This window comes from Chenopodium album, chromosome 13 (genome assembly GCF_948465745.1).
Source record: "Chenopodium album chromosome 13, dcCheAlbu1.1, whole genome shotgun sequence".
Classification (NCBI taxonomy): domain Eukaryota; kingdom Viridiplantae; phylum Streptophyta; class Magnoliopsida; order Caryophyllales; family Amaranthaceae; genus Chenopodium; species Chenopodium album.
In genome coordinates this window covers 48,555,290-48,627,378 of record NC_137846.1, presented here as the reverse complement: position 1 = coordinate 48,627,378, position 72,089 = coordinate 48,555,290, and the positions used below count along the sequence as shown (strand labels likewise).

Sequence of the window (72,089 nt, the reverse complement as noted above, 5' to 3'; positions counted from 1 at the left end):
GATTCGATCATCAATGGGAGAAATAAAGTAAACAGAATTCTCTTGGACTCCGGTTGATGTCGAAGTTCCCCAACACCAAGAACAACAATCACCGCCAACAAAAAACGAACGACCACCCAAACACTTAGTCTCTACCCACTTCGATTCAACCGTATCCAATTCCCAAACTTTGACTTCACTGATTCGAGTATCCCACCCTTTGCGTTGAAAAACACCCACACAATATATAAGACTACATGATTCAACCAAGTAGTGCTTATCATGATAACTACCATGATCGCAATTTGGATCCTTTAACCCTTGCAAGGGCTTTAAGGCGAGAGAGTAGGATCCGGAGCCATCATCTGCTATCGCGGTTTCCATACTCACCATATATTGAAATACACCACCATAGTCAATTGGATCCCTTATACCAGCCATGCCGTACATAATTCCATTTAATGCCGCGACTAATTTAATTTCTGCATTATTACCATCAAGTTCTATCCTCTGACTCACCCAACTACAATCCATGGACTACAAGAAAACACTCTTGTCTTTAAAAACTAAAAACAGAACACAACCCTTTGGATTATTCGAAGTGATCACACAACAACTTAACAACTCTTCGTCTTCATTAATTGGTAATTCCGGAAGAAGAAAATATTCCAAAGTGATTATATTTTTCATAGAGAATAAATTCTCCTTGGAAAAATCTCGTAAGATTAACCATTCTTGACAAAAAGCTTGTATATATTTGCCTCGCAATTCAGGAATACTTTTGATGTACAACTCGTTAGAATTTGTTTGCTTCTATCACTTCCATGGGTATACACAAGCCACGGTACTTCCCCAACAGCCGGAGCCCTTAATTTATCCGCAGCCTCTTTCATTGATCGATCGACCAATACTTTGAATGTATCAATTAACCTAAAATAAATAAATAAGTAAAAATTAAACTTCTATATATGTATATTAAGGTTTCTTTCAAACATATATGTTAAAGTATATATTTTCAACAAGTAAAATTTAGCAAAATTAATTAAAAATCGAAATTGCAAATTCAGAACCAAAATAAAGGGTGAAAGATTATACCAAGTAAGTAATATCTTAAAGCAGCCGAATTTGCTCAGAGAACCTTCAACTCGTACGACTAAACAATGTGTTTATACAACAAAACAATTTAACTACAAATGACGTTATATATATATATATATATATATATATATATATATATATATATATATATATATATATATATATATATATATATATATATATATATATATATATAAGAACCCTCCTTTATATAAGAACCAATCTTAGCCATTTATTAATTTTGATCTAACCGCTTAGAATGAGGCTCTAATAATGGCATTTTCGTAATTCAAAGAGTTAATACAATCCTTTTTATTCTCTTTCTTCGTAATTTCATGCTTCTCAATTAACTTTCTCTCTCTAAAATTCTCAGCTTTTTCTCTCTCCTCATGCTGTTCAATACTGCCAAGAAATAGTTAGGTTCTTCATGAACATTTTCTCAACACTTAGGTAATTGTAAGATTATTAATTTTATGAACAAATTTTGTTTAACAATCGATTATTGTCGCTGTTTTGGATTATTATTATTATTATTATTATTATTATTATTATTATTATTAAAAACAAAACCTACAAAGTCAATCAAATTACAAGAAATTAGTGGGGAGCCGAGATACAATCTGGGCCCCCACTCCTCTAGCTATAGCGAATCCAATCCTATTGAAGATGTGAGCAGCTGCACGAGCACCAATATCAGTCTTTGCGAACGCCTGAATCCTCTTCAGCAACGCAACAACATCCTTCTCTAATTCCCCCAAAGAAGAAAAGGAGAAAGGAAGAAACCCATAGCTAATAGCCCTGCAACGCGTGCCATACTTGTCCTGCTTCTGCTGAGCCGCAACCGACACAACACGACCAGGAGCGAAGTCAGACAATCCTGATTGTGTCAATGGAGAAGACCCCGTCAAGTCAACACATACATCAAGGCCTCTGTCCAGGAATAAATCAACACATCTGCTAGTCGAAGAGCCCCGTCATTTCCTCCCGTTAACCCAACGTTAACCTCCTTTCTCGCAGAAATCCCAGAGCGAAAACAAATATCAACAAGGGTATCACGAACAACATTGTGCCGATGTTTATTATTATTATTATTATTATTATTATTATTATTATTATTATTATTATTGCTGCGATTTTTATCTAAACATTGCGATTATGATCAAACATTGCATTTATACTGCGAATACTACTGTGATTTTGGATTATTATTGTGAATATGATCAATTTTTTCACTTCTTATATCAAATTTTGTGATTATTTGGGCGATTTTGTTAATTTAATGCGATTTTTGTTAAATTTTTTTTTTCTGTTCGATTTTCTTTTTTTGATTTTCTATTCGCTTTTTTTGGAGTGTTTTGTTCTAATCTTCTTCCTTCTATACGAGGTATGTGAAATTTTGATTTTATTTTGCTATTGATTTTTTATAGTTTATGAACGATGCTTTTTGTAATTGATTTGAGTTTTGTTTTTAGGGATTAAATTGCGAGTTTCTTTAAGTATGAGTTCAATTTGAGTAATTGAATTTACATTTTTCAATTTGTGTGCAATTATTTCAATTTCTTCATTTATTTTTCTGAATTTTTCTTTTTTGTTCGATCTTTTATCATACATTGTATTGCAGATTGTTTCATCAGCAGCTCACCTAAATTGTTAAAATTGTCTTCTTCCTTATTATTATTTTTTGAATAGTTCTTCCAGATTAGTTAACCTGCCCTTCACATAATCTTTTTGGTTTTACTGGTGTTTTGTACATGATTTTACTCCCTCTTTGTAAGCTTGAATACTTTTGGTTTGAGGTTGATGAAAAACAATTAAATTGACTTTTTAGGATTCGAGGTAAAATGATTGGTTTCCATAGGGTGGTATAGTGGTTTTATAGCACATTTGCACTAGAACAATTTGTGTAGCATTTATAAGATACATAATTTTCTTGCTAAAGGATTGTTAAAGTTCATTTGCAAAAGTTGACATGCTTAGTCATATGATGAGGCATGTAACGAAAGATTAGTAAATATTCAACTTTGCATACTTTGCCAAATGATGGCTTAGATCTTAAGACTAAGGACAAGGACAACTACTTATATATCATCATAGGATCAAATCCACTATGTTCGAAAATTTATATTATCCTTTTATGATCTAAAGTTAATCTTTTATATTCTAAAATTTACTCTTTATTTTCTAGAGTTCACTATATATGTTCTAGAGTTTAGCTTTTATATTCTAGAGTTTATCCTTTTATGTTCTTAAGTTTTTCTTTATGTTCTAAAGTTTTCTCTCTATGTTCCAAAGTTTATTCTATATGTTATAATTTTCCCTCTGTTCAAAAGTTTGATCTTTATGTTGTAAAGATTTAAGCATTTTCTAGCAAGGACTATGTAAGTATTGATTCTGAAGTTGAGTTCTTAAATTGGTTGCAAGTTTGAACAATATATAGTGCTTTTTGCATTAACTAAATGAATGTTTTCATTTCATAAGTTGATTTGTTTGAATTAGCTGCAAGTTTGAAAAAATGTGACTTTTATTACTTGCATACTTGGGCATACTATATCATCACTATGCATATCATGTGAGCACTACAGGTATACTCTTCTCAAACAACCTCACATAGTATGCATATCGATCATGAGTATACTTTCTGATTTAAGCACTACCCTTTATTGTTAGTCATATTTTTTTCAAAGCTTGCTTGGTTAGTACTAGTCTTAATATGGGATAGTCCTTGCCCACCCGAAATGTGCACTAAAGGACTACTAATGACAGTATAAGAAAACTTAATGTCTATCTTTTTAGTAATTTTTTTGGTTTGAATGCTTTATATACATTAGCCTACTAGCTCAACAGGTAGAGTATTGTGCAAATGCACAAAAGATGTGGGTTCGAATCCCACGTAGGTTCATTTTCATAGTGTCAAGACAAGAGGTTGTATGTGAGTTAAGTTGTAACAAAGTTTCCATAGTCGTTCATCATTTCAACCAATTTATTCTTGTACAAAATATAACTTATTGCTTATTTAATTTTCTTTTTGAAATTATTTATAGAGTTAACCTATGTAGGAATCGAACCTACATCTTCTATGCATTTGCATAGTGCTCTGCCAATTGAGCTAATAGGTTTAGCATATGTTCTAAAATATACTGAATTTGTTCTAAAATTTACTGAATTTGTTCTAAACCATGACTGAGAATATAAAAAAGATCTGCATAATCATACTACGTACTTTAGAACATAAACAAAATATTTTTTTTTGTGTTCTAAATTTTTTTTTCTTACTCCTATGTTCTAAATTTAGTCTACCTATGTTCTAAAGTTTTATTTTCCTATGTTCTAAATTCTAAATTTAGTTTACTTATGTTCTAAAGTTTTATTTTCCTATGTTCTAAATTTAGTCTACTTAGATGTTTTATTTTCTTATGTTCTAAATTTAGTCTACTTATTATGTTCTAAAGTTTTATTTTCCTATGTTCTAAATTTTTTCTTCCCTTGTCCTTTTTTTTTTCCTATGTTCTAAATATTCTTTTTACCTATGTTCTAAATTCTTTTGTCTATGTTCTAAATTTTTTTTTTAATGTTCTAAATTTCTTCCTATGTTCTAAACATGTGCTCTACATTTCTTCTTATGTTCTAAATTATATTTTTCTCTATATTCTAAATGTTTTCCTATGTTCTAAACATGTGCTTTAAATTTTTTTCTTATGTTCTAAACACGTGCCTTCAATTTTTTTTCTATGTTTTAATTAATTAGCCTATGTTCTAAATTTACCTATGTTCTAAATTTTCTTATGCCTATATTCTAAATTTTTTTCCTATGTTTTAAATTTTCTTTTGCATGTGTTCTAAATTTTTTTACTATGTTCTAAATTATTTTCCTATGTTCTACATATTATTGTCTATGTTATAAATATATTTCCTATGTTCAAAATTTTTCTCTATAATCTAAATTTATTTTCAATGTTCTTAATTTTTTCTATCTATGTTCTAAATTTTTTTTTTCATGTGTTCTAAATTTTTTCTATCTATGTTCTAAATTTTAACTTATGTTCTAAATTTTTTCACCCTATGTTCTAAATTTTTTTGCCTATGTTCTAAATTACTTTCTTATGTTCTAAACTTATTTTCTATGCTCTTATTTTTTTCCCAATATTCTAAATTTTTTATATCTATGTTCTAAATTACTTTTCTATGTTGTAAATCAATTTTTTTTCCTATGTTCTAAAGTTGTTAGTATATTCTACACTTACGTTCTAATTTTAATCTATTTATGTTTTAATTTTTTTCCCTACGTTCTAAGCTTATGTTTAATTTTTTTCCCTATGTTCTAAACCTTATTTTTCTTATTGCTAGTACATTTAATAAATTGTTATTGACACAATCATAACCTTTGTTTAAAATAAGTTGCTGTAATACTTTCCTCCAAAATATACTCATTTAGCTTCTTATTCAAGAATGTTTGCAAAAGTGATGCTATAAGCTTCAAGTCCAAGACATTATAGTAGCAACCAGCTTTAAAATTGTAAGGAATGTCACAACAAGAAGAATTCCTCATAAACTAACTAATCAAAGAACTATAAGAGCTAGTAGCTAATATTAGAACAAAGTAATGAGAAACAAATAGCTATCAAAAAGAACCAAATTTTTTAGAAAATGGTTAAATAAGAGTAGGCCATATTTCGCAGACTTGAATCAACATAAACAACAGGAAGCAAAAGTGCAATAAATGAAAACTTAAACTCACTTCATCATGCAACACACACAACCTTACACACTAGGCAACCCAAACAGGCCCAACACCAATGTTAAACAACAACCATCTATTACATCTTACATGTGCAACAATACATTTCCACCCTCGATCATTATGCTAAATGTTTTACCTCTATGACAAATTTAGAACATAAATATAAACACAATACACCTACATTTAGAACATAAGCATAAATAAATTAAATCTTTAGAACATAATACATCTAAATTAAGAGCATAAGCATAATATACCTAAAATTAGAAAACAATTAATAGATGAGATTTGAACAATGAAGAAATTCTAACTAATCAAAAAGTTCGAACAATGAATTTAATCTGAAAAATTGAACGACAAATTCAAGTAATTGATGCTTAATCACTGAAAACTCTTGAAAAAATTCAAGTATTATCGCTGAAACATACTAAATGCAATTCAATCGTTGCAATTTCATAACAAAAATCTCTGAAAATTTGAAAAAAAAAAATCAAACAAAATTACAATACCAAATCGCTGAAAATTCGAACCTTAAGTCATAAAAAATCAATGAAAAACTGAAAAAAAAAACAGCTTACAATTTTTACATTATACTCGCTGGAAAATAAACCTAAAATAGCTGAAATGTCAGTGGAAGTTGCAGAGTGGAAATCAAAAATCAGATTAGACAAATTTGCTAAAAATGTGAACAAAATGAAAATTAGCTTAGACAAATTTGCTAAAAATTAGAACTAAACGAAAATCAAATTAAATAAATTCGAACAAGTTTTCAAAAAAAAAAAAAAAACAAATTTGAACAAACACACCTTAATTCGAACAAATTTGCTGAAAGTTCTTCCAAAATGCTCCAAAAATAAAGGTTTTCGGAGAATTTGAGGAGACGTATTTAGGAGTTTGAGGAGAGAGAAAATGTTGGTAGTTTTTGGTTTGAGGAGAGAGAAAATTTGGGTTTATATATTAAGGTTGTTTGTTCAATTATCTTTTTTTTTTCTTATTTTCATTAATCTTGACCGTTTATCTCAACCTAATCCTACGGCTGAGATTGGTTCCTATATAACTAGGGTTCTTATATAAGAAGGGGTTTTTACCGGATCCCTCCCTCTATATATATATATATATATATATTTCCTAATTGCTTACAACCTGATAAAACCCGTGTTGTAGCACTTTTTCTTTTGTGCTTTTTAAATTAAAATTTTATTTATTTATATAGTTTAATTTTTTATTTTAAAATAACTTGTGAAATTTCTATCTTTCCTCATATATGTAGATAAAAATTTTAATATTAAAAGTAACTATTTTATATTTAATTATTTTAAACTCTAAAATCTCATTCGCTCGTTTTTTAAATGATTGGTCTAATTAATAAAAGAATATGCATAGCTAAGAGTCTCCAAATGAGCCTAAGATTTACTTGAACCTATTACTTGAGTACGCAGACTATATTCTTGTTGTTTTTTTTTTAAAGAAACACTTAAATTGATTTCTTTATTTTATTTCGCGTGTTGTGATAAGTGTTTTATTTGTCCACTTATCATGGTATTTTTAGCACAATTTTGTTGTCATTTTCCCCTCTTTACCCCCCCTTTCCGACTCCTTTTTGTGTATGATTACAACTTTTGGCTTCCCCATTCCTTTTTATGTGTGTGTTCGTGTTTGTAGATGCAAGGAGAAATTGGTCATATAGCATGAACATGAAGAACTATATTGGAAGCAAAGCACAAGAGGAGAGGGCGTGCAACCCCTTAGGAGAGGGCGCTCCTACCCCAAGCGCCACAATCTGCCTCTCTTTATTCCCAGCTAGGAGAGGGCGTGCACCATAGTAGGAGCGGGCGCTCCTCCCTGATCTTCCACAAACTGCCTCAAATCGCTGCAGGAGGAGAGGGCGCGCAAGAGACAGGAGAGGGCGCTCCAGCCTGAGGAGCGGGCGCTCCTCTATGTAGGAGCGGGCGCTCCTACATGCAGACCCGACTTTTTGGGCGGATTTTACAATGTTATTTCGGGGTGTATAAATACGACCCTTGGCTTCAGTTTTCTGCATCTTCTTCCTTGGAGAAGATCACCTTCTTCCCTTTAGTCTTCTTAGGCCCTTAACTCTCTAAACTCTTATTAATTAGCTTAAGTTTCTCTCAAACTCTATCATTGAAGTAGATTAATTGAAGTTTGTATTCTTCCTTTCAACATTTTCTCAACCTTGAAGCTTCATTAGTAATCTCTTTCCTCTATCCCTTACTCTTTATTTTCTGTTTTTAATTCCTTGAATTGTAGATTTCTCTCTTAATCTTGGTTAATTGTTGTTGCATGTTCAATCTACTTTGTTCTTACTACTCTCTTCAATTTTTTAGATTAATTTTGAATTTAGATATTGTTGTTAGAATGTTCTTCACCATGTTTAGTGAGTAGTTTCTTAACTAGGGGTTGGGTGGAGACCCAACCAAGCCATGGGTTAATTGATGTTTGTGTTTGCATGTTCATTTTGGGTTGATGATTGATTGTTAAAGAATTGGTTAATTGCATGTGTAATTGGATGGCCACTTATTGCTCATGTATTCACTTCTATGCTTGCATTGAAAGATGAGGTCTAGATGTGAGCCATTTCTTGTATGATTATGCTAAATTCCTCTTGATTACGGTTCCTTGTTTGGATGATGTAGTAGTCTTAGTTGCGGTAATTAGGAGAGAAATCCCAATTATTTGTGCCTTAGTACTATCTCGAACCGATCGAAAGACAAACCCGAGTTAGTAGTCTACTTCCCATCGTTAAAACTTGGTTGGCCTATCTTGTTAGTCGAGTTTAGTTTAGGAATGCTTAGTGTTGTAGTTTCGAGAGAAGTGAACCTTTTCTTGTATGATTAAACCGAATTTCTATCTTGATTACGGTTCCTTGTTTGGATGATGTAGTAGTCTTAGTTGCGATAATTAGGTGAGAAATCCCAATTATTTGTGCCTTAGTACTATCTCGAATCGATCGAAAGACGAACCCGAGTTAGTAGTCTACTTCCTATTGTTAAGACTTGGTTGGCCTATCTTGCTAGTTGAGTTTGGTTTAAGAATGCTTAGTGTGGTGGCTTCGAAAGAAGACAATGTTGAGTGCCCTTTCTATCACCCAATTTGTGTACATGCTTGCCTATTGTTTTGATTCATTGGTTTGGTTGGTGTCGATTCCCATTTCCCCCTAGTGTTTGTCTCCATATAGTAGTTATTTAATCAAACCTCCCATTTGTGACCGAACTAGATTACAACCGTTTCATATTCTCGGTGTACTCATACCCATTCCCTGTGGATACGATCCTTTACTTGCCCTAGACTTGTCTTAGGTTAGTTTAGGTAGAAATAGTGTTTGGCTTGAGGGTGATTGTCCAACGACCGAATATCCCTTTACCAAAATGGCGCCGTTGCCGGGGAATGGCATTGAGCATTGAGTTACTTGTGAAACATGTGAGACTAGTTCATTTGTATAGATTTGTTTTTCTTTGATTTCTTTGACTAACTTTTTGTTGTAGGTGTTAGTGAAGAAACCAATCTTCGAATTTTCGTCAAGCTAGTGACGTTAAAGAAGCACTCCCGGGAGGCAACCCGAGTATTTTTGCTTTTCCTCTAAAAAAAAAAAAATGCTTTTAGAATAGTCCTCAATGAGGATATTGGATTGCATGTGATGGATATTTGCTTTCTTTTGGTAATAAAATTTCGAGCATGGTTTAGATGCCCTTGGTTGAACATAGAATTGGCTAGTTTAGGCTAGTGTGAGAATAACCTTACCGAATGTACGAAACCTAAAGTCTAGGATTGTGGTAAGAAGGTTGTCGCCCATATCAAAGGAATTTGAACCCCAAAAGGTAGTAATTGATCCCATATTGTTCCCAAAAGTGAGGTTGTAATTTTTTTTTTTTCAAGCCTACTGCATTTTGAATGAGTGGCAAGGATCCTCTTTGATTTAGTACCTAGATCGAGAACTTGAGTCCCAACTCCCAAGATCGCGGCCTAAACTAATCTTAGTGATTGATAAAGGTTGTTATATATTGTTTATTCACAAAAAAATTAAGGCATATCATTCTTGTGTTCTTAGTTCAATTTTTAATTTATTGTAATTAGTAGTTAGTGATGTAAATGTTCAAGTTTGAAAAAAAAAAAAAAGAAAAAAAGAAAAAAAAAAAAGAAAGAAAGAAAGAAAGAAAAAAAAAAAGGAAAGAAAGAAGGGAAAGAAAAGAAGTGATGAATAGCCACCACCCTAGCAATTAAACAAGCTTGGGGGTGCATTTTTGTTTCAAGTTTATTCATAGTTTGTAACGGGTCAAAGTCAGAAGCCTCTTTAGGTTTGCTCTTAGTGTTATATATCTTAGCTTGACTTTAATTGCAAAGCACTTCTAGTTTTCTCTATGCCTTAACTTTGTGCCGTAATCCTTGAGTCTTGTAATGTTAGTAGAGTAGTTGAAGCCATAGTCGGTGGAGGGAGTTGGTTCACAAGCATATGGAGAGGGTACTTATCATTGAGATGTCGAGTGTTCTAAACCTTCTTTTGTCTATTTTTCTTCCGGCTCCTTCGAGGAGTCATGAGACACTACCATTAGGGAGAATTTGAACTTTATGTGGGGACGCGGTAAGATTGGTTGAATGGACCAAAGTTGAGTACATTCGGGAAGGTTAGCTAGGCCTTGGTTAGTCATGACCGTGGTTGATCTTAGGCATATACCTCATGCTCGAGTTTTATTGCTTAAGGATTCTTTTATCTTTACATGTGCTTTTCTTTTGACTAATCTATTAGTTTCTTTAGCGCCAAGTGAATTGCTTAGGGACAAGCAATTGGCTAGCTTGGGGGAATTTGATAAGTGTTTTATTTGTCCACTTATCATGGTATTTTTAGCACAATTTTGTTGTCATTTTCCCCTCTTTACCCCCCCTTTCCGACTCCTTTTTGTGTATGATTACAACTTTTGGCTTCCCCATTCCTTTTTATGTGTGTGTTCGTGTTTGTAGATGCAAGGAGAAATTGGTCATATAGCATGAACATGAAGAACTATATTGGAAGCAAAGCACAAGAGGAGAGGGCGTGCAACCCCTTAGGAGAGGGCGCTCCTACCCCAAGCGCCACAATCTGCCTCTCTTTATTCCCAGCTAGGAGAGGGCGTGCACCATAGTAGGAGCGGGCGCTCCTCCCTGATCTTCCACAAACTGCCTCAAATCGCTGCAGGAGGAGAGGGCGCGCAAGAGACAGGAGAGGGCGCTCCAGCCTGAGGAGCGGGCGCTCCTCTATGTAGGAGCGGGCGCTCCTACATGCAGACCCGACTTTTTGGGCGGATTTTACAATGTTATTTCGGGGTGTATAAATACGACCCTTGGCTTCAGTTTTCTGCATCTTCTTCCTTGGAGAAGATCACCTTCTTCCCTTTAGTCTTCTTAGGCCCTTAACTCTCTAAACTCTTATTAATTAGCTTAAGTTTCTCTCAAACTCTATCATTGAAGTAGATTAATTGAAGTTTGTATTCTTCCTTTCAACATTTTCTCAACCTTGAAGCTTCATTAGTAATCTCTTTCCTCTATCCCTTACTCTTTATTTTCTGTTTTTAATTCCTTGAATTGTAGATTTCTCTCTTAATCTTGGTTAATTGTTGTTGCATGTTCAATCTACTTTGTTCTTACTACTCTCTTCAATTTGTTAGATTAATTTTGAATTTAGATATTGTTGTTAGAATGTTCTTCACCATGTTTAGTGAGTAGTTTCTTAACTAGGGGTTGGGTGGAGACCCAACCAAGCCATGGGTTAATTGATGTTTGTGTTTGCATGTTCATTTTGGGTTGATGATTGATTGTTAAAGAATTGGTTAATTGCATGTGTAATTGGATGGCCACTTATTGCTCATGTATTCACTTCTATGCTTGCATTGAAAGATGAGGTCTAGATGTGAGCCATTTCTTGTATGATTATGCTAAATTCCTCTTGATTACGGTTCCTTGTTTGGATGATGTAGTAGTCTTAGTTGCGGTAATTAGGAGAGAAATCCCAATTATTTGTGCCTTAGTACTATCTCGAACCGATCGAAAGACAAACCCGAGTTAGTAGTCTACTTCCCATCGTTAAAACTTGGTTGGCCTATCTTGTTAGTCGAGTTTAGTTTAGGAATGCTTAGTGTTGTAGTTTCGAGAGAAGTGAACCTTTTCTTGTATGATTAAACCGAATTTCTATCTTGATTACGGTTCCTTGTTTGGATGATGTAGTAGTCTTAGTTGCGATAATTAGGTGAGAAATCCCAATTATTTGTGCCTTAGTACTATCTCGAATCGATCGAAAGACGAACCCGAGTTAGTAGTCTACTTCCTATTGTTAAGACTTGGTTGGCCTATCTTGCTAGTTGAGTTTGGTTTAAGAATGCTTAGTGTGGTGGCTTCGAAAGAAGACAATGTTGAGTGCCCTTTCTATCACCCAATTTGTGTACATGCTTGCCTATTGTTTTGATTCATTGGTTTGGTTGGTGTCGATTCCCATTTCCCCCTAGTGTTTGTCTCCATATAGTAGTTATTTAATCAAACCTCCCATTTGTGACCGAACTAGATTACAACCGTTTCATATTCTCGGTGTACTCATACCCATTCCCTGTGGATACGATCCTTTACTTGCCCTAGACTTGTCTTAGGTTAGTTTAGGTAGAAATAGTGTTTGGCTTGAGGGTGATTGTCCAACGACCGAATATCCCTTTACCATGTTGTTGCAATTGAATTTCATGTAGAGAATGAAGACTTTATTTATCAAAATAAGGTCTTTTTTCCCGTAAAAAAAATTAAGGTTTTTTTTTTCCTCTATTTGACAGTTTATTTACAAGTTCTAGCAAAATCAAACATTACTTTCCTCTGATGGTGCAAATGTGCAATTATATCAAATTGAAAACTACTAATAACTATCATACAACTTGAATGATATTGTAAAATTTAAGATTTAGAGTGGGCATTGAAATATACTTTGGGTATTCTGGGATCATATGAAGCTTGGATCATATGAAATTGTATGGATTAACTAGTTTCTTTTTGTCTTATTCAATTTATATGCAAATCATTTCTTCAACTTGCATTGTTTTTTCTAAAAGATACTTTTATTCTTCAAATTTTATTTGTCAAAAATAATTCATTAAACACATTTTAGGAAAGATATAAATTTATATAAGTACAATCAAATGATAGATGGAACAAACTTTTGTAAATTCATATACACTATCAATGTTTAATAATGCTTTAATCTATTAATCTTTTTTTACTATTAATGTTTAATAATACTTAAACTTTTATAGTAGTGCATTACGTAAAATAAATTAAATTAAAATTATTTAGTAATTAACAAATTACATGATATAGATAGTTTTTATCATGTGTTTGTTGCAATTAAACCTCATGCAAAAATGAAGACTTTAAACATTAAAAGGGTAGGTAATTAAAACTCTATATAAATTTGACTAAATTAGTTCATGTCATGTTACATGTTAATTTAGTTATATGTGCTTACTCTCTTTTTTATTTATAATGTTTTCAAAACTTGTTGGAGACATAGCAAAATATTATCTACAACAATATAAAAATAAGTTGATAATTATGAAAAAACTAAGAACAACATCAAGCAACCAAAGCTCATCAAAGAAAGAGGCTAGTCAAACTTGACAATGTTTTTATTATGAAACTAATGTCACTCAATTCGAATTCATTCATCATATGGATTTCACACATGTATCTGAGAAAAACAAAGGCAAACGTCCTAATATCTGTCACTACTAGGTTTGCAAGATATTTGGGTTTTATTCTATTTTTAAATTGGTAAGTAGGTGGGTTAATGACGTTTTAAGTAATAATAAGTGTGATTAAAAAATGTTAGTGTGTTTGTTTTTTATTTACATTGTATTAGTGTGGTTTTAATGTTTTCAATTTATAAGTCTTTTTATGTTTAACTATAATATTAAAAAAGATTAATAGATTTAAGCATTATAAGAGTAGTGTGAATTTACAAAAAGTTTAATCTATTAATCATTTTGATTGTACTTCTATGAATTTATGTCTTTCCCAAAATGTTCATTTAATAAGTATTTTTGGACAAAAAGAATCTAAAGAATAAAAGTATGTCTTACAACAAACAATGCAAGTTGAACAAATGATTTGCATATTAATCATCAATCAATAACATAATACTAAAATAGACATCAGATATGACACGTGTCACTTCCTGATGTTGTTATTTTTCCATCAAAATCCTTTTTTCTCTTTTTTTTTAAAAAAAAAAAAAATTAAACTATCTCATTTCTTACATAAAATATTTCACTATAATTTTTTAATTATATATATCAAGTATATAGTTTGAATATTTTGTAATTAAATAATTTTAAACATATAAGTATCACAATAGTACACTAGACTTCCTCTATTTTTTTTTTTAAATGCATCACTTTTCATTTTGGGGTGATTTTTTTTAAATGCATCATTTCTATCTTTAGTAACTTTAAACTATATTTTATGATTTCTCTCTCTTTTACAATATCCAACCCAAAATATTTTAGCATTTCTCTTTCTTTCATGGTCCAATTATATAAATCAATCTCTCTCACATACTATCTATTTCATGACCCACATGGTACTTTTATCAAAATAAATTAATCACCCACTGACCCCACTTACACAATATAATATTAAAACAAATGACCTTCCTAAAACTCCGTGTAAATGCAAGTGATGCATTTAAAAAAAATGGATGGAGTATAATTAATAATGAATATATTTGATTCGAAATTATAATAAATTGATTCTTTATGATAAATTTATTATAATAATCTGATTCTTTAATATACATGTGTATATAATCATACTTTCTACTTTGATATACATGTGTATATAATCGTACTTTCTTCTTTAATATACACGTGTATATAATCATACTTTCTAAAATTTTTTACAGTGCCATTACTATTAAATTTTTTATTTGATGATTCATTACTATTAGACGAGACACATACATTATCTTTATATCTTAATATCACAATGTCTTTATTATAGATGTACCATGGTAGTAGCAAGGGTGAGCGAGAGCTCGTGTGCGAGTGAGCTCTAGCTTTCTGGCCATATGCTTGCGACAGGGGCGAGCTAAAGCTCAAACAATAGCTCGTTGCCCTCTGTTGCTTTTGGCTGGGCGAGCGATAGCTCACTCATCAGGGAGTGAGAGCTCGACCGCTGCCTCTGCTGCTTGCAGCATGGCCGAGAGATAGCTCGCTCGACAGCGAGTGAGAGCTCGATCGCTTGGCTGCACGTAGGCAGTGGGCTTGTGTGGACTTGAAGGCCTTTTTGCTTGGCTTATTTTTGTTCATTCCTTTGTTCTCATATAAATACCCTCATGCCCCAAATGATCAACATATGTTGTTTTCATTAATGAAAATCAAAATCACACAAACACAAACCTACCCTTTTGAGATCTAAACAACTTTTGAGCAATTCCGACCTTCAAATTCAGGTACACGGATTGTGGAGGTCGTTGTGTAAAACTTGGAGGGCGTGCGTCGCTAAGATATCTGTACCGGTAGTGGCGTATTTCGCTTCTAAATTGTTGGAAAAATGCCTGTTGAAATCAAGAACAAAGACACACTACCACAAAATAGGGAATAGAGATCGCCTAAATAGGGAATAGAGATCGCCTCAAAGGTGTTCTTCTGAAAGGGTGCCCTATAAAGTCTACAGATCGCCTTTCACATGAAATATCGTTACAATTGATCAAGATCTGTCCTCCTTCTGTTGTGCCGTGCACACACAATGTCTTCACTATATTACACTTTAATAATCAGGCTCGTAGAAGAGGGTGTGCAAGGTGGGCCTTAGCATAGGGCCCTAAACTAAAAGGGCCTCCAATAATTGGGTATGCTATAAAATAATCTACTGTAGATAAAAACTAATGATTGATAGATGTTAAAGTGGTTAACATCGACATGTTAGGGTAACAAATCATACACATTGATCGCATGTTCGATTCTCGTGAAGGTTTTTTTTCAGTTAACCTAAACTTTTTTTTTATTTTGTTAAGTTTGAATAAATTATACACCCTTCATCCCCAAAAGTTCGACCCTTTTGATCTAATTTTAGTTTCAAAATTATTGACCCATTTGCATTAAAATACCACCAATTTACAATAATATTTGTGCAAAATAAGTTTCCCTATATAAAATTTTGTTTTTAATGTACTTTTAATACTTTTCTCTCTTTACTTTTTTACAAATTCCATGTACATTTATCTTTCCAATATACTTTTACTTCTTTTTATTTAACTTTCTTAATACCTGCGAAATCAACCCAAAAGGGTCATTCTTTCGGGGACGGAGGGAATACTATAAAAATAAATCTATTAATAATTGTGTTTAGGAGCACAAACATCTTTTTATCATGACAACAAATCAGTGTTCAATTAATGATATTAGTCCTACCAATGAGCATGTAGTTATTACCTTCAAAAGCTTGTCTTAAACTCTTAATGAAACAGCTTTTCTGTAAATGGTGTTAAACAAAACACAAAGGTAATTTTTATATAATTCTATGCTTTTTCTACCTTGAAAATAACAACCATAAGATTGGTGATCAACTACCTTTAGTTCACCATTCTACTTTATTTATATTTTTACTTTATTTCATCAATTTATGTTTACATTTTGTATTATTCATAATTTATTTAGGTCTCTGATATTCATTGCATATCTCTGAAATTTTTATTTTATTTTATTTTATTTTACCTATTTTGTTTGTTATACAGTCGTAAAATTAATGTATAATTTGTTTTGGACTTATCGTGCATGGCAAGGGTCCTAATTTAAACTATTTGGATATATATACTCAAGTACTGCTATTTTATTGCTTGTTTCCCCTTTGTTTTCTTTTAAGAACATTACAATACATGCTCCCATGAAATATATTTATTTTATTATTATATTTTAGCAAAGATAATATTGAATATCAAAAGTTATATTTTTTTTGAAAACATAGTTTCCATCTTATAATGTTTTAATTTAGGGCTTGTTCACATTTACTTAATTTCAATTCAGTTTAGTTCAGTTTAGCTCTAATCAGTTCAGTTCAGTTCAGCTCCAATCAGTTCAGTTCGGTTCAGTTTAGCTTATAATTTCCCTTTCTCATAAAATATTCATTTCATCTCAGTTGAGTTCAGTTCAATTTAACTCCAATCAGTTTAGTTCAGTTCAGTTCAGCTCAGTAAATGTGAACAGGCCCTTAGTGACTTAACAATTATGCGGTAACTATCTTTTTAATTATGCAGTTATTTTAAAAGAGAAAAAGAATGATAACTAACATGTATAAATATGTGCAAGCAGATAAAAAAATTACGATAATATGTAGAAGTTTTTGAAAAATTTAATGATCATATTGATAGATGAGGAAATATTGAAACAAAAGATACACATTATTCGTATTATTTGTGATATATATATATATATATATATATATATATATATATATATATATATATATATATATATATAATTGTTAGGAAGAAAATTTGATAATTACCACCATCTATAGTAGGCAAAATTGAAATTACCACCTCAAGTTTTTTTTTTTTTAACATTACCACCTATTTTTTTCGAAAACTTTTTAAACTCCCACCTGTTTGACGAATAACGGCTTCATGGGCCTAATTTCGCGTTTTCCCTCTTTTTCTCTCTCTTTCCCTCTCTCCTCCCTCGAATTACCTGTTTACCTTGCCCAAATTGCATGATTTAATTGTGTTTTCGTCCCAATTACTTGTTTAATTGCCCAATTTTCATTTCATAAACTCTAATTTTTCAATTTTAGCAAATCCCCCAAATTGATTACCCCCAAACCCTAATTACACTATTCAATTCAATTCGAAATAGATAAGATTGCAGAAATATAAGTCTAATTTGAGTAATTGAAATCGAATTTCAAAGAAGAATTCGAAAAAAGGGAGAAGGAAGGCAAGGAAACAGGGGAATTCGAGGGAGGAGAGAAGGAAAATGCAAAATTGGGCCCATGATGACGTCATCCGTCAAACAAGTGGGAGTTTAAAAAGTTTTGGAAAAAACTAGGTGGTAATTTTTTTTTTAAAAAAAAAAACTTGAGGTGGTAATTTCAATTTTGCCTACTATAGATGGTGGTAATTATCAAATTTTCCTTGTTAGGAATATATTGTATAGTTGGCATAAGATAGTTTATGGAAATATTTTATCTTATCTTTGATACTAGGGTTAATTGCCTAGGAATGTAAACATATATATGTGGCCGTATGTTATGAGAAAGGTCAAGCTTTTGCCTCTTTATTATTTCACAGTAATGATACTTTGTAGTTAAATTATTTTATTGTATAACCACACATTGTTTAGACGTACGAGTTGAAGGTTCTCCGAGCAAATTTGGCTAGCTGCTAGCTTTAAGATATTAAAGTACTAACTTGGTATCGTCTCTTACCTTTTATTTTGGTGCTCTGTAATTTGATTTTAATTTTACTAAATTTAATTTGTTGATGATATATATGATAGGAGTGAGAATATTGCTACTCGTACAATATTATCATCATAGCTAGATATAGCATATAGAATATATTCTTATCTTATGTACTTATTGTCATATATTATGACCCTTAAATATATTGATCAATTGAAATCACTCGAACCCAGAAGTTTTCACAATCTCACATGGTATCCCTGCTATTAAAGGCTCCAATAATTGTTGGGGAAGAACCTTGGCTTGTGTATACCCATCCTTATAGAATCGAACATATTCTGCCATTCTGCAACATATTGTCTAACGAGTTGTACATCAAAAGCATTCCTGAATTGCGAGGCAAAACTACGCGAGCTTGTTGTCAAGGATGGTTAATCTTACGCGATTTTTCCAAGAAGAACCTATTCTCTATGCAAAATCTAATCACTTTGGAATATTTTCTTCTTCCAGCATTACCAATTAATGAAGACGAAGAGTTGTTAAGTTGTTGTGTGATCAATTCAAATTCTCCTCCAAGTAATCCGAAGGGTTGTGTTCTGTTTTTGTTTTTTGAAGACAGTATTTTCTTGTAGTCCGAGTATAAATTGTACTAGTTGGGTTAGTCAGAGGATAGAACTTGATGGTAATATTGCAGAAATAGCATTAGTCGCGGCTGTAAATGGAGTTATGTACGGCATGGCTGGTATAAGGGATCCGGATGACTATTATTTAGAGGACTATATGGTGAGTATGGAAATCGCGGTAGCAGATGATGGCTCCGGATCCTACTCTCTCGCCTTAAAGCCCTTGCAACAGCTAACGTCTCCAATTTGTGATCATGATTGTTATAATCAAGAGTATTGTTTGGTTGAATCTTGTAGTCTTATATATTGTGTGGGTGTTTTTAGACGCCTTGTGTGGGATACTCGGATCGGTGAAGTCAAAGTTTGGGAATTGGATACGGTTGGATGACTTGGATCGAAGTGGGTAGAGACTAAGTGTTTGGGTGGTCGTTCGTTTTTTGTAGGCAAAGATTGTTGTACATGGTGTTGGGGAACTACGACATCAAGTGGAGTCCGAGAGAATTGTGTCTACTTTCTTTCTCCCATTGATGGTCGACTCCTTTATGTTTATAGATTAGATGATGATACATTGACTATGGATTCGACTTATGAAGTCTTGTTCACCTCTTATAGCTCGCCTATTTGGGTAAATATGATGCCACCACAACAACATTATAGTTATTAGGTTAGTACTTGTACTTTTTTTTTTTTTTTTTTTTTTTTTTTTTTTTTTTTTTTTTTTTTTTTTTTGAGAAAAAGGTTAGTGCTTGTACTAGTTCTCCTCTATTTGTTTAAGTTTGTTTTTATTTTAACTTTGTATTCAACCAACTTTCTCTGTTTTTTGTAGTGAGAGCTTAGTAGCTGTCAAGGACATCCAAGGACAACAATTGAACAACACTATTATAAGTGATTACGCTGACCTGCCAAAAGAAAGAAAGAGCATGTTCGTCGAGCTTCCTAAAGACATGATACACTTGGTGTCCAAGTATATGCATTTGTTCGATTATTGGAATTTCCGAGCTAGTTGTATGACATTTTACTCAACACTACCTAAATGGAGAGCCAATACCAGTAGCATACTCCCCTTGTTTATCTGGTTTAAGAATAGTCGCGGGCTATGTCAACTGATGGACCCAAGTCGAGAAGACTCACATAGTATGATCCTTGACTTATCTTTGGATCCTTTCATTATTGATTTCTCCAAAGATGGGTGGCTAGTATTATCTATTGCAAAGACACAATTGATAAAGTTTTGCAATCCCTTAACAAGAGTAAAGGGGAACTATCCCCCAAATGAAGAGGTCAGACTTTATAATGTTGGAAGCATTGGATTCTCAACAAATCCTACGTCTCCTGACTGTGTGACTGTCAAGTTTGTTTACGATGATGATGATTTAGTCATCTACTACCTTCGATATGGGATAAAAGGTGGACTCGATTTGATGTCGACAACGACGACATTGAATTTAGTGTTGGGACAAGTAGTCCAGTATACTTCAAAGGAGCATTTTACGTTCTTGATGGGAATTGTGGACATCTTGGAGCATTTGAATTGGTAGATGGAGTCGGAAGTTGGCACGTTTACAATAGACCGGTTATTCAATTTGCTAAATTTTATTCAACTCACTTAGTTGAGTGTGGTGGAAAACTCCTTGCTATATTCATTGGCCATATGGGATCGAGAATTGAAGTGTTCGAGTTTAACCATCTTAAGAAACATTGGGTTGATGTTCAAAATCTTGGTAACCATAGCTTGTTTATCAATCGTTCATCGTCGACTTCAATACCAACCTCAGATGATGAAATGAGAAATAAGATATATATTTCAAGGCTTAAAGGAAATAGTATAATTTTTTACTCGCTTGATACTAGTAGGTATCGTGTTTCCGGAAGTGAAGAATCCATGGAGAATTTTTGTAATACTGCTGAACCATTAAATACTTGTTGGCTCTAACTTTGATTTTATTAATCTATTGTATGGATTAACATTTTTTTTTGTCGTTATACAATCTATATGCTCTAATTATTTTTCAACCTGCATAGTTTGTTCTAAAATATACTTTTATTCTTTAAATTTTTTTTTGTTGGAAAATACTCATTATTGCACATTTTATGAAAGACATAAATTTAAAGTACAATCGAAATGATATATAGAAAAAAACTTTGTCGTAAATTTACACTATATTAACCTTTCATGATACTTAAATCCATTAATCTTTTTTACTAATATATTATATACATTAAAAGACTTGTAATTAAGTTGGAAACATTATAGAAGAATACAAAGAACAAAGAAGATTGATAGAGCAACCAACGAGATTTAAGGTCGCATTTTCTGTAATCAGGTTATGAAGTCATTGAATGTTTTCCTTTAGATTAGGTGCCTACATATGTTTCTTTTTTAGTTTAGTACTAATACTAGAAAGCGTAAAAAGTTATTCAATCAAATGACAATATAACATGCAAAACACCAAGGAATCACTTCCTACCATAAAAAATATAAAATGGGCAATTTTATTTAGGCAAATAAAATTCAGAAATAAAAGGCTGATCAGACTGCTGCATTTTCTAGCAGTAAAGGAGTAGCGCCGGAAACAACCATGTGAGAAGAAGAGGAGCTTGTGGTAGCACTGCTGCCTGTTAACCCAGAGGAGGACGAAACATAGAAAGGCTCTACGTTCGTCGTTGGTGGAGAGCTATAGATGGGAACCGGGAACTTTGTAGGCAAATTAGGCAAAGGAGACTCCATGCTAAGAACATTTATAACCTGTCTTATTGTAGGACGGAATGTATAGACTACACCACAACCCAACAATCATTAAGCATTCCATTTCCTGAATGTCAAATTCTCCTTGAAGTATATCGTCAACTGCATCAAGAAGACGGCCTTCTCCATAGAGCTGCCACACCCACTCTATCATACTCACCTTAATAGGCTCTTCATTGGTTTCAACAGGCCGCCTTCCACAAGCAATTTCAAGGGCCACCACCCCAAAACTGTATACGTCAGATTCTTTGCTGGACTTACCTGTCATATATAACACACTCTGGGGCTAGGTAGCCTAAAGTGCCGGCCTATACAGTTGTCTGTGATCCTCGATTGTGGTCCATAAGCCTAGCAAGCCCAAAATCTCCAAGCTTAGCATTGAAATCAAAATCAAGCATGACATTGCTAGACTTGATATCCCTATGCAACACACATTGTTCCCATTCTTCGTGAAGGTATAGCAAGGCAGATGCCAGGCCATGAGCAATTGTGTACCTCTCTGTCCAAGGTAAGACGACCTCCCTCCTGCCCCCATATAGATGCGAATCAAGACTTCCATTAGGCATAATTCATAAACAAGAAGCAATTCTCCTCGTTCATGGCACCAACCAAGAAGCTGAACTAAATTTCTATGCCTCAATCGACTGATAATCCTCACCTCTGACATGTACTCCTTTTTCCCTTGCTTAGATCCCCTTGAAATCTTCTTGACTGCAATATCCCAGCTGAGATCAGACAGATAACCCCTATATACGCCTCCAAAACCTCCCTGTCCTAGCTTCTCTTCCTCAAGGAAGTTGTTAGTAGCACGAATAAGTTCACTGTATGTAAACCTCCTTGGCCCAGTATCCTGATCAAAATCATCACCCATATCAAAATTTATGTTGTCATTATTTTCCCTGGATCTCCTTCGCCACCACATAAATGCTATTGCACCTAATCCAATAATAGTGACACTTATACCACCTACAAGGCCACCAACCTACCACTGCTGCTTTGCTGTTTCTTTTGCTTTTATCGATATCTTCTAAGGTTGAGTTGAAGTCCCAAGAAAGAATGTTATGAAGTTCAACATTTGTACCGGTTGCAGCAGTGAACCCAACTCTGACTGTTTCCGGAAGAATGGAGCTTAAGTTAATGATATGCGAAAGGTTAGATTCCCCATTAAATACAGCATTATCATCATAGCTTAAGTAAACACTAGATTGCTGGTAGAAGAATCATAAGTTATTGTTAGAGATATGAGATATCGGAAAATATAAAAATATATGTGTGATATATTTTCCTTAAATATTATTGAGAATAATATATTTAGGATATTTATGTTAAGATATCATTTTGAGGATATATCTTTAGGGTTTATGGTTAGACTAGTATATCATTAGGAATATTGTTTCTATCTTATGTTCGTAGGTTTTGCATAAGTACTCTACTTATTGATGAATAATAATCAAGTCATTCTATTCTCTTCTCCCTAATTTTTCATGGTATCAGAGCGAAGTCCCATTAAAAACTCGTGAAGCAATATTATTCATCACGCTGGTGGTGGCCGGCGATAAGGGGGAGCCGAAAAAGGGGAAGGGGAAAAAGAGAAAGAAAAAAAAAGAAAGAAAAATAAAGAGAAAGGGGAGAGAAGTTTACCTTGGGTTTTCTCCACTCTGGGCAAAGTTTGATTTGCCTCATGTGTTGAATATTTATACCCCTTCTTTAGAACCCTTATCCCTAAACTTTCCTCTTTTAATTTTCCTAATCCCTTCCCTATTAAAACTTTACTTAAAATAAAACTTTCCTAAATTAAACCCCAACTTAATTAAAATAATTAATTAAATAAACTTTCCTTTTATAAATATTTCCAAACTTATTAAAATAAATAATTAAAATACTTTAAATAAAACATTTCAATTTAATTAAATACTTCTCAAAATACTTATTTTAAATAAAATACGTATAAAAATACGAGGTATTACAACAATCGACTTCAATATGCTTTGTCTATTCATGGAAAACCGGATTCTTTGCAATGTGCAAAGTAGATTGATTATCACAAAATATCTTGATAGCTTTAGGATGTTGCACCCCCAAGCTTAAAAGAAGCCGTTTTAAGCACTTCAACTCACATGTAACAGCGGACATAAAACGATACTCTACTTCTAAAGAACTTGTAGAGACAGTCTTCTGCTTTTTGGTTTTCCAGGAAATAGGTAACTTACCAAGGAATACTAGCCACCCTGTCAAAGATCTACGTGTCAAGGGACACGTGGCCCAATCCGAATCGCACCAACCTTGCAAGGTTAATTCACTGTCTGATCATAGTAAAATACCTTAACCCGGAGTTCCTTTCAAATATCTGACAACTCGTAAAGCTGCCTCCCAATGTTCAGTTCTTGGTGCAAGCATGAGCTGAGACAAAATATGAACCGAATAGGCTAAATCAGGCCTAGTGACGGCAAGGTATATCAACCTACCAACAAGTCTACGATACGGTTCTGGATCAGAAAGAAGTGAACCACTAGCTAGGCCAAGCTTGTGGTTCTGCTCCATAGGAAAGCCAGCTGGTTTTGATCCCAGTAATCCTGCTTCTGAAATGATGTCAAGAGTATATTTTCACTAACATAATAATAAGCCCGAAGAGCTACGAGCCACCTCAATACCCAAAAAATATTTCAGAGTACCGAGAACTTTCATATGAAAACAATCACTAAGATATGCTTTGAAAGCCCTTAACGTAGTAGAATTATTTCCAGAAATAATGAGATCGTCCACATACACAAGCACATTAATTTGACAACACCCTTTGTATAAGTAAACAAAGAATAATCAGAGTACGATTGTTTGAAACCGTACGCCTTCAAAGATGTCGTTAGTTTGGCAAACCAACAACGAGGAGCTTGTTTTAGACCATACAAAGATTTCCGAAGGCGACATACCTTATTCGGATGAGAAGATTCGAAACCTGGGGAAGTTTCATGTACGCTTCTTCTAAGAGATTACCATGGAGAAAGGCATCGTGAACGTCCATTTGATGTAGCTCCCAATTTTTAGAAGCTGCAATAGCAAGAAAAGCTCGAACAGTGACCATCTTAACAATAGGTGCAAAAGTTTCAGAGTAGTCAATACCCTTTTTTGATGATTCCCAAAAACGATTAATCTGGATTTTAATCGTTCGATACTGCCATCTCAATTGTATTTTATTTTGTACACCCATTGGCTTCCAAGAGGTTGTTTGTGTAATACCTCGTATTTTTATACGTATTTTAATTAAAATAAGTATTTTGAGAAGTATTTAATTAAATTGAATTGTTTTATTTAAAGTATTTTAATTATTTATTTTAAATAAGTTTGGAAATATTTGTAAAAGGAAAGTTTATTTAATTAATTAATTTAATTAAGTTGGGGTTTAATTTAAGAAAAGTTTTATATTAGTAAAGTTCTATTAGGGATGGGATTAAGAAAATTAAAAGAGGAAAGTTCGGGAAAAAGGGTTTGTAGAGAAGGGGTATAAATATCCCACATATGAGGCAAATCAAACTTTGTCCAGAGTGGATAAAACCCAAGTTAAACTTCTCTCTCCTTTCTCCTTATTTTTCTTTCTTTTTCTTTTTTTTTTTTTCCTTTCCCCTTTTTCTTTTTTTCGGCTCCTCTTCACCACCACCGCCGACCACCAGCAGTAGGTGGCCGCCGACCGCCAGCAATGTCAGCCGTCGGCAGCAGGCAGCCATCGGCGCTAGCAGCTGGCGTGGTGGTTGCCGCTGCCCCTCTCCCCTTTCGAAAAAAAAATTGAATCTTTATTTTCAAAAACTAATTTATGCCTAAATCTAATTGTTAATTATGAGTTTTGGGATTTGATTTTTGATGTTTGATTATAAGTATTATGTTAATTAATTTTCAGATTATGTTTTTAATTAAAAAGCCCTAATTTTTGAAACCCTAGGTTCTTGATTTGTAAATTATTGAAGGGTTATGATGTATAATGGTTTAGACCTTTGATTAAAGTGTTTTAAGGCTTAATTACAGCAAGTTTTAATTAAAATATAGTGTTGGAATTTTTGGTAGAGCATTTAAAATCAAGTTTCTTTAAGGAATTTTAATTACCCATTAATTGGGATTAAAGTGTGATATTTTAAATATAATTTCAGCGTATTTTAATTAAATTATGAGGGGTTTTATAATAGTATATATTGCTGGAAATTTGTGTAGAGAGAATTTTAATACTCTTCTATGATTTTAAATTGTAGGAGACTTTGAAGTGAACAATTTCTATTAGTCGTGGCGATTTTAAGATCGTATACAAGGTACGTTCGCGTACTTAGCATAATTATGTTGATGTAGTAGCACATTAAATGTGTTTGATTGATTACAAGTAGTATCATGCTAGGTTTGGATTGGAAATTTATGATTTGGGTGTTATTGGTGATTGGATTATGAAGCATGATTTATTTGTGATGGACTATTGAATGGAAAATAATAGTTTGAAATATTATTTATGAACCACATATTTATTTGTGGCATGTTAGAGAGCATGCTTAATTAAACTAAATGTTTAATTTGGTTTGGAATATTGAAAAGGAATTTTATTATAATTCATATGATTTTTATTGATGCTATAAGCATGAGGAAAGAGCTATATAAGTGTCTATGTACACGAGGAATAAATGGTATGTTGGTGCCTTAGTGCACATAAGGTGTTTTTAACACCGAGGGATAGGATTTGTGGCGCTTTACGCGTTTAAGGTGTCATTGGCACCGAGGTAGAATTAAAAGGATTCAATATTAAATATTATGTGGTCACTAATTATTCAAGAATTAAATTAGTATATTTGATTGATTGAATAATTATTGTTGATTGAATGGTTATGGTTTGAGAGTCATCACCAAGTTTAATAATCTGTAAATAACGTAAAGTGGAAGAGATTACGCACCAAAACTCTTGGAACGTATATACCTTGAGTATGAACATATGGGGGGAGTTATGTGACTTTATATTTGATCATAACTTCTACTGGAGTACAGGACGATGTACATTCCTTTTATTATTATTATGCGCAGGAATTCCGCCACCTATGAGTGGTTATTGATGCTGGCACGGTTAGCTCCCGTGTCAGTAACCTCAATTTATTTGGGGGAGGTTGAGTGGGAAACCCGTTCGATGCGTAGTCAGCATTAAATAAATTATGTAGTGTCTAGTGAAAATTTTTATTGAATGTTGTATGCTTGAAAAACAAATGCAACGAGGTAAGTTGTGCGTTGATAGGAAATTATATGTTAGTGTGTTAATTACGCGTATGTACTCAGCTTTGCTGATTGTGTGTTTTGTGTGTTGTTGGCCTTGTCTTATCTTGGTCCTATGATGACCCATTTTTAATGGAGAGTAGTGGAAACAAGTAGAGATAAGCTTTTCAGGTGATGAAGCATTTTCATGAATGGGCATGAGTGAAGAGCAAATCATGCTAGTTTTTATAAGTATATAAATGTGTTATTGCTTTATTTATTTATGACTTTATTATTATGCATGACTAACGAAAAGGGTTTTGAGTTTGGTTTGTTTTAATAAGGGCCTACAATGGTTCCAAGTTGTAGGTTGATTATATTTTACTTCGTTTGACTTTGGTTTGACTTTACTTTCGTTAATTGACTTTTCAATGTTGACTTGGTTTGAATTGTTTTGAAATTAGTCTTCCGCTGTGTGTCTTTGATATTGCCTTAACAGTTTTCACGGTGGCGGTAATGTCTTAGATATTCCTATTTAAAGTTTTAAACAGGGCAAAACAGGTATTTTAAAATAAAGGAATTTCTAGGGTGTTACAGTTTGCCAGGGGGAAGATCCTTCATTGTCCATGTCCCATTTTTTCTAGAGCCTAAATTTCAGTTTGCATTGATTGTCTCCAACCTGCATCCTTCATAGCCTCCTTCAAAGATCTTGGCTCTTTTTCGGAGGTAATAACTGCAATAAAATTTCGGTAATGTGGAGAAAAACTGTCACAATTAATATAATGCGTTATAGGATAAGGAGTACCTGAGGGATGCCTTGGAGACGGAGTGTTAGACAATGGAGATGAAGATGGACTGTTTGGTATGATAGTGTGAGTTACATAATCCCGCAAAATCACACTTGGAAATTTTTCACGCATGCCTTTACCCATTTGTTGCGTGGAAGACTGATCGGAGGCTGCATTGTTGTGCGGATGACTTGGAGAAGCTTCCACGGGGGAAGAAAACTGCGGCCCCCCCTATCCGTGGCTGCTGTCATCAGCGCCACTGCTGTCGTCCGGGCCAGCGCTGGCTGGTTTTCCAGCTGCTTGGGCAGTGGGTGTGGCAGCCTCATCCAGCGAACTCCTAGCGTACGATGGCAGCACTGGAGTGGCAGCTGGGATGGCAGCCTCGCCTGACGCATAGGGGATGCGTAATGCTCATTTCTGTGTCCAACTTCATGAGCTTGAAATCCCACATTCACTTCATCAAAATCATACGACACTTCCATATTCATAGGAACAATATTTTCCGGAATAATGTTTAATGAAATTGGATCAAGAAACGGAATCACATCTTCAAAGAATTTAACATCTCGGGACACAAAAAATTCTTTTAATCAAGATCAAATAGTCTCCAACCTTTCTTCCTAAACAGATAGCCAATAAAGACACATTTACGACTCCGACTTGCAAATTTATCACCCTTAGCTTTTTTATTGTGAGAAAAACAAAGACACCCAAATGTACGAATGGTAATGTAAGATGGGGTTGTGCCAAATAAAATTTCATAGGGAGATTTATTGTGCAAGAGAGGGGAAGGAGTTCGGTTTATTAAATGTGCAGCAGCAAGAACACTTTCGCCCCAAATATATATATATGAAAATTAGCTTGAAATCTCGGAGCTTTACAACCATTTAAAATATGTCTGTGTTTCCTCTCAACTCGACCATTTTGTTGCGGGGTTCCAACACATGAAGTTTGAAATAAAATTCCAATTACATTAAAGAAATCACGCAAACAATTAAATTCGATGCCATTGTCACTTTGAACTATTTTAATTGTTTGAGAAAATTATCTATCCACCATTGCCACAAAAGACATAAACATTCGGAAAACCTTTGTTTTATCAACAAGCAAATAAATCCAAACAGCACGAGAGAAATCATCAACTATAGTAAAAAAAATATCAAGCACCACAAGACGATTCATGCCAATAAGAACCCATAAATCACAATGAATTTTTTCAAATATTCTAGAGGCTTTTTTCTCACTTAAAGGAAAACTAAATCTAGGGTGTTTAGCACGAAAACAAACTTTACATGCTTTATTTAAACTACCCCTACAATTATGAACGGGTGGGAGAAGTTTTACAACTATTTCCGACGGATGACCCATACGCTTGTGCCATAACTCTAACAATGCCGAAGATTCAGAAACAGCCACATGTTGCACCGAAGCTCGTCCATCGAAATAAAACAATCCATCTCACCTAACACTCGTTCCAATCAACTCCCTTGACTGGTCCTATATAGCACACATGTTAGAGTTAAATTGGACAGTGTAATTTATATCATCGATTAATTAAGATACCTAAATTACAACACAAATCAGGGACAAATAACACATGGTTAAGAACAATTTTTTATGATAATCGAACCGAGCCTTCCTTTGTGGCGTTTACAGTTTTGCCATTCGAAAGTCCTACCGGACAATGAGAAATGATTTGAGTATCAAATAACCATTTGTCATTGCTAGTGACATGCCTAGATGCACCTGTATCAATGATCCACAAATCGTTGTCAAACTCACCATTCAAGTGATCATCGGGAATTTTGGTATTACCGAGAAAACCGGCGATTGCTTTCCATTGTTCTGCTGTAAAAGTTTGTGAGGGAGCACCCGATGAATCCATGCTGCCTGCATTAGAAGACCTTGCTGCCATTGCATTTGCCCGAGCTTGAGGTCTCCCTTTGGTGCCCAGTTGCTTGCCGCGCTTAGAGGTATTCAGCCACCACTCTGGGTAGCCTTTTAATTCGAAACACCCAGAGACTAAGTGCCCTATTTTCTTGCAGTAAGTACATTGAAGACCCGACCTGTCAGGTTTGTCCTCAATAACCGTGGACTTTGGTTTCCCTGTGCTCGTTCGAAGAGCAAACCCGACTGCTTCAGGGGGTTGCTCATCAAGAACTTGTTTAGCAATTCTGACCCTCTCATCTTGAGACACCAACTGATATGCGCGATTAAGGGACGGCAGCGGTTCTTGGGACAATATGTTGGTTCTTGTTTGTGCATATTGGTCAGTATATAAACCCATCAAGAATTCATGAAGGCGAGTGTTCTGCCTATGTTGTTCATGTTCCAAACCGGCTTTGCAATTTACACAGCAAGAACAAGTGATTAACGGCTCGTGGTTATTCAATTCCTCCCATAAGGTAGTCAATTTACCAAAATAGGAGGCGACTGTCATATCCTTCCACTGCTCACACTTCGCAATCGAGGACTTCAACTGTTGAATTCGAGGTCCATTGACGGCAGCAAACCTCATCTTGAGAGTATCCCATAACCTCTTTGCATCTTTGTACTTGGACAGAGTGCTCTTCACCTCGGGATCAATAGTGTTCATGAGCCACGAAATCAACATAGCATGTATTGTATTCCAATTCGTTAGAGTACACGGAGAGGATGGAGTTGTGCTTATTCCGTCAAGGAAAACGAATTTACGGCGCGCTTCCAACACCGTTTGAACATCACCAGCCCATTCATCGTAATTTTCTCCACGTAATCGGGTCGGAGTTATGAAATCCCCTGATCTGTCATGAGGACCAAGGTAATAAGGGGAAGTAATGTCAATTCGGGGTGGTGGTGGCGGTGGAACATCATCACCGGCCATGGTGGTGATTTAAGATTTTTTTTAATTAGAATTCTCTGGCGACTGATACCATGTCAAAGTAGGGCTTAAAGCTTACCCTCATTGATTCAATTAATCAGAATATATAGAGTACATTCACTACATTGTTCCTTAAGCATATCAAAAAGATATTCAAGATAATCTTGAGCCTATAAACTAGGAAACAAGTATATATGATACTAATCTCAAAGATATGAAAATATTTCCTAATATATTCCTAACAAAAGACGTATATGCATATACTTTTCTCCATTCCCGAAATGTTTCACAACTATTACACGTACTAATGCAGAATCAATAGTACGCGATCTGAACAAGAGATCTCTAGTCTTAGATTCTTACAACAAGCCAACGACAAAGTAAAAGCTTTCCTGATGAGGAACTAATTTTTGGCAAATAATGGGGACTAACAAGGCTGAAGAAAGATTGTTAGAGATAAATCATAAAACAAAATTTCTTTGTATTGTAAGGTATATGATTAACACAGCAGTATTACATATAAAAACCAATACATAACAGCATGATACAATACTACAGTGGACACAAAGTTAAATTGATGCAGCACTGATACTTAAAATTACAGAAAATACTTCAATGTAGTACATACTGTATGTATCTTCAGAGAGTTACGTTATTGAAATAATTTTAATAAATATTTTTTTTTTACTTAAAATATAAAGACTTGGTATAAATTGGCTAATCAGACTTCAGCACTGCATTCCCAAACAACAGGGGAGAAGAGCCATCACAATAACTGGCCGAGAGGAAGAACATGTTGCTCCGTTACTGCCTGTAAATCCAGAAGAAGATGTGATATAGAAAGTATCCATATTCTTCATTGATTTTCATACTGCCTTTATATAGAAAAATGTTGCTAGTCAAGTATATACACAAGTTCAACCTATCCTTTTCCTGTACATAAGCTAGAGTAAGCCATAGGACCCATAGCTTTGCAATAGCATATAGATAAGTCGGCCACCAAGAGGGTAGGGATTGGTAAAACACTAAGAGTTTCTTTCTATTTCTACCTTAAGCGTGGCTGATGTCGATTTTTGTACTTAATGTCTTAATTAATTTTTCTATTACATAAATGACCTTAAATTGTACTCATGTACAACATGTTTACTTGTCTCACGCTAATGCAGGTTACAGGTTGCTGCTACTATTTTGTGAATTTATTAGTCTTTAATTACTTGATATAATTACATCAGCAGGGTTAAGCAATGTTCGTAGTTGTTAGAGCTTAATATAATTGTATAAGCTGTCAAATGAGGTAAAAATAAAGAATAAAAAAAATTAAAAACACCTTAATGGGTGTTTACATTCTTCATTTTTTCATGAATTTTAATTGCACATTTGCACCAACATGGAACTGCAAAAAGAAATCTAACAGAAATTTAATCTTGTTTGAAAAGTAAAAGATTAACAAATTACTAAGTCAAAATTCATTGAAATAAATATCAGACTGTTGCATAATCTACCATCAAGGAGTAGCACCAGAAGCAACTGGATCCGCTGATGAGGAGGTTGTGGTGCCAGCAATACTGCTGCCTTTTAACACAGGAGTGGAAGCGACATAGAAAGGAGCTGGCTGTACATATGTTGGTGAAGTGCTATAGGAGGAAGCTGAGAGGTTAGTAAACAAGATAGACAAAGAAGTCTCCTTGTTAAGAACATTTAAAACCTTTCTTACAGCAGGACGTAAAGTGTCTTCAGGATGGCAACACGCCAACCCAACAATCAGCAAACATTCCATTTCTTGAAGGTCAAATTCTCCTTCGAGTGTTTTATCAGCTGCATCAAGAAGACGGCCTTCTCCATAGAGCTGCAACACCCACTCTACCAGACTCACCTTACTAGGCTCTTCCTTGTGTTCAATAGCCCGCCTTCCACATGCAATTTCAAGGGCCACCACCCCAAAACTGTAGACATCAGATTCTCTGCTGGATTTTGCAGTCATAACACACTCTGGGGCTAGGTAGCCTAAAGTGCCAGCCAATACAGTTGTTTGTGATCCTCGATTATGGTCAACGAGCCTAGCAAGCCCAAAATCTCCAAGCTTAGCATTGAAATTAGAATCAAGCATGACATTACTAGACTTGATATCTCTATGCAGCACACATTGCTCCCATTCTTCGTGGAGATATAGCAAGGCAGATGCCAAGCCATATGCAATTTTGTACCTGTCTGCCCATGGTAAGACTGTCGTCCTCTTGCCTGCATAAAGATGGGTGTCAAGACTTCCATTAGGCATAAATTCATAAACAAGAAGCAACTCTCCTCGTTCATGGCACCAACCAAGAAGTTGAACCAAATTTTTATGCCTCAGACGACTGATAACCTTCACCTCTGATACATACTCCTTTTCCCCTTGTTTAGACCCCTTTGATATCTTCTTGACAGAAATAGTCCGGCTTATATCAAACAAAAAAACCTTTATACACGCCTCCAAAACCTCCCTGCCCTAACTTCCCTTCCTCGAGAAAGTTGCTAGTGGCACGAATAAGTTCACTGTAAGTGAACCTCCTTGGCCCAGTATCCTGGTCAAAATTCATGTTGTCGTTACTTCCCCTTGATCTCCTCCGCCCCCACATATACACAACTGAGCCTAATCCAATTATTAACACACTAATTCCAGCTACAATGCCACCAACAATTGCTGCTTTGCTATTACTTTGGCTGCTTATCACAGTTGTGTGATTTTGCCATGGTACACTGATATCGGTATCTTCTAACGTTGAGTTGAAGTCCCAAGAAAGGATCTTATGAAGTTCAACATTTGCACCAGTTGCAGCAGTGAACCCAACTCTGACTGTTTCTGGAAGAATGGAGCTTAAGTCAATTATATGAGAAAGGCTAGACTCCCCATTAAACACAGGATGATCATCATAAGTTAGGAAAACACTCAGATTCTTAGTTACAGAATCATAAGTTATCCAAGAATTTGCTGTAGTAGACCTATTTTTCAGTCCCCCATCCACTGTAACATTAACCTCAGAAACTATAGAAGTATCATCAATTCCCAAATGATCACCAATCGGATCAAACCAATTCTTGAAGGTGTCAAATTCCACAGCAACAAATCGATATTTACTTGTAACATTGACAGCAACAACCAAACCAAGACATCTACCATATGAATCCTCCGGAGCATACTCAGTAGAATCATCGAAAGGTGCCATGAAAAAAGTCATACCATCACCAAAATATACAGTACTGTCTGCTGGTTTGATTTCGAATGAAAAGTGGGTGATAAAATCTGTTTTCTTGCTGGTTTTTTTATCCCAGAGACGAACAGGTTGATTATAGGATGCTCGTCCTGCACTTGCTTGAAGATTAGAACCCGATGTACTCTTCGTCAACTGAATCACTCCATCTTCAAAATGTGTATCATTCTTGTTGGTAATATTTAGAGAACTATCTTGGTCGAAACTAGTGAAGTTAAAGAAAACTGATTCGACATGGTTTAGAAAATAAAGAAAGGAAACAAAAAATTGAAACACAAACTTCATACTATAACAGTGAATTATTGATCCTCTCATTTCCAAATTTCTTAACAATGCAGAAAGACTGGTGAACAAAAATTTTAGAGAGAAGAATTACATGGTTGCATTGCAAAAATTTGTTCCATTAATAAGTTGAACAAAGCTTAATACTACTACTAAACTCTGGCCAATTAATTTAACAGTAATTTCCCAGCTGCAACGTATTGACCACGGTCAATTTTTCTATATTATTACAAATTGTCTTCATTGTTGGCCACATAAAATTATAAATCAGCAAAAATGGGCAATAATGACAGAAAATGCAGTATAATGACTTGAGCACTTGCCAAGTTAATGACTTAAAATCTTGGTCGAAACAAAATTATGTAACACATACTTCATACTCATAATAATTAATCGTGAACTTTTACAAGGTTGCATACTTGATACTTGCATAATTGCATTAGATTTGTACCATGGATAAGGTTAACAAAGCTTGATTGTACCATTAATGTAATTTAATGGTAATTTCCCAGCTGCTACGTATTCGTCAATGGTGCTAATGTCCTATAATAAATAAATAAATAAATATAAGGAAAATGACTTTAAAACATGGCTGGTCGTAATAATTTAGTAAATTGAGAATTGACGTATAAAGACTTGAGTACGTACTTAACAAGTTGATGACTTTTAAAAGTTTGTATGGGTGGCCAAATTGGAAAGGCTTCATCCTATATATAGTAACCATTAATCCCAATAATTTCCTGTATGTATGTAATATTTTCTAGAAAATATATGCCCCATGCTTAAGTACTTTTATATTGTATGGAGTTAGTTAATAAGTTCAGCTTTGATAGAGTATAATTAAATCAAAGTGTGTTAGATATTCAAGAACGGAGAGAGTAGTCAATAAAAAAAAGGGTATAACTCAAAAACTTATGAGATGCGTTGCGTGTTCTTCCTCTTAACTTTTTTTTCACCACACTCTCTTTCTTTATATCTCATGTGATATATAACAGCAATTTTTTTCTCTCGATTAATATATTATTTTATTCATACTGAGTGTCAATAGTACACAAGTAATTTTTAAAAAGGAACCACTTAGGGCCTGTTCACATTTACTAAACTGAGCTGAACTGAACTGATTGGAGTTGAACTAAACTGAATTGAACTGATTGAAACTGAACTGAACTGAACTGAACTGAATTGAACTGAAATGATATTTTATGAGAGAGGGAAATTAGGAGCTGAACTGAACTGATTGGAGTTGAGCTGAACTGAACTGAAATTAAGTAAATGTGAACAGACCCTTAATCTCTCTTCTTCTGTCTTCACCTCCAAGACTCGCTGTTGGACAAGTCCGGAACTTCATCTTTTGTTCAAAATTTAGAGCCTTCTATCAAATGTCTAGGAGATGCACTAGCTTTGAATAACTATCCAATATTCCTATACACTGAATTTATCAAGTCAATGGAAAAACACAGTTTGCTCTTAGAATAGAACAAAATTGTTATCAACACATAAGCAAGGTGCAAAGAGTCCAAGACATTTTATATAGATACTTCCTAGTTCCTTCATTCTCAATATGTTGTACTAACTCCGGTTCTTACTACTTGCAACAAAGGGCTATTATTTGTGAGACATAAAATAGCCCTTTGTTGCAAGCAATAAGAACCGGAGGTAGTACCATTTACCCTCTAAAAAAGTTACACAAATTCAATATGTTGTACTACCTCCGGTTCTTATTACTCGCAACAAAGGGCTATTTTATGTCTAAAAAATAATAGCCCTTTGTTGCGAATAATAAGAACCAGAGGTAGTATCATTTACCTTATAAGAAAGTTACTGTAGGGAATATTTCAAGCATTACCCCAAACTTGAACCCCACTGTGATCATACACTTAAGCATGGTGGCGTCCAAAGGGAAGGAAGCTAGAGCAAAAGAGTCGCCAACAAGTTTTAGGAACTTGTAAACCGTTCACAGGGTGAAGATTACACCCCTTAACGATCCATGAGATTGTCAACTCCAAAAGGTCTTGAACCAAATAGGGTTCAAGGATGAAGGTACAAATCCGATCTACAAAAGAAAGAACTCGTCCTATAAAATAGGTCTCTACTTTATTCTTCTCGTATTCATGTGCGCTTTCTGACTAACATGCAACCAATAGGTTAACCCTAAACTTGTTTATCTATGTTGGTTGAATTTAATGCACAAATAAAACTATTATTGGCGATCACTTGAATTATAATCATATTAACCCTAAACAAGATTATTAATTATCTTATTAAGCGTGATTACAAATACAAATTCCCTTTAAACATGCATAAAAGGTGTGATCAAGCAATAACAATATAATAATATATATCAAGCAACATAATAATAATAAAAATAATAATCATAATCATAATAATAATCATAATCATAATTAAAATAATCATGTTAAAGCATAATATTATTAGCAAGATCCTAGGCATGATACTAACAAGATTAATAACAAACCCTAACATGTCACTAAACAATAAAAATCAAAGGTTTAGCCCAAACATGGTACTAACATGATATTATAAAAGAGTAAAAGGCACCCTAAACATGATACTAGAAAGCAATAATAACATCCTAACATGATGCTAGGAATTATACAAATTTAAACATGTTTTCTACAAGAATAGAGCAATAAGACTACATACTTTGATGCCTCGTGCCTCTTTCTAATAACAAAATACACGCGTTAGTAACTTCAAGGAAAATATAAAATCAAACAATCAAATTAAATAATTGAAATAGAGATTTGGGACTAAACCCTCAGAAATTATAACCTTTCACGTCTAGGGCGAAGGCAACTTCGAATTTGGCTAGGTGTTTCTAGATCTCGTGTATGCGGAATTGTGTTTGTAAAAAGCTAGAGAGATGAGAGCTTAGAGAGAATTTGGAGAATAGATTAATTGTTGATTGTAGAATTGATTGTTGATGAATAAAAACGGAGGTTCAGGACCCTATTTATAAGAAAACAGTCCGAAAATAGGTAGAATTTGATAGGGAACTCCACGCTGTCGGCGCAAAACCAAGCTTGTCACTTGGCGACAAGCTCTGTTGCGTGGCGACAAGGCTTGTCGCGTAGCGACAGGCCTGTCGTTTGGCGACAGCCTGGATTCCTACGCGCTTTCAAACGAGGAGTCCAATTATCAATCAAAATTGACTTGTAAAGTCCGTATGAAAATCGAAATCGTATTTTTCATAAAATAATATTTTATTCCAAGTAAAACTTATCAAAATATAATTATTAATTCTAATTTTATTAGGACTTAAGAGAACCTTCTAGAGAATTCTAGAAGACTATAATTAATTCTAATAACTTTAGGAATAATAATTAACATTGGGCCCTCCCCTAGATCATCGGGACGCATGTAAAGATCAAACCAGGCCCAGTTTAGTATTTTGGCCATAACTTCCTCATTATTCATCGAAATTGGGCTTATAATATATCGTTGGAAAGCTCTTTGCAAGACCCATCCAACTACGCTATTATTGGACCCTTGTCGTGGACCAAACTAAACTGGATTGGCTATTTTCACAAATTAGAGTTGTTTTTCGAAAACAGAAAGAAAGAATTTTTTAATAAAAACTAACCGCAACACCTGACCTTTCACATTTTCACTTTATTCGATTATCATTCGACATGAAAGGTATTCATCACTAGGTTTGATTTTGGGGAGACACAAATGGGTGTCTACAGTTACACAAATACTACACCGTATTAATGTAGCGTCAATATTACGTGATTTGGAAAAGATATCTCTAGTCTTAGTTCCTTACAACGAGCCAAAAACAAACTAATGGGGACTTTAATTTTTGGCATATAATGGGGACTTAAGCAGGGGTTCAAAAAAAATTGGTAGGGATGAGTTATAAAACAAATTTTCTTTGAACTTGTAAGACCGACACCAAGGGGTCCATGTACAGATGAACAAATGTATAATGTAAAACACCGAGAATTGCCCATAATGAAATGAAATAATATAATGAACACCTTTTTTTTTTTTATTACTGTAAAAATATATCTGATGGACTGATGGTATCCTAAAGTAACCCGCTAATACAGTTGTCTGTGCACCAAGATTAAGAAATTATTGACTCAAATTCAATGAAACTAAAGACACATAATGTACAATACACTAAACATTGATATAAAATCCTACATTCAGGCAAAATTATTCGAGCAGTACTGATGCTAGAAAAAGCACAAAGTTTTCGATCAAGCTAATTGAAAATTTAGCAAGCAAAAGACCAAAAAATCACTTGCAACCATAAAGAATATAATATCGGCAATTTTCATAAGACAAATAGAATCTAGGAAACAAAAAAAAAAAAAAAAAAAAAAAAAAAAAAAAAAAAAGCTAATCAGAGTGTTGCATTCTCTACCAGCAAAGGAGTAGTCCCGGAAACAACTGAGTGAGCTGACGAGGAGTTTGTGGTGCCAGTAGTACTGCTTCCTGTTAAACCAGAGGAGGTTGAGAGGTAGAAAGGCTCTATATTTGTTGGCAAAGAGCAATAGGTGGGAACCGGAAACTTCGTAGGCAAGTTAGGCAAAGGAGACTCCTTGTTAAGAGCATTTATAACCTGTCTTATAGAAGGACGGAAAGTGTGTTCAGGATGACAACACCACAACCCAATGATCATTAAGCATTCCAATTCCTGAATGTCAAAATCTCCTTCTTTGAGTGTTTCATCGACTGCATCAAGAAGACGGCCTTCTCCATAGCGCTGCCACACCCACTCTATCAAACTCACCTTACTAGGCTCTTCCTTGGATTCAACAGGCCGCCTTCCACAAGCAATTTCAAGGGCCACCACCCCAAAACTGTAGACATCAGATTCTTTGCTGGATTTTCCTGTCAAAACACACTCCGGGGCTAGATAGCCTAAGGTGCCAGCCAACACAGTTGTCTGAGAGCCTAGACTGTGGTCTACCAGCCTAGCTAGCCCGAAATCTCCAAGCTTAGCATTGAAATGAGAATCAAGCATGACATTGCTGGACTTAATATCCCTATGCAACACCCATTGTTCCCATTCTTCGTGGAGGTACAGTAAGGCAGATGCCAAGCCATGGGCAATTCTGTACCTCTCAGTCCAAGGTAAGACCATCCTTCTTTTGTCGGCGTAAAGATGGGTGTCAAGACTTCCATTAGACATAAATTCATAAACAAGAAGCAAGTCTCCTCGTTCATGGCACCAACCAAGAAGTTGAACCAAATTTTTATGCCTCAAACGACTAATAACCTTTACCTCTGACACATACTCCTTCTTCCCTTGTTTAGATCCCCTGGATATCTTCTTAACTGCAATATCCCGGCTAAGATCAAACAGATAACCTCTATACACACCTCCCAAACCTCCCTGTCCTAGCTTCCCTTCCTCAGGGAAGTTGTTAGTAGCACGAATAAGTTCACTGTATGTAAACCTCCTTGGCCCAGTATCCTGATCAAAATCATCATCATCCATATCAAAATTTATGTCATCGTTATTTTCTCTGGATCTCCTTCGCCTCCACATAAATGCTAATGCACCTAATCCAATAATGGTGACACTAATACCACCTACAAGGCCACCAACCACTGCTGCTTTACTGTTTCTTTTGCTTGGCCTAGTTGATGGTTGATTGCTTGTGTTATTATGTGGAGGTGGCATAACACTAAGATCGACATCTTCTAAGGTTGAGTTGAAATCCCAAGAAAGGATGTTATGAAGTTCGTAATTAGCCCCTGTTGCAGAAGCAAACCCAACTCTGACTGTTTCCGGGAGAACTGATCTCAGATCAATGACATATGAAAGGTTAGATTCCCCATTGAACACAGGATTAGCATCATAGCTTAAGTAAGCACTTAGATTTCTGGTAGAAGAATCATAAGTTATCCATGCATTTGCTATACTCCTGTTCTTCAGGCCTTCTGTCAGTGTAAAATTTGCTTTTGAATACACAGAATTGACATTAATTCCTACACTATCATCACTCGGAAACCCTGAAAAACCTGGATCCCAGCTATTGTGGAAGCTATCAAACTCGACAGCAACAAACGGGTATGTACTCGTAGCATTGCAAGATTGACCAGGACTAGATTGACCGCCTATCATACCAAGACACCCACCAGATGAGTCCCCTGGAGCACCAGCTGAAACATCGAATGGCGCTAGAAAAAAGGCGAGTCCATCACCATAGTAGTTTTCATTGTTAATTATCTGCGAGATATTAAAAGAAAAGTGGGTGGTAAAGTTTGTTGTCTTGTTAGTGCTTTTATCCCAAAGGCGCACAGCCTGATTGTAGGATGCTCATCCTACACTTCCACTGTTACCGCCAACAGCTCTATTGGCAGTCAGCTGAATCGCGCCATCTACAAGAGTTGTATCGTTCCTTAAGGTAATATTTGGTGTGTTTTGGTTGAACCTAGAGAAACTAAAGCTCAACGATTGTACATTTGAGACAATAAACAACAGCAAAATAAAGATATGAAAGATAGTAGAGGTCATTGGGATGAAGTATAATGGCGAACAGAAGCTGTGAATTGATAAGCTCATTTCTTTAGATTGGAATACAGAGCAAAAGATAAAAAGAATGAAGAAAGGCCTATAAAATTATAGGTTGGAATACAAAGCCTGGCTCAAATTCACTTAGAAAAGTCCAGGTTACACTATATTCAGTTTTCTGGTAGTAATATTTCACCTTCAGTTTGTTTACTATGTCAAACACAAACTATTCTAATAATCCTATGTTATAAATAAAGGACCGTGTCTAACTGGTAACAACAAACTAAGTCATAGAAATCTAGATTAAAGAAAAATAATTAAACTCCATATGTTTATTACGGTCAATTACCAATGCTGACATTTACTATGGAAAATAAATAATCTTATAATATAGGAAGGAAAATTTGTAAATCCACTACTGCCTGTAAATCCAGAAGAACATTGATATAGGAAGGAAAATTTGTAAAAACCACTTTTTAAAACACATTTTTCTAAAAAAAAACATCTTATAATATTTTATTTTAATTTTTTTCTTTTTTTTTTTTTTTGTGAGGACACACTTAAATATAATTTTTTTGTGAGATTACACCTTAGACTGGTTTCAAGGTATTGATCATGTTTTCCGGCGTTGACCCTTTACGTGCTATCAATTAAACAGCTCCTTTTTTTTTTTTTTCCTTTCATCCCTCTAATTACTGTTTCTCTTTCCTCTGCTCTTATCTTCAACCTTCGAATTCTCTCAATTGAAGGGGGCGAACCCCATTGTTTTGAGCGAATTGCAGCAAGCAACCTCAATTCAACTAAGTTTGAGGCAGGCAAGTTGTTTAATTTAATGAAATTGCAACTTAATTTCGTTGGTTTCCATTTACCATAGATTAGGGTTTTTAATTGGAAATTAATTTTGGGTAGGAGCCAATGAGGATTGGAATTTGGGCTGCTTTGTTGAAGGTAAGTATTCAGATTCAATTACAGTGGTGTATTGTGAATTGATTCCAAATTATGAAAAATTAAAACTCACTCTTCTACTAGCCCAGAATTAACCCACGAATTAAAGCATTCAATTTGATCCTTCCATGACAGAGCTTCTTCGCAGAGATTTCGCAGATGAGTAATGATGGAGAAGAGGGAAACAAGTAAATGAGGGTTGAAGACAAGAACAGAGGACAGAGAAAGACTAATTGGATGGAACTCAGGGAAGAAAGGAAAAGAAAGGGAGGTGTTTTATTCATACTTTGATAGCATTTTACCCTCACGTGAGGGGACCAATGTCGAAAAACAGGGTCTATACATCCTGAAATCAGAAAGGTTGTTATATACTCCCGCGTGTATAGTATAATTTTTGGTTTCATTAGATGATTTTTGTTTTTCTTTTGAACAGGCTCTTCATTTGATGATTAAATGAAAAACAATCATCAAACGAAAACAAAATACTTATGGGTGTATATAATAAATTCCACTAAAACCGGCCATGCATTTGTTGGAAAAAAAATATATAAAAATAAAAAAAATAAAATCTGATTTTAGGTGTTCTCACAAAAATAATTATAAGGTGGTTTTTCACACAAAATGTGTTTTAAAAGGTGGTTCAACCTATCATTTTCTTGTACATATGCTAGGGTAAAATAAACACCATAGCTTTGCAATAGCATATCTGCAATCTGCATATAAATTAGTCGGCCAACAAGAGGTTAGGATTGGTAAAAGTGTAAAGACTCTGAGTTTCTTTCTATTTCTACCTGAACGGTGATAACATACATTTATGTACTTAATGTCTTAATTAATTTGTCTATTACATAAATGACCTTAAATTGTACTCATGTACAACATGTTTACTTGTCTCGCGCTAATGGAGGTTGCTGCTACTGTTTTGTGAATTAAAGCCTTTAATTACTTGATATAATTGCATTAGCAGGGTTAAGCAATGTTCGAAGAAGTTAGAAAAAATTAAACGCCTTAATGTGTTTTTACGAGGGAGCCTCCATTCACCTTGATGATAAACATTTGTTTATCTAACGGTATTTTCGTAAATATATCAACAAATCATCTCATTCAGCATGGCGTTTTTGTAAATAAATGAACAACTTTTATTGATATGCGGGTCCCACAAATTTGACTTATCTACGAAAATGTCATGTTGATTGGGATTTTTTGTTAATATATTTACGAAAATACCATTAGATAAACAAAACTTGTTTATCATCAAAATAAACTTGTATTTTCTCGGTTTTTACAGTCTTCATTTCTTAAAGAATTTTAATTGCACCAAAATGGAACTGCAGAAACTCGATCTTGTTTGAAACGTAAAAAATTAACAAATTACTAACTCAAATTCATTGAAAAATATCAGATTGTTGCATAATCTACCATCAAAGGAGTAGCACCAGAAGCACCTGGATGCGCTGATGAGGAAGTTGTGGTGCCAGCAATACTGCTGCCTTTTAACACAGGGGAGGAAGCGACATAGAAAGGAGCTGGCTGTACATATGTTGGCGGAGTGCTGCAGGTGGAAGCCGAGAGGTTGGTAAGCAAGATAGACAAAGAAGACTCCTTGTTAAGAACATTTATAACCTTTCTTACAGTAGGACGTAAAGTGTCTTCAGGATGGCAACACGACAACCCAACAATCATCAAGCATTCCATTTCTTGAATGTCAAACTCTCCTTCTGCGAGTGTTTTATCAGCTGCATCAAGAAGACGGCCTTCTCCATAGAGCTGCAACACCCACTCTACCAGACTCACCTTACTAGGCTCTTCCTTGTGTTCAATAGCCCGCCTTCCACATGCAATTTCAAGGGCCACCACCCCAAAACTGTAGACATCAGATTCTCTGCTGGATTTTGCAGTCACAACACACTCTGGGGCTAGGTAGCCTAAAGTGCCAGCCAATACAGTTGTCTGTGATCCTAGACTGTGGTCTACAAGCCTAGCAAGCCCAAAATCTCCAAGCTTAGCATTGAAATTAGAATCAAGCATGACATTACTAGACTTGATATCTCTATGCAGCACACATTGCTCCATTCTTCGTGGAGATATAGCAAGGCAGATGCCAAGCCATATGCAATTTTGTACCTGTCTGCCCATGGTAAGACTGTCGTCCTCTTGCCTGCATAAAGATGGGTGTCAAGACTTCCATTAGGCATAAATTCATAAACAAGAAGCAACTCTCCTCGTTCATGGCACCAACCAAGAAGTTGAACCAAATTTTTATGCCTCAGACGACTGATAACCTTCACCTCTGATACATACTCCTTTTCCCCTTGTTTAGACCCCTTTGATATCTTCTTGACAGAAATAGTCCGGCTTATATCAAACAAAAAAACCTTTATACACGCCTCCAAAACCTCCCTGTCCTAACTTTCCTTCCTCGATAAAGTTGCTAGTGGCACGAATAAGTTCATTGTAAGTGAACCTCCTTGGCCCAATATCCTGGTCAAAATCATCATCCATATTAATATTTTTGTCATCGTTACTTTCCCTGGATCTCCTCCGCCTCCACACAAATGCTACTGATCCTAATCCAATCATTAAAACACTAGCACCAACTACAAGGCCACCAATCAGTGTGGCTTTGCTATTACTTTGCCGACCTGTTTCAAATAGTGATTGATTGCTTTTGTGGTGTTGCTGAGGTGATGGGCTTGGTGCACTAACATCAGTATCTTCTAAGGTTGAGTTGAAGTCCCAAGAAAGGATGCTATGAAATTCGGAATACGTACCAGTTGCAGCAGAGAACCCAACTCTGACTGTTTCCGGAAGAATTGATCTTAAGTCCATGAGATTCGAAAGGCTAGATTCCCCATTAAACGGATGATGAACATCATAAGTCAGAAAGACACTCAGATTCTTCGTTACAGAATCATAAGTTATCCAAGCATGTGCTGCAGTCCTGTTTTTCAGGCCACTAACCACATCAGCAGCAACTGCAGACTTTACAGAAGTATCATCAATTCCCAAATGATTGTTACTCGGATCCCATGAATTCTGAAAAGCATCGAATTCAACAGCAACAAATCGGTATTTGCTGGTAACATTACAAGATTTGGCATCGCCACCAACCAAACCAAGACATCCACCACTTGAATGTTCTGGAGCATATTTAGTAGTCTCATCAAAAGGCGCTATGAAAAAGGCAATCCCATCACCAGAAGAGTTAGGATTATTGCCAACTGGTGTAATCTCAAATGAGAAGTGTGTGGTAGAATTTGTTGTCTTGTTGGTATTTTTATCCCAAAGGCGGATAGGTTGAGAGTAGGATGCGCGTCCTACACTGCCACTGTTATCAGACCCACTGCCACTCTTTGTGAGCTGAATCACCCCATTCGCTGTAAACGTATCATTCATATAGCTTATACTTGTGAACTATCTTGGTCGAAACTAGTGAAGTTAAAGAAAAGTGATTCAACATGGTTAACAAATGAAAGCAAGGAAACAAAATTATGTAACACACACTTTATAAGGTTTCTACTTGATACTTGCATAATTGCATTTTATTTGTACCATGAATAAGGTTAACAAAGCTTGATTTTAATGTAATTTAACGATAATTTCCCAGCTGCAATGTACTCGTCAATGGTCATATAAATAAATAAAAGAACAATGACAGAAAAACATGGCTGGTCGTAATAATTTACTCCGTAATAATTTGAGAATCAACGTATAAAGACTTGAGCACGTATTTGACAATTAAGTTCATGACTTTTGAAAGTTTCAATGGAAAAATTCAAATCCTATATATGGTCTAAGAAAATTAAAATCATAGAAAGTTCCTTGATAAATTCTCAAATAATCAACCATTAATCCCAAAAATTTCCTACTCGTATATGTAAGTACTCCTTCCGTCCCCGAAAGAACAACCCATTTAGCCTAATTTTAGTCCCAAAAAGAATGACCCATTTTTTTTCCCAACATCTATTAAAATCACAAAAATACCAATATATCCTCATATATTTTTGTTATGTAGCTCTCTCTCCCTATTTTACCCTTGTATTTTTTCAGATCTTTGTGCCATCTCCTCTCTAAATTTCTAAACTTTTTTTCACCTTTAATTTTTCTTGTGTTTTCCCATACATTTGTACTTGCAATTATTGTTGACTTGTGTTTTCCCATACATTTGTACTTGCAAATTAAGTTTTTTAATACCCGTGAAATCAACCCAAATGGGTCGTTCTTTCGGGGACGGAGAGAGTAATATTTTCTAGAAAATATATGCCTCGTGCTTAAACACTTGTATATTCTATAGAGTAGTAAGTTAATAAGTTAGGAATTAATAAAGTTATGATAAAAATCAAAGTGTATCAGATATTCAAGAACGAAGAGAGTAGTTACTAAAAAACTACAATTCAATACCTTATGTATGTGATGGGTGTTCTACCTCTAACTTTTTGTCATCGTACTCTCTTTCTTCATATCTCATATGATTTCTGTTAAATCTTTTTCTCTCGTGCAATTTATTTTATTCATTTTGAAGTTAATAGTTTAAATGGGACTACTTAGTCTCTCTTCTTCATTCCCTTCCTCCAAGACTCAGCTCGCTGTTGGACTAGTACCGAACTTCATCTTTTGTTCAATATTCCAATACATTTAATGTACCAAGTCAATGGAAAAACACAGTTTGCTCTTAGAAAAGAAAAAATTTGTGTTTTACTCATGAGCAAGGTGCAAAGAGTCCAACACATTTTATATAGATACTTTCAAGTTTTTTCGTTCTCAATATATTGCACCATTTACCTTCTAAGAAAGTTACACAAATATTACACCGTATTAATGTAGAGTCAATATTACGTGATCTGGAAAAGATATCTCTAGTCTTACACTCTTAGTTCCTTACAATGAGCCAAAAACAAACTAATGGGGATTGTGATTTTTGGGCCTTTTGGCATATATATAATGAGAAGTTAAGCAGGGGTTAAAAAAACTTTTTGATAAGCAAAAATTGTGACGAATCTAAGAAGATCTTACTTGACCATATTTTTCTTCACATATAAATCAAAACGTGTCAACTAATAAAAAATAGAGGTAGTATACTTATTATTATTATTATTATTATTATTATCAAATATTAAATATTAATTATTATAGTAATTCAATATTAAGTATTATTTTTAAACAGAATAGAGCAGAGCAGCTCTAAAAAACAGGGCCTAAAGCAATCAAAAGTCAAGCAAGAATATTTTTTTTTTTTTCAGTTTTTAAAAACATACTCCATAATTACCCTCTTTCTTTCTCAAAGTTTGATATCCACTTTTTGCTTTCTCCCTCCAAATTTTATACCAATATCCTAATTTCTATAGACTCGAATGTAGTCGGAGCTAAGGTCCGGTGAACCGGGTGGGCAACCTTAAAAAAAATAGGTCATTATATTTGTGTTTGTTACGTTATATGTACGTATAGATTTATTTAAAAAAACAAAAAAGACTTATCTATGAATGATCTTGCTTTGATATTATTAGAAAGTAAATTTTACATACTAAGAAAATTAAGAGTAAACTTTTTTTTTTTTATCCAATTAAGAGTAAACTTTTGGAATAAGTAGATATTACAAGTAAAATAAATTGGTATTATTACTTCTAAAAATATATATAATTCTACAAGTTACTAGTTTTTATATTTACTTCAAAAAAAAATTACTAGTTTTTATATTGTGGTATTTTTTTTCAAATTAAACTCAACTTCAATTTTTTTACAACTTTAGGTTAGGGGCCCAATTTTGAGAGGTCGCATAGGGACCTGTTTAGTTTGCCCCGCCCTGACTAACATGCCAATTTCAACTTTTGAGACGTTAAATCATAAGAATTTATCTTTCCTTTCATTTTTGAGATTGTTGTTTGATCTTACAAATTAATTTTTGTTTTTATATGCCGATAATCTTATGTGCATGGAGGATATATTGTACACCCTCCGTCCCTAAAAGAACTACCCCATGGGAGTTTTCATGGGGATTAAAAAATTGAAGTTGGAAGTACAAGTGTATGGAAAAAACTAATAAAAGTACATTGAAAAGGGAAATGTACATGGGATTTGCAAAAAGTACAGAGAGGAAATAATAAAAGTATATAGAAAAATCAAAATTTACATGGAAAGCTAATTTTACACAAATATTATTGCAAATTAGAGGATATTTAAATGCAAATGGGATGAATACTTTCTAAAATTTGGCCAAAATGATCTCATTCTTTTCGGGACGGGGGGAGTAATTATTTGTCATTTAATAAGTATTAACCACCAAAAAAAAATCAAAATTAAAGCTAATATAATAATTAAGCACTTATTCCAACAAGAATAAAATGGTCAAATATTTTCAAAAATTAAAGCTTATATAATAATTAAGCACTTATTAACCACTTGAGATATCCCTCACTCTCTGAGTACATGTCAATATGCATTCACTCTCTCGGTACATATCAATATGCATTTTCTAAATGCACAAGTCTTTCATATTAGTTTTTACTCGATTTTTTTTTTTGTAACATATTAGTGTTTACTCGATTTTATTATTTAAAGGAAACTGGGCACCATTAAAACAAGACCGAAAATTTGAAATCAGGGATTGAATGTGCCACCCCTAAAGTTGATAAAAACTAATAGAAAATTGTAACTACTCCCTAATAATTAAGCAAAAAAGCAACTTGCAAAAATATGTACTGGTAATTTTTTTCATAAACGTTGTATAAATATTAAATTCATTAATGTAAATATCATCTATGTTTAGGCAAATCTCAACAAGGACGTATGAGAATCTGCTAGGTTTGAGGGGTAATAACAATCATACTACCAAAAGCGCAATAAATAGCAATAAGGCACCAATAAAGCAGTAGATAAGCAATGAAACAGCAATAAACAAACAGAATGAATATTACTACGAAAAGAACAAGTTTAGAAATACAATACTGAATAAGGAATAGCCTCCTTCTTCAGTGAGGACGAAGCTCCGTAGATGAATGCCGAGTCATTCTATTATATTCAGAGTATATGTGCGTATATATGAGTGCTTAAAATGTCTAATTATGCTTATTTATACCTAGGAAACTCTAGGGTTTACAAAGATATTCGAAATATATTCAAAATGGGGAAGATCTTCTTGATTTATCTCCTTCCCTGTTCTGTAGGTGTATCTTTGGCAAATATCTTTGTGATTGATATCCTTGATGCTGCTTTCCTTGTTTACTCCAATCAAGCCGTTTTGCTTATTTTGTTGATGTCTTGCTTCTTGGACTGGTGCCCTAAACCTTATGGGTCGTATTACAATACGGGCCCAACAATCTAGTAAGTGAAATAGTATGATCTTTAAATGATTAGGGACATGGAATGCAAATCACTGCTGAAGCAGTGAAGCCTATTCACTTTCTGCTTTACACGCCTTGCTATCCCTGATGATCATTGCTCAATTCCAACAAATCCCCTGCTGCGAGTCTGCGACCAACATTGCAGTTCGCAGGAATTACAGAATTTGGAATAACATATGTAGCAAATTCTACTTTCAGGGGAACCAAAATTGTTAATGCGTTAAACTACATAGAAATATGCTATATCTATTTAAATTACATAATATGATCTAGGAATATGCTATATCTATTTAAATTACATAGTACTCCGGATGATCTAGGAATATGCTATATCTACTTTCAGGGGAACCGAAATTATTAATGCGTTAAATTACATTATAATTGCACTAGCAGGGGTAAGCAATGCTTGAAGTTGTCAGAACTTAACAACAAGCTGTCAAATTTATCAGGGGAAAAATAGCCTTTTTTGGTATTTAAAGTATTCATCTCTGCATGAATGTAATAGCAGTAAGTACACTACACTGTAAAAAGAAATCAACAATGGAAAGATTACAGAAAACAACCAGATTTCTTTCATATTTTTGTAAGCAAAACTTCCTTATCCAACCAATGTGGGACAATCACCTTTTCCCCAAGATATAAGTGGAAAAACAGGCTAGCTCCCACATTTTGTTATTTACCTTTGAAGACAGTTTCACAATTATTACACATACTAATGCAGAATCAATAGAACGCGTTCAGAAAAAGTGATCTCGAGTCTTAGATTCTTACATTGAGCCAATGACAGAGTAAAAGCTTTCCTGATGAGGGACTAATTTTTGGCAAATTATGGGGACTAGCAGGGTTCAAAAAATATTGTTAGAGATAAATCATAAAACAAATTTCTTTGATATTGTAAGGTATATGATTAACACAGCAGCATTACATCTAGAAACAAACACATAACAGCTTGATACAATATTAGAGTGAAAATTAAATTAAATTAATGCAGCACTGATACTTGAAGTTTCAGGAAATACTTCAATGTAGACATGTAGTACAGACTGGATGTATCTTTAGAGAGTTCCGATAATGAAATAATTTTAATGATTACCTTTTTTTATATATATATAATTGCAACAGCAGGGTTAAGCTATGTTCGAAGTTGTTAGAATAAGCTGTCAAATGAGGTAAAATTTTAAACAAAAAAAAAAGGCACCTTCATGGGTGTTTACGGTCTTCATTTCTTCATGAATTTTAATTGCACCAACATGGAATTGCAGAAAAAAAATATATATCTAACAAAAATTCAATCTTGTTTGAAAAGTAAAAGATTAACAAATTACTAACACAAATACATTGAAATAATTATCAGACTGTTGCATAATCTACCATTAAAGGAGTAGCACCAGAAACAACTGGATGCGCTGATGAGGAGGTTGTGGTGCCAGCAATACTGCTGCCTTTTAACACAAGGGAGGAAGCGACATAGAAAGGAGCTGGCTGTACATATGTTGGCGGAGTGCTGTAGGTGGAAGCCGAGAGGTTGGTAAGCAAGATAGACAAAGAAGACTCCTTGTTAAGAACATTTATAACCTTTCTTACAGTAGGACGTAAAGTGTCTTCAGGATGGCAACACGACAACCCAACAATCATCAAGCATTCCATTTCTTGAATGTCAAACTCTCCTTCTGCGAGTGTTTTATCAGCTGCATCAAGAAGACGGCCTTCTCCATAGAGCTGCAACACCCACTCTACCAGACTCACCTTACTAGGCTCTTCCTTGTGTTCAATAGCCCGCCTTCCACATGCAATTTCAAGGGCCACCACCCCAAAACTGTAGACATCAGATTCTCTAGTGGATTTTGCTGTCAGAACACACTCTGGGGCTAGGTAGCCTAAAGTGCCAGCCAATACAGTTGTCTGTGATCCTCGATTATGGTCAACGAGCCTAGCAAGCCCAAAATCTCCAAGCTTAGCATTGTAATTAGAATCAAGCATGACATTATTAGACTTGATATCTCTATGCAGCACACATTGCTCCCATTCTTCGTGGAGTTATAGCAAGGCAGATGCCAAGCCATATGCAATTTTGTACCTCTCTGCCCATGGTAAGACTGTCGTCCTCTTACCTGGAAAAATATGGGAGTCAAGACTTCCATTAGGCATAAATTCATAAACAAGAAGCAATTCCTTTTTCTCATGGCACCAACCAAGAAGTTGAACCAAATTTTTATGCCTCAGACGACTGATAACCTTCACCTCTGATACATACTCCTTTTCCCCTTGTTTAGACCCCTTTGATATCTTCTTGACTGTAATAATCCGGCTTATATCAGACAAAAAACCTTTATACACGCCTCCAAAACCTCCCTGCCCTAACTTCCCTTCCTCGAGAAAGTTGCTAGTGGCACGAATATGTTCACTGTAAGTGAACCTCCTTGGCCCAGTATCCTGGTCAAAATTCATGTTGTCGTTACTTCCCCTTGATCTCCTCCACCCCCACATAAACACAACTGAGACTAATCCAATTATTAAGACACTGATTCCTGCTACAAGGCCACCAATCATTGCTGCTTTGCTATTACTCTGGCTGCTTGTCACAGCTGTGTGATTTTGCAATGGTACACTGATATCTGTATCTTCTAAGGTTGAGTTGAAGTCCCAAGAAAGGATGCTATGAAGTTCAACACTTGTACCAGTTGAAGCCGTGAACCCAACTCTGACTGTTTCTGGAAGAATGGAGCTTAAGTCAATGATATGCGAAAGGCTAGATTCCCCGTTAAACACAGGATGATCATCATAAGTTAGGAAAACACTCAAATTCTTAGTTAAAGAATCATAAGTTATCCAAGAATTTGCTGTAGACCTGTTTTTCAGTCCCCCATCCACTGCAACATCAACCTGGGAAACTACAGAAGTATCATCAATTCCCAAATGATCACCATTCAGATCATACCAATTTTTGTAGGTGTCAAATTCGACAGCAACAAATCGATATTTACTGGTAACATTGACAGCCACAACCAAACCAAGACACCTACCAAATGAATTCTCTGGAGCATACTCTGTAGAATCATCAAAAGGCGCTATTGAAAAAGTCATACCATCACCAAAATGATTAGTATTGTCTGCTGGTTTAATTTGGAATGAAAAGTGGGTGGTAAAGTCTGTTTTCTTGCTGGTTTTTTTATCCCAGAGACGAACAGCCGAACAGGTTGATTATAGGATGCTCGTCCTGCACTTGCTTCAACACTAGAACCCCTTGTACTCTTAGTCAATTGAATCACTCCATCTTCAAAATGTGTATCATTCTTGCAGGTAATATTTAGAGAACTATCTTGGTCGAAACTAGTGAAGTTAAAGAAAAGTGATTCAACATGATTTAAGAAAAAAAACAAGAAAACAAAATATTGAAACACAAACTTCATACTATAACAGTGAATTATTGAAAATGCAGAAAGACTGGGCAACAAAATTCTAAACAGAAGAATTACAAGGCTGCATTGCAAATTATTTGTATCATTAATAAGGTGAACAAAGCTTAATCCTACTACTAAACTCTGGCTGATTAATTTAATCAACCTTATTAATGTAATTTACTTGTAATTTCCCTAGCTGCAACTTATTGACCACGGTCAATTCGTTTATATTATTACAAATAGTCTTCATTATTGGTCATATAAAATTATAAATCAGCAAAAAGCCTTATAAAGTGTTTAATTCTCTCTTCTTCAACCAATGTGGGACACTTACATGTGGTGACACTTGAGAGGTTTATTCTTCAACACTCTTCCTCACATATAAGGTCCCTTTAACTCAAGGATCACTTGATCCAATTCAATTTGGCCCAGAATACTTAATGCCATTAAAGGTCCCAAACTTTGGGCCTGGCAATATACTCAAACCATTAGAGGTCCCATACCGTGGGTCTGGCTCTGATACCATGTTAAACGCGGGTCTGGGCCGCACCCGCAAACCAAGAGAGAAAATCCACTTAACAAGTCCAAGGAGGTTCCATCCCAAAACCATATGGCAATAGGAGGAGTAGCCCCTTAGCCTTATAAAGTGTTTAATTCTCTCTTGTTCAACCAATGTGGGACACTTACATGTGGTGACACTTGAGAGGTTTATTCTTCAACAAGTACATCAGTATAAAGACTTGAGCACTTGCATAGTTGATGACTTAAAGTTGAATCGAAAAGAGAGAATACTCTCATTGTTTTTTATTTCCTATGGCCCATGGGCGCCAATAACTAGTTATACCCCGAAAATTTGCCTCTTTTACACGTAAAATTACAAAAATGCCCATACTTAAGTATGAGAATTGGCTATTATACTAGCTCTTAGATAAACCGATATTGTTTATCATGAAGATGAACTTGTACTTTCTCTAGATATTGGATCTCGTAAAACCTATGCCTAGTGATGTATAAGATGAACTAAAATTGCACAAGAAGCATATCTGCGAGGGTTTGGTAGTCAGAAGAACCAGCCTTATGATGCTGCATGAGTTGGCGTAGTCAGATTGAACTTAGCAAACGTTTAAGGATATGAAATGCAAATCATTGCTGAAGCATTATCCCCTTTCTGCTTCACATGCCTCGGTTTCCCTGACGCTCAAATCCAACAAATCTTCTACTGCCACCAATACTGCAGTCTGCAGGAATTATAGAATTTGGAGTAAAACCAGCTTCATATGATCCCAAAATACCAAAGTACATATTAATGACCTTAATTACTTAGTATGATCTAATATTTTGCTATATTATTCAAGTTGTAGGATAGATATTAGTCGCTTTCAGCTTGATATAATTGCACCAGGGTAAGTAATGTTTGATGAGGGGGAAAAAGCCCTTATTTGGTAATGAAGTCTTCATTTTCTGCATGAATTTCAATTGAAGCAGAACACAAAATAACAGAAAGAAATCATTAATGGATTTATTTCATGAACATAATACATAACAGCAACCCCATTTAATCTTGGGGCGGGTCATGTTACGACAAACAGAATTAGTTATGGATCCTAGACTTTTTCTGGGTATTAGCTGTAGCAAAAAAATAGTTGGGAATTTTTTTGGTTAATTAAACAACCAAAAACAACATAAAAACAGAAAATTGCACATTTTAAAAAAATTTTGAAAAGCAAAAGATTAACAAACTATTGTCTCGAATTGAATGAAACTAAAGACACACAATGTACAATATAGTGTACAATGCACTAAACATTGATATAAAATCCTACAGCTTTGCAAAAATTATTAGGGCAGTACTGATGCTAGAAAAAGAATGAAGCTTTCAATCAAGCTAAGTGACAATTTAACAAACAAAACACCAAGAAATCACTTACAACCAAAAAGAATATAAAATGGGCAATTTTCATCAGACAAATAGAGTCTAGAAAAGAAGAAAAACCTAATCAGACTGTTGCATTGTCTACCAGCAAAGGAGTAGTCCCAGATACAACCGAGTGAGCTGATGAGCAGTTTGTGGTGCCAGTAGCACTGCTTCCTGTTAAACCAGAGGAGCTTGAGATGTAGAAAGGCTCTACATTTGTTGGCAAAGAGAAATCGGTGGGAACTGGGAACTTCATAGGCAAGTTAGGCAAAGGAGACTCCTTGTTAAGAGCATTTATAACCTGTCTTATAGATGGACGGAAAGTGTGTTCAGGATGGCAACACCACAACCCAATGATCATTAAGCATTCCAATTCCTGAATGTCAAAATCTCCTTTGAGTGTTTCATCGACTGCATCAAGAAGACGACCTTCTCCATAGAGCTGCCACACCCACTCTATCAAACTCACCTTACTAGGCTCTTCCTTGGATTCAACAGGCCGCCTTCCACAAGCAATTTCAAGGGCCACCACCCCAAAACTGTAGACATCAGATTCTTTTCTGGATTTTCCTGTCAAAACACACTCCGGGGCTAGATAGCCTAAAGTGCCAGCCAACACAGTTGTCTGAGAGCCTAGACTGTGGTCTACCAGCCTAGCTAGCCCGAAATCTCCAAGCTTAGCATTGAAATGAGAATCAAGCATGACATTGCTGGACTTAATATCCCTATGCAACACACATTGTTCCCATTCTTCGTGGAGGTACAGTAAGGCAGATGCCAAGCCATGGGCAATTCTGTACCTCTCAGTCCAAGGTAAGACCATCTTTCTTTTGTCGGCGTAAAGATGGGTGTCAAGACTTCCATTAGACATAAATTCATAAACAAGAAGCAAGTCTCCTCGTTCATGGCACCAACCAAGAAGTTGAACCAAATTTTTATGCCTCAGACGACTAATAACCTTCACCTCTGACACATACTCCTTCTTCCCTTGTTTAGATCCCCTTGATATCTTCTTAACTGCAATATCCCGGCTTAAATCAGACAAATAACCTCTATACACACCTCCAAAACCTCCTTGTCCTAGCTTCCCTTCCTCAGGAAAGTTGCTAGTAGCACGAATAAGTTCATTGTAGGTGAACCTCCTTGGTCCAGTATCCTGGTCAAAATCATCATCCATATCAAAATTTATGTCATTGTTACTTTCTCTGGATCTCCTCCGCCTCCACACAAATGCTACTGACCCTAATCCAATCATTATAATGCTAACACCAACTACAAGGCCACCAATCAGTGCCGCTTTGCTATCACTTTGCCGGCTTGTCCCAATTGGTGATTGATTGCTTTTGTGATGTTGCTGAGGTTCTGGGCTTGGTGCACTAATATCAGCATCTTCTAAGGTTGAGTTGAAGTCCCAAGAAAGGATACTATGAAGTTCGACATTTGCACCAGTTGCAGCAGAGAACCCAACTCTGACTGTTTCCGGAAGAATGGATCTTAAGTCAATGATATGCGAAAGGCTAGATTCCCCATTAAACACATGATGAACATCATAAGTCAGAAAGACACTCAGATTCTTCGTTACAGAATCAGAAGTTATCCAAGAATGTGCTGCAGTCCTGTTTTTCAGGCCACTAACCACATCAGCAGCAACTGCAGACTGTACAGAAGTATCATCAATTCCCAAATGATTGTTACTCGGATCCCATGAATTCTGAAAAGAATCGAATTCCACAGCAACAAATCGGTATTTGCTGGTAACATTACAAGACCTGGCATCGCCACATACCAAACCAAGAGATCCACCGGCTGAATTTTCTGGAGCATAATTAGTAGAGTTATCAAAAGGCGCTATGAAAAAGGCAATCCCATCACCAAAAAAGTTAGGATTGCCAACTGGTGTAATCTCAAATGAGAAGTGTGTGGTAAAATTTGTTGTCTTGTTGGTATTTTTATCCCAAAGGCGGATAGGTTGAGAGTAGGATGCTCGTCCTACACTCCCACTGATATCAGAACCGATTGTACTCTTTGTGAGCTGAATCGCTCCATTAGCAGTAAACGTATCGTTCATATAGCTAATACTTCGTGAACTATCTTGACTGAAACTAGAGAAGTTAAAAGCAAATAAAAGCAAGGAAACAAAATTATGTAACACACACTTCATACTCATAATAATTGATCGTGAATTTTTACAAGGTTGCATGCTTGATACTTGCATAATGCATTTTATTTGTACCATGGATAAGGTTAATATTAATGTAATTTAATGGTAATTTCCAGCTGCAAGTTACTCATCAATGGTCCCTATAAATGAATAGAAGGAAAATGACAGAAAAACATGGCTGGTCGTAATAATTTAAGAATTGACGTATAAAGACTTGACAAGTTGATGACTTTTAAAAGTTTCTATGGGTGGCCAAATTGAAAAGACTCCATACTAAAAAGCTCCTTGATAAATGCTCAAATAACCATTAATCCCAATAGTTTCCTGTATGTAAGTAATATTTTCTAGAAAATATACGTCCCATGCTTAAGAACTTTGTATATTGTATGGAGTAGTAAGTTAATAAGTTCAAATTTGATAGAGTTATAATAAAATCAAGTGCGCTAGATATTTAAGAATGGAGAGAGTATAGTCAATTTAAATCACCACTCTTTCTTTATATCTCATGTGATATACATCTTCTTCTACGTAGTAACTTTAAATCACCACTCTTTCTTTATATCTCATGTGATATGTGACCGGAACTCTTTTTCTTTCAATCAATATATTTTAGAATGGGACCACTTACAGAGTGTTTGGATAGCTTTTTAGGAAGGAAAGGGAGGGAAGGGATAGAGAGGGGAGGGAAAAGAAGGGGAGGGGAGGGAGGAAGAATTTTTATTTCCCTTGTTTGAATAGAAGAGAAAGGGAAGGGAACTTTAAATCATAGAACTATAAGGAAATATACGATCAACCAACATTTATTGAATTTGAAAAAGAGTCGGAAGAAGTGGTTCGATCCTCTTATTTTGAGGGAGGGAAGAATACCTGGTAATAGCGGTTGTAGCAGCAGGAAGAAGATGACATAGCTTCTTTTTTTTTTTTTTTTCCATTTCCTTTTTTAAATATTTATGAGTATTATTCATAGTTTTCATTTTGGAGTACACTTCATTTTTTTTTTAGAGTAATTTTTTGGAGTATTGTTTATAAAAAATTTATTTATTTATTATTTATTTTTTTCATCCTTTATAACATTATACTTGAGTAGTTGAGTTTATACATTATTTTTTTGGAATGCTTTTAAATAATCAATTAAATTTAATAAAATTTGCAATCAAAAGCTTAATATTTTATAGTGAAAAACTAACAATAATCTTGAAAAGTATAGACATTACAATTTATATCACCTAAAATATTCTCATTGATTGGCTATTTCAAAAAAAAAAAAAAAAAAAAAAAAAAAAAAAAAAAAAAAAAATTCTCATTGGAAAATTCTTTGTTATGATCAAGGACTCGAAAGCACACTTCTAATTTTCTTCATCGAGCATCATCTCTAACAAATAGTCCTTTCTTTCCTCCGGTGGACAACCAAAAAGTTCTCGTATCCTTGACTGTTTTGCATTTAAGAACCTATAAGCTTTGCGACGAGTTAATGAGTCAATCTCTATCTTTGACAACTCTTCAAAAACCTCTTGTGGTGAATACACTTGAGCACGACCTCTCTCAACAATTACATTTCCCTCTCGAAGAGCTTGAGCCACATTGTCCAACCCTTCTTTTATGAATAGGAGCTCATTTTGAAACACTTCCTCTTATTTTCTTTTCTTGCCTTTTCGGTTGGACGAATCGGCAGAATCACTTGGTTGGGCTTCTCCAAGGCTTTCATCCTTCATCTCAAAGCTTGATTTATCCATAGCCTTCATTTTCTTTTCTTTTGCAGTTCCAGAAATTTCACCTGTTGCTCTATCCTTGGAAAAAAGCTTCAAAAGTACATCATAATGACGAAATGGAGTTGTTTTCCACTTAGGTAATATGACTTGATAAGACACATTGCATACACAACATAACCAACAACCTGAATTACAGCTCCACGTCTTGTTCTTTCCCATGTCACTTCCCTATTTTCAACATCCAATTCCTCAAAATCTCCCTCGATATTAAAGGCAATGTGAACGACTATAAAAATATTATTGAACATATCAACAACAAAAGCATAATAATTATAAATATACAAACAGTTTAAATCAAACAGAGTGTTCACTCAAATTGATCAACAGAGTCCATAAACCATGTACTGTTCAACAGAAATTTTACAGCAAATTAACCCAATTAGAAAACAACCCAATTGCATAAATCAACAGAACTTAACAACAAACACAGATTGAAATTCTTAAAAATAAACAAAGATTGGTTTCAATTTCATAATAAGTTTTTAATTCTGTTCTTGATTTGCACAAGTATTTTGCTTGCCAAATCAATATGCCTCGAGTTACAACAACATTAGAACAGGTTAATTTTATTGTTGTTGCTTTAATTGCGGACATAAACATATATTATAATATGGTTAGCTTATCAATTGGTCAATTTATTAGGGGGGTGGGATCGATTGAATCCAAAAAAATGAAACAGAATTATTATAATACTACTATTCGCATTTATATTTATTGAAAAATTGCGAGTTTGATTACAGAGTAAGTCCTAGCTTGAGTAATTCTTAGCAAAACGCTTAACATTCTCATGAACACGCATCCTAGCTTGAGTAGAAGAACCTATATTACTACAAAATCAAGCTACAATTGATAACCTAGAGTGATTTCAAGATTGCTAGTCAAAAAAGCGTGATTAAAACAAGATGAATCAACAAAATCGCACTCCACAAAATCGCATTAAAATATTCAATCAACAAAATCAAACTAAAATTTGACACTTACCTTGAAAAAATCAGATAAATCGTGAGAGAGATGACAAGTATGAGTAGATTAGTAGTGAAATCGCACTCCACAAACCCTAGAAATTGGGGGAAAAAAATTGCATTTTGGAACCCTAGAAATTTGGGGATACCGTGAGGAGAGAGAAAAAATTACATGAAAAACTGATGTTCAGATTTTTGTTAGAAAGTAAAGGGTATATTTGTCTTTTTACAATACATCAGTTTTTACAAAATTTTCCTTCTAAATCTTTTCAAAATTGGAATGATTTTACTCCTAAGTAATTAATGAATTATTTTCCACCCATTTCCTTTCCTTCCATTTCCTTTCCCTTCCTAATTTGCTATCCAAACAAAGGAAATTGTATCCCTCCCTTTCTCTTCTCTTCCTTTCCCCCCAAATCCTTCTATCCAAACACACCCTTAGTATCTTATTCTCTCTTCTTCAGTCCCCACCTCCAAGACTCGCTGTTGGACTAGTCCCGAAATTCATCTTTTGTTCAAAATTTAGAGCCTCCTATTAAATGTCTAGAAGACTAGAAGATGCAATAGCTTTGAATAACTATCCAATATTCCAATACATTTTATATAGATACTTCCAAGTTCCTTCATTCTCAATATATTGCACCATTTACCTTCTAAGAAAGTTACACAAATACTACACCGTATTAATGTAGATTGTAGAGTGAATATTACGTGATCTAGAAAAGATATCTCTAGTCTTAGTTCCTTACAACGAGCCAAAAACAGACTAATTTTGCCAGATAATGGGACTTAAGCAGGGGTTCAAAAGCATTTGGTAGGGAAGAATTATAAAACAAATTTTCTTTGAACTTGTGAGAAAGACACATAATTTACAGGCAATGTTACATCTAGATAACTGCGTAGTACAATACTACAGTGAAAACAAAATCAAATTAATGCAGCACTGATCTTGCTAGTTGCAGGAAATAAAAGAGTATAATGTAAAACACCAAGAATTATTATAATGAAATGAAATAATACAATGATCACCTTTTTTTTATTACAGTATAAATATATACGAAGTATTAAGGCTAATCAGACTTCAGCACTGCATTCTCAGACAACAAGGGGAAAGAGCCATCACAAATAACTGGCCCAGAGGAAGAACATGTAGCTCCGCTACTGCCTGTAAATCTAGAAGAATATGTGATATAGAAAGTATCCGTGTTCATTTGGGGAGAACAATAGATTGGAACTGGAAACTTTGAAGGCAAGCTAGGCAAAGGTGATTCCGTATTTAGAACACTTAAAGCATGTTTTATAGAAGGACGATAAGTATGGTCTGGATGGCAACACCACAAGCCAACCACCATTAAGCTTTCGACTTGCTGAATGTCAAAATCTTCTTCGAGACTTTTGTCAACTGCTTCAAGAAGACGGCCTTCTCCATAGAGATTCCAAACCCATTCTAACATACTCACATTATCTTCAACAGGCCGCCTTCCACAAGCAATTTCAAGGGCCACCACCCCAAAACTATAGACATCAGACTCCTTACTAGCCTGTCCTGTGATAACACACTCGGGAGCAAGGTATCCTAAAGTACCAGCTAATACAGTTGTCTGTGCACCAAGATTGTGATCTACCAGTCTTGCCAGCCCGAAATCTCCAAGCTTGGAATTGAAGTCGGAATCAAGCATGACATTACTTGGTTTGATATCTCTATGCAATACACATTGTTCCCAATCTTGGTGCAGATATAGCAAGGCAGATGCCAAATCTTGTACAATTTTGTACCTCGTTGCCCAGGGTAAAACAACCTTTCTCTTGCCTGCATAAAGATGGGTGTCAAGACTTCCATTAGGCATAAATTCATAAACAAGAAGCAACGCTCCTCGTTCATGGCACCAACTAAGAAGTTGAACCAAATTTTTATGCCTCAAACGGCTAATAATCTTCCCTTCTGACATGTACTCTTTTATCCCTTGCTTTGATCCCTTTGATATCTTCTTAACTGCAATTTCCTTGTTGAGATCTGTTAAAAAACCTTTAAACACGCCTCCAAAACCTCCCTGTCCTAGCTTCCCTTCCTCAGGAAAGTTGTTAGTAGCACGTATAAGTTCATTGTATGTGAACTTCCTTGGCCCAGTATCCTGGTCAAACTCGCCATCAATATCAATATTTATGTCATCCTTATCTCCCCTGGATCTCCTCCGCCACCTCATATACACTACTAAGCCTATTCCAATCATTGAGATACTAAAACCAGCTACAAGGCCACCTACCAACGCCGCTTTACTCTTTCCTTGGTTTTTACCTTCTTCTAAGGTTGAGCTTAATTCCCAAGAAAGGATACTATGAAATTCGTAATTTGAACCTGTTGCACCAGTAAATCCAACTCTAACTAATTCCGGGAGAACAGATCTCAAGTCGATGACATAAAAAAGGTTGGACTCCCCATTAAACACCGGATTAGTATCATAAGTTAAGTAGACACTCAAGTTCTTGGAAGAAGAATCATATGTTATCCAAGAATTTGCTGTAGTTCCATTCTTCATAAATCCACCACTCCATAACATATCAGCCTTTGAAGCTACAGAAGTGACATCTATTCCTATATGATCCGTCGTATTTGGAACTGCTGTTGCATTACCCGGATCCCATGGCGAAGAGCAGGTATCAAACTCTACAGCAACAAATTGGTATTTACTAGTAAGGTTGCAAGTTTTTATGTTGAATTGACCACTTATCAAACCAAGACACGCGCCAGCTGAGTTATCTGGAGCAGAAGCTGTTGAGTCATCAAAGGGCGCTAGAAAAAAGGTCAGCCCATCTGCATAATGTTTAGGAGCATCCTGTGAGATATTAACTGAGAAGTGGGTCGTAAAATTGGTTGTCTCATTGGTGTTTTTATCCCAAAGGCGCATGGGCTTATTGTAGGATGCTCGTCCTACACTCTGAAGATGATCAGCACCATCCGCACCATTTCTGGTGAGCTGGATTGCCCCATTTGCAGGGAATGCATCGTTCTGGTAGCTAATAGTCTGTCTACTGTTTTCGTCGAAACCAGAGAATTTAAAGTACAATGATTGTACATGGGCAACAATAAACAGCCATGAAACAAAGATATGAAAGACACATGAGGTCTTATTAAAATGAATAGAGAAAAGAAATGAACTCAAGGTTTGAATGAATTCACTCATTCCTAAAGAGGGGAAAGCAAACCAAAAGCTACAGAAATAAAATTAAAGGAGATGGATGATGATAGGCCAACTAGCTTGCTCTACTTCACTTATAAAGTCCAGGAAAACTAATTAGCCAACTGCATTTTTTTGACACCGTCAAACAAAAGTACTATAACATGAAGTGATAGGCCACTTCTATTTTAGGTTTCTAATGCGTACCTTTGACAATAATATCATTAATGGCAGATTAATAAAAATTATGAAAAATTGACAATTAATAATCTAACTAGATTTCTTATGAGTGTATCTTTCTTTATCATACGACTGTTATTCTGACCATATGAACTTCATACAACAAAGATAGAACACGTTAAAAAATCACAGTATCTGTCAGGTCAAGGAAATCAATAAATAAGAGGAATTGACATATAATTGACCTGAAATCTACTCTCTTCTTATTACCCTACATATTATCACAAGTCAAAACTCGTGCTCATACTATTTGATCAGTTCATATCAGTTTTGCAATTTTTCTGCAGGCAAATGTTTGCATGATTATTATCTTTTAATTTTGTTTTTTCAAATCTAAAGTCCATTCATTTATTAAGTTCAGCAACTAACACTTAACAGAAACAATAAATATGCTAATCCAGATGAGACAAGCTGAGTATGATGTGGCTTGGTTTGTGTTGATGAAGCGAGTCAACAATTTAACTGGTATGCTCGGCTATTACATTCTGCCATTTGCTGATTTCTCTCTTAAATCTGCATGAGTACTAACTACTAAGGCAAATGAAGAAGTCAACTAAACTCTTACTTAAAAGTTGTCAGGAAAAGTCAACCTAGTCCGGATTAGCGGGCAAGACCCACTGGAAGAGGAAAAATTAGGGGGGGAAACCCCATCTCCAAAGTTCCCTAAGTGGAGTATAATCCTACAACATATCTCATGGTTATAACTTATAAGATGCAAAAGTTTCAACTATGTCAAGGCTTGCTTGGTATAAAAAAAATGGTAAGTTTTAGAGGGTTTATTTTTTATAATAAGGCGTAAATGAAGTATTTATGGTTTAAAAAATGATAAGAAAAATTGGTAAACTTAATATTGTTTTGAGAGATATTATTAAATAATCATTAAATGTCAAGATTAGTGAGGAGAGAAATACTCCAAAAAATAAAAAAAAAATAATAAAAAAACGGTTAAGAAAAGTGTAACACTACAAAAAACAAGGGGAGTACAAAGTAATTTTTATTCAAAAGCAATAGAGATGAGAGATGTTATCAAAATAATACAGTAATTAAAATTTAAGATTATTATAGGGGAGAAAGAGAGAATATTTCAAAAATAAAAGTGTAACACTTAAAAAACAGCCAGAAAATCTAACACTAAAAAAACAGGGGGAATGTCATTTTTCGGTGATTACTGATTTACAATTAATAATCGCCCAGAATAACTTAAGTACCAAACTATAATTGCAAGGATTAGGTCTCATTGCCTGTCTTTGGTCATGAGATCAAACCCAACTAGGAGTCAAGAAGTAGGAATTCCCTTTTTATTTCCTCTCCCTCAATCCCCATGAGTCTGACTTTTGGAGTTAATAAGGTCTTAGGTACGAGTGTACGACATATTGTGTTGTAATAACACATTTCAGTTATTAAACGTGCTTTAACGCGCACACCAATTTAGGTTAATATGTCCTTGCAGCCTCTTCTGTAAGGCCTTCTTTACTCGGTTACTCCATTCACTCCATTCACGTACATTGAATAAGTCGGAGAGGTTACAGGTCCCATACTATTTCCCTTTATAGCATAGAATTTAAATTTTTGAAAAATAAAGATCTGAAATCTTCTTCAATCGATTTATCTAATAAATTGTCAAAATCCTGCACATTAAAAGGCAATACCGTTCTGGAAAGACAGAACACTTGTAAAGGTTCAAACAATACATCTCTCAGCTACAACCATGTCTAACACAACTGCCACCAATCCAATATCCACCGACCCATGACATAACTTTTAACAAATATTCATCCTCAGGACCTCAGCTAACAAGAAAGCACTTTGCATGGCAATCATCAAGCACTTCAGTCCTTCCAAACCAATTCAGACACTTGCTTTGTCGGCAACAGCATTATCCATCATCTCATCAACAATTATTTCTGTTGGTTCTAGGCAGCCTCTCAAGGAGTCGAGTCCAAGTTGAGCTCTTTCGTTATCCCCAAAGCCAAAAATTTGGCCCCTGTTTGTGATGACGACTGTGTGATATAGGCCAGTACATATCTGAGAAATATAGTGACCTCTCAAGCTATCAAGGATACGTGGCCTAGTGACCTTATCAGATGCTCCCCTATCTGTAAACCCAAGGCTACCAAAGGCCATCCACCCAAAGGCATAAACAGAGCCCGTGTCCACTAGAACATAAGTTTTCCTCTTACTAGCACAAACCTGCGGGTAACAATAAGGTTTAGTAATGGAAGTTTCTATAATAGTCACAGCAAAAAAAATTACTGCAGTATAAACTTTGGGAATGGCTAACTGACAATTTCTCCCAAATAAAAGGGCTAAGGTGACCCTTTTTTTAAAAAATACATTTGCCTTAAAGAATTTAACACACGGTTGCAACACCAGCTAGGCAGACACCCTTTGCTCCTTCCCTTCTTTCCCTTAAAAACCTCTTCCCCGTCCCACAAAACACAATGAACATGGAAAGAAAAGGAACAAAGATAAGAGAATTAAGGGAATGAAAGATCCAATTGCGAAGATATCAGCCCCAGTTTGTATGCTACAGCTACAGAATAGTTTAGGGTGCAAATTATTTGGAAGAAACTGAGAGTCCATTCAATCCGATTCAAATTGGTGAACTGGACTGTATTTAATAATTAGAGGTTGAGTGTGGACTCTGGGCAAGTATTGTTATAATAATTAACATATTCAATATATTAACAGCTTGATTTAGCGACTTAAGCTTAAGTCATTGATTGGTAAAGATTTAGTTTGCATATTGCTTATCGTACTTTTGGAGAATATTAAGTTCCATCAAAGCTTTACATTGCAATGTGAACTTTGATGAATTGAAACAAGGTATCATTTTATATTACAAAGTATTAATTATACAATATGCACTTCCCTTTGCTTAGCTGCACAAACTATCTCCTTGCACTTGTATTTCCCCCATCGTCCTTCACCATGTTGGATTAAAGAAGAAACTTGATTGAAGTAGAGTGCAGCTCAATAATCAAAATTTTCTAGAGCTTATGTGCTTCCTTGACAGAATACAATTGTAGAAAAATTATTTTTTGTTTGAGAACTCTTTTTGTTTTAATCAGTCCTGCACAGTAACTTCTTTTTTTAGAGCTTATAGTACAGTAACTTCTTTCAAAAGTAAATTTGATAGTTTGGTACTTTGGAACATTTTGGAATGCCTCGATATTTTCCATGTATGAAAGATATGTGTTTGAAGTTTTGGCCATTTGTTAGATCGCTAAGATGGTTGTTGCTTTATCCTAAAATGAAATTGCAAAAAATATCCCAAAATGGGCTTTGTGCAAATTGCAATTTATGAACAAGGTTCGGTTAGATCCAAATTGAACTGGTTGAAATGATACAATTTGGATCTATTACCTTAAGCAATTAAGTTTAGGTTTGAACTATTATTCTGGAATCATTACATTAGAGTGGATTTAGGCTTAAAAGCAAGTTCAATCTAAACAATCCAACGTTATACAGAGTAGTATGGACTCTATGGAGGCAAAGTGTTCATCCAGCTTCTCTCCAGAAGAAGCAGCACTACTTTCTAATTTGGGGTCATGAGGTAGTAAGGATTGGGAAGGTCCAGGTCACACATTTTACATTTTCTAATTCAAACTCCAAACAACGGAAACGGAAAAAAAAAATTTTGAATTTAAACATTTAAAAAGAGATACTAACCTGCACAGCAAGATGATTCTTCAGGCTGCTTACAATTCCTGGAGTTGTCTTTTCAATCTCATCTCCATGACCCAACGCACCACAATAACCTTTGCCCCAAGTATACACCTTAAAGAAATGAAAAATAAAAAGACCCAAGATTCAGAAAGGTATACTGGAGATCAAATAATTAATAAAGTTTCATAATTGATATAAAGGATCAATCAGCTTGAATGTACTTACATATCCACAAGAATCAAGGGCCACCACATGCTCATCACCAGCTGAGACACGAACTACATGTATACCTTTTCTTCTAAATGACAAGATAGCCCGGGGCTGGTGTTCATTACGCTGTTCCCCATGGCCTAAACAGAAATTAGTACCTGAACCAAATGAGTAGACTGTCCCATTATGAGCCACGGCTATGGAGTAACTTGGACCAGCTGAAATTTGAACTATAGAACCAACACTCTCAAGCAGTTCAACAAGCTTTGGCATAGGTCTATCCATTGTGTCACCATGACCAAGCTGCCCATGCGTGTTTGTTCCGCATGTGTAGACATGGCCTTCTCTTGTGAGAAACATAGTAAAACTAAGCCCAGCAGCGACCTGCACAAGTTACAGACTTCAATAAATGCTGTCCTGGGGAAAGAAAAGATCAGCTATACACATATGATGCAATATGCAAGGCAGTCAACACTCAACAGATAATTCATTATCCCTTGGAGGAATTGTGACCTTCAAGATGTGTAGAGGGAATGCAAAAAACCAGATATGAGTCTAAGCTTCAATACCAAAGAAAACAAGACAAGTGAGCAGTTTCATAAAATACCAAAAATCCTTACTTGCTTACAAGAAATGCCTTTCAGAGCTTCAACCAACCGAGGCCGGAAAATGGGTCGACCTGTGTCTTTATGCCCACAACAAAATGAGGAATTGTCTCCACATGTGAAGACCTGTACCATCAAAAGATTGTTTTATCAACAATCAATAAACTGGGACATATAATTATATAAGCCATCAAAGTGTATACAAAAGAAATTATGTCTCAAACCTCTCCAGACTGTGTGACAAAAGCAGCATGATTGTGTGAAGCTGAAACTTGGACTACAGGCGAAGAAGACGGAAAACTGATCCGACTAAATGACCCGCATTGCGTCATTTCTGAACCCTGACCGAGAACTCCACACAAGCTGGAACCACAAGAGTAAACTGATGAATTGCTGACAAGCAAAGTGTGATATCTACCTGCCTTTATCTGCATCTGCTGAATAATTTAACAGCATAAGCAACAAAAGAGTCATCCTCAAATTATGAAAAAAAAAAAAAAAAAAAAAAAAAAAAAAAAAGATGAGTCACACAGCACAAAAGATTTAGCCCCATCTTCAATCCAGAAAAAAGATCAAATACTTCAGCTCCCCTAGTAAAGCTAAAGTATTAAAGCAAAGCATTTCTGATGTTCCACCAAACATGCAATCTAAGACATGATACAGTTTTGTAAACATAGAAATTCAACCAACCAAAGCAAGCAACAATCAACAAAGTTAACAATACATTGCAACCCAAGTAACTAGTGTAACAATGCTAAGAAATTCTTAGAATTACTTCAAACTACCAATATTTTTTAGCCAAAAATCATCATAAAGTAGCAATACTATATCATATAGCTTAGGTTAGCTACATTTCACTTTTTACTAGAAATTTAAAGCCAATATTCAATCAAGAAATCTTTATTTTATGATAAAAATAGAAAGTTTAAGGATCAGAAGAAGCAATACATTGCCAGCTGAAGTCTTAACAATGTCAGAAGCTTGTTCAACAGACTGCAAGAACCTCAAAACCCTCTTCCAATTCCCACCACACCGATCAAAGAGCTCCTTTCGAGTTTCGAAACTCATGGGGGCGTAAATCGAGTGCGAAACGCATAGCTGAAACGCCGCTAAATCAGCTAAAGAGCGAAATTTCAAAGGGTATAACCCTTGACTCCCTCCAAAAATGGTAGAAGCCAATTCCAAACAAACAAGATCAGCAGCACTCAATCTTCCTGAAGTCAAAATCTCCAACACAATATGAGATGGTAATTCGTCAATCGATACCGCCATTTCTAAATCAGGAAACAAAATTACAATTCAACAACACGATTAATTTTCAATTGAAATTAGAGGGATCATAAAATTTTAGGCGAAAACGAGAGCAATTGAAGTATAATATGAAGAAAACATCGGAAGGAAGAAAAATATGAGAAATTGAGTAAGGAAATGGGGTTTTTGATGTGAAATTCACAGGCGATTTGGGAGAATTTGGTAGAGAATTAAACATGAGAAGTAGTAAAATCAATCACCCAACCCTAAATTCGCGATTTCTTTGAAAATTGGAGAGGATTTAGGGTTTAAATGAAGAAAATTGGGAAATGAAGAATTGAAATTGGGGAAGAAATCAAATGTAGGGGTGAAAATTGAGCTAATTAAGGAAATTGAGAGTGGAAAATTGCCGAAAAATCGACTTATTTTGTGGGAGCTGAAATGGTGGAAGAAGGAAAGAAGATGTATTATTTGGACATGAGAGACAGAAAGAGTTGGTGACAACTGACAAAGTCTCCACTATAAAGAGAGAGAATGTGAATAAAAGCAGTGCAGAAAATCAAATTGCAGGCCTATTTTTAAATTTGTGAATGTTGTACCTTGTGAAATAGTATCGAGGTGCCCGTAAAAAAAAAAAAAAAAAAAAAAAAAAAAAAAAATAGTATCGAGGTAGCAATCGGGTTATTTGGTTTCGGTTTGAAAGTTGGGGTATTTGGTTTTTTTTTTTTTTAATGTTTAAATCAGTGGTAATCAAGTTTCATTTTGAAATTAAATGCTTTAAATTTTTGAGGTAGATTGTTCGAAATTTATATTTTGGATCATAATCGAATTATGTAGTGGATGTCACTTATTTTAATCTATTAAAGTATTAAGGGTGATATCTGTAATTTCGTTTTCAATATTGAAATACTCCGTATATGGTTTGAGTTATAATTTAGGACTTGTTCATATTTACTGAACAGAACTAAATTAAACTCAACAGAATATAGAGTATGAGTATCAAATAAAAACGTTATTTAGTGCTTATTTGTTGTTCTAAGAGATACAGTACTATAACATTTATTTGCTGTTCTAAGAGATACAGTACATATAACATCATCTTTTGTAAATGAGTATAAGCCTAGACAATAACCACATCAAATTGTCCAATTATGAGTTCTAATTGGTGTAATATGGAGTATATGCCTATAAAATAACCTCATCAAATTGTGCAATTCTTATCTCTAATTGGTGAAATGGAGTGATTCCTAGATCTTAATCTAGTTATTGTAGTTTGTAGCTAGAGCAATGACACGTGGATATATTGAATGCTGGAACTTGGGAGTTATAAGGAAAAGAAGTTTCCAATGATGTTGCTGTTTTTTTTTAATAACGACTTGTATAGATGTGGGCTACAGAAGATTCCCGAAGCATGGCTGTATGAGGGTTGAGTGGTTGACATGTCATGATCTTATTGGTTAGTAGCTGTGTCTTTAGGATTTTGCAAATTCTCCTGTTTGACAATTAGCAACGAAATTGTATAAATAAAAATAAAAAATAAAAAAATAAAGAAAAGAAAAGACAATTAGCAACGAAGCAGTAATAGAGTATAAATACATCACTTTAATTAAAATATTCTAAAAATACATGGTAGAAAGAGAAAAGAGGAGAGTGATAGAAAACAGATAGATGTAGGTCAGTAGGTGGATCCACCTATTTTTTTGGCCAGTTTGCCATCATATGATAGGATCACGCACTAATTGCTCCACTGAAAGTTTATACGTAGTATAATACATTCAGTATTGGGGAAATGATTTTAGCACACCATAAATTGATTTTGACATATCCTATGTGAGATCACAGTTTTTTATGTTTTTCACACATGAAGATGTGCCAATATTAATTAAGGGTGTGCCAAATCAATTTCCTCAGTAATATTATTTATATATAAAATTATGGGTAATGCTATATGTAGCCCTAAGGGCTATATATAAGCATTAAATATACTCTTGAAAATTGTATAAAATTAGGAATTTAGGACAAAAACACGCGTAAATCAGTGTAATTAGTGTTTATATTTTTTTGATTTCCTAACTTTATACTCCGTACGATTTTCTAGTGTATATTTAACGCTTATATGTAGGGCTATATATAACATTTTCCTAAAATTATTAATTCAATTAGCTTTTACTCCCTTTATATTCGAATAAGTGCATCAACTTTTGCACTATTTGCATACTAACTTTGACTTAATTATTTAATAATTTATAAAACAAATGATATTATGTATTTTTTTTAGGAAATTTTAGAAAATAACACCACAAAAAAACCAAAAATTTGATTATAACACCACAAAAAACAAAACTTTTATTATAACACCACAAAAAAAAAAAAAAAAAAAAAAAAAAAAAAAAAAACCAAAAATTTGGTTTCACCACCACTTAACTTTGTCATCCAAAAAACCCTAAGTGGGTCCCACACTGTACACGTGGCAATCCTCTATTAAGTTAAAAAAATTCAAAAAAAGAAAACCCTAAAATACTAACCCAGCCACCACCCCCCACCACCGGTGCCGGTCGCCGTCACCCATAGCCAGCCCCCAAACCGCCGAAATCGTCGACGAAGCTCCGAAACTGTCACCGAACCACGTGACCCTATCCTAAACTAGCTGAAACCCTAGCCTACACCTTCACCGAACCACCGTAACCCCAACCTGAACCAGCCGAAACAACATCACACCCACCACCGTCGCCGAACTCCTCTCTCCTACCCAAAACCGTTGCCAAATCGTCGAAATCAATTTTCTGGTCCCATTCCATCATTTTTGGGCGTTTGATTTCTGAGCGTTCGATTTCTATGCGATGATTTTTGGGCGTTCGATTTCTGGGTGGCGATTTTTGGGCAGTGAATTTCGTGGTGGATTTCGTCTTCGCTGCGGTTGAAAGGACTGGATTGGTTGTAACACCCCCAAATCTCCCTCTACGGAAATACTAGTATAATACGTATAATTATACCGTAGAGATAGACTTAGGCGTATTACCGCCGCGTGATTACGCAAGGCTACTCAACTTACTAACAAAACAACACTTTGCAGCGGAAACTTCAAAACTCTTCTTTATTAATAATAACTATAAATAGAAATCAATGTTATGAGTACTCAAAAATAGATACAAAGAACAAGATTCCTAACTTAGTGAAACCAATCCCGGGACTCCAATGCATCAATTTATTCACTCCACCTGAAATAACACTGCTTACCGTTATGGTAAATAGGGCGAACCAAAACAAATAAGAAGTACGGGTTAGCAAAATATGCTAAGTACGGTAAGTGCAAGATAATTAAACTCAATTTATTTGTAAACATGCTTTTGAAATCAATTCCAATAATTAATCCAATAATTCCAAACTCATGATTCAAAACCAATTCTCAATATTCCAATCTCAATAATCAATAAAACCAATTCCAATTATTTTAAAAACCAATTTAACCAATTCCTCTCCCAAGTGTGCACACCCCCCAAGCTAGTCTCCTTATATTACAAGGCTATTCTTGAGGAAAGACCCGGTAATACAAAGTCCAAGGCCTTATCAATAAACCAAATCCGCATAGTGGGATTACCAACATGTTTGTAAAGCATTAATAATAATAATTCAATAAATCCTCTTTAAATCCAATAATTCCAACCTTTAATAATAATAATTCAAACTCCCTTTTTATTTAAATCCACATGCTTTCAAAATCAAACCCTTTAAACATGAATAATAATTTTAATTATTTAAAACATGATATAAAATCAACACTCCAATTTATTTAAACATGCTTTTATTTCATAAATCATAATTCAATTCAATTTAATTCAATCATCATAAGATCATTCAAACATGCTTATTCAAACCAATCACTTTCAAGTTATCTAGCCACCTAACGTACCTTGATCCTCGCTTAGCCAAAAACACTTCAAAAGAACTCTCAAGTAGCTTGA

The 72,089-nt window shown here is 34.9% G+C and overlaps 2 protein-coding genes, 1 long non-coding RNA gene and 7 pseudogenes across 5 annotated transcripts; all 10 read right to left on the bottom strand.

Moving 5' to 3' along the window:
- Positions 1 to 21,388: 21,388 nt before the first annotated feature.
- LOC145575631 (L-type lectin-domain containing receptor kinase IX.1-like) lies at positions 21,389 to 24,809 on the bottom strand (annotated as a pseudogene).
- A 4,406-nt stretch (positions 24,810 to 29,215) lies between these two features.
- LOC145575630 (uncharacterized) lies at positions 29,216 to 30,463 on the bottom strand. The gene has a single exon (XM_081633465.1). The coding sequence runs from the start codon at positions 30,461 to 30,463 to the stop codon at positions 29,216 to 29,218; it is 1,248 nt and encodes a 415-aa protein (XP_081489591.1).
- Positions 30,464 to 31,188: 725 nt separating this feature from the next.
- Positions 31,189 to 34,002, bottom strand: LOC145575629 (L-type lectin-domain containing receptor kinase IX.1 pseudogene; annotated as a pseudogene).
- A 4,363-nt stretch (positions 34,003 to 38,365) lies between these two features.
- LOC145575628 (L-type lectin-domain containing receptor kinase IX.1 pseudogene) lies at positions 38,366 to 40,537 on the bottom strand (annotated as a pseudogene).
- Positions 40,538 to 42,829: 2,292 nt separating this feature from the next.
- On the bottom strand, positions 42,830 to 44,827 carry LOC145575627 (L-type lectin-domain containing receptor kinase IX.1 pseudogene; annotated as a pseudogene).
- A 4,019-nt stretch (positions 44,828 to 48,846) lies between these two features.
- Positions 48,847 to 53,471, bottom strand: LOC145575626 (L-type lectin-domain containing receptor kinase IX.1 pseudogene; annotated as a pseudogene).
- On the bottom strand, positions 53,061 to 56,194 carry LOC145576782 (L-type lectin-domain containing receptor kinase IX.1 pseudogene; annotated as a pseudogene). Its single transcript, XR_014098552.1, has 2 exons — positions 54,163 to 56,194; positions 53,061 to 53,407 (listed from the first exon to the last, which is right to left on the bottom strand). The product of XR_014098552.1 is annotated as an L-type lectin-domain containing receptor kinase IX.1 pseudogene (transcript).
- A 1,682-nt stretch (positions 56,195 to 57,876) lies between these two features.
- Positions 57,877 to 59,139, bottom strand: LOC145576781 (uncharacterized). The gene is made up of 2 exons (XR_014098551.1): positions 58,996 to 59,139; positions 57,877 to 58,240 (listed from the first exon to the last, which is right to left on the bottom strand). It is a non-coding gene; the product is annotated as an uncharacterized LOC145576781 (long non-coding RNA).
- Positions 59,140 to 59,797: 658 nt separating this feature from the next.
- Positions 59,798 to 62,282, bottom strand: LOC145576780 (L-type lectin-domain containing receptor kinase IX.1 pseudogene; annotated as a pseudogene).
- Positions 62,283 to 63,973: 1,691 nt separating this feature from the next.
- Positions 63,974 to 68,704, bottom strand: LOC145574863 (ultraviolet-B receptor UVR8-like). Of its 2 annotated transcripts, none has more exons than XM_081632731.1 (6): positions 67,825 to 68,704; positions 67,101 to 67,313; positions 66,892 to 67,002; positions 66,287 to 66,655; positions 66,065 to 66,172; positions 63,974 to 64,582 (listed from the first exon to the last, which is right to left on the bottom strand). In XM_081632731.1, the coding sequence occupies exons 1-6, from the start codon at positions 68,146 to 68,148 to the stop codon at positions 64,241 to 64,243; spliced, it is 1,467 nt and encodes a 488-aa protein (XP_081488857.1). In that variant the 5' UTR covers positions 68,149 to 68,704; the 3' UTR covers positions 63,974 to 64,240. The 2 variants fall into 2 exon arrangements, with proteins under 2 accessions (XP_081488857.1, XP_081488858.1); XM_081632732.1 differs by having other exon boundaries at positions 67,101 to 67,310.
- Positions 68,705 to 72,089: the final 3,385 nt, after the last annotated feature.

Excerpts from the sequence above, each read along its gene's own strand:
- LOC145575630 (XM_081633465.1), bottom strand. The coding sequence starts at position 30,463 with ATGGCCGGTGATGATGTTCCACCGCCACCACCACCCCGAATTGACATT.
- LOC145574863 (XM_081632731.1), bottom strand. The coding sequence starts at position 68,148 with ATGGCGGTATCGATTGACGAATTACCATCTCATATTGTGTTGGAGATT. Across the intron at positions 67,003-67,100 it reads TTGTCACACAGTCTGGAGAG|GTCTTCACATGTGGAGACAA; the intron begins GTTTGAGACATA and ends TTGATGGTACAG. Across the intron at positions 66,656-66,891 it reads AAGGCATTTCTTGTAAGCAA|GTCGCTGCTGGGCTTAGTTT; the intron begins GTAAGGATTTTT and ends TAACTTGTGCAG.